Source organism: Populus euphratica, unplaced genomic scaffold (genome assembly GCF_000495115.2).
Source record: "Populus euphratica unplaced genomic scaffold, PopEup_1.0 scaffold6.1, whole genome shotgun sequence".
Lineage (NCBI taxonomy): Eukaryota > Viridiplantae > Streptophyta > Magnoliopsida > Malpighiales > Salicaceae > Populus > Populus euphratica.
Genome location: NW_011499849.1, coordinates 3,530,640 through 3,589,264, shown reverse-complemented (window position 1 = coordinate 3,589,264; position 58,625 = coordinate 3,530,640). Strand labels below are relative to the sequence as shown.

Genomic DNA, 58,625 nt, shown 5'->3' with positions numbered 1-58,625 from the left:
CCCTCTCTCTCTCTCTCTCTCTCTACATGCCATAAGGTTGAAGTGAATGGTAGCACACCGAACGCAAAATTTTATTTTGTTTGGTTTGGTCAGGTTTTTCTCAAGTGAATAAAGCATCGTTTCTTCGACCACATGTTTTATATTTTACATATCATAAAGTAAAGTAAAAGCTGGATTTTAAATTGTATATAAGCTCTGGCCTGAGCCGAGTGGGCGAGAAAGAGAGTGTGGATACAAATGGAGGGACAAGTGGAGTGGAGTCCCGTGGGGCCCTGCATGATTCACGTCCAAAAGCATGCGTTGTGTGTCCAAGTGCAACACGTGGTCGATGTTGAAACTCGTGCGTATAATTCTGTCTCTTCACATCCAGGCACGAACTTTCCCTCCAATCATTGGATGCTCTCTATCCTCTCCTGATTCATGCTCTAAAGTCTGAACTTCCTTTGGTCCACAGACGCTCCCCTTAAGGCGCTTACAGTACACGCTCCTCGCTAGCTTCTCGTGCCTGGTGTCACTTTTAGATAGAAAAATCAATTTAGGGTTTATTTTGATAATAAAAATAATATTACTATCTAAATTTAATAATAATAATAATAATAATAATTTTATCTAAATTTAATACATATCAATTTAAATTTATTTTGAGTGGATAAAAATTTCTTTATTATTCAAACTTGGATAATATTTAAAGTCTAAAAATAAAGTTTTGACACGATATAAAAATTATCTTAACTAATTTTACTGAAATTATATAATAATTTTAAAATTTAAAAAATTCATGTTCATACCAATACCAAATATATATAAATAGAGAATTTAGGGTTTTTTCTTCGATACACTCTCTTTCTCTTTAGCTCTCCAGCTGGTGCTTCATCTTCTTTTTGTTCTTCTTTTTTTTAAAAAAAAAAACCAGCCACGCCTGCTCATGAATCAAATGCTCCTTGTCCAAGTTGTTCTCCTGCCAGTAAACAACATCATTTAGGTTTAATTTTTGTGATGAAACAGACTTATCAAATTAGGGTTGTCTAGCATTCGAGACTCTACTAGGTCCAACTTTTCAGCCAACATTTGGTTAATTTTTCATGCTTGTTAATTAATTAGCAGAAAATAGATTATGAACAAAATTCTCTTATTAAATCTTTATATATATAGATTGATGTATAAACTGATAAGTGACAAAATATTGATTCTATAAAAAAAAAATTTAACATATATATTTGTATAAAAAAATTATATAAAAAGTTTGTTATGTCATTATCGTGTCTGGGTGCTTATTTTGAAGTCAAAAGTCATTGCATTTTAATTACTCCATTGTTTAATTAATTTTAGCACTGAAGGCATGGAAAACTTCGGGTTTTTATTTTTATTTTTTTAATAAACTCTTCCCGTGTATCATATTTGAACCCATATCTTAGAATGCAATCATGATAACTTGTTTGTAACTCTTCCCGTGTATCATATTTGAACCCACATCTCAGAATGCAATCATGATAACTTGTTTGAGAATATAATTATAGTTTTTTTAAAATAATTTTTTGTATTAAAATATATATTAATAATTTTTTTAAAAATAATAATAATATATTAAAATAATTTTAAAACATTAGTTTAAAATATATATTAATATTTTTTTAAAATAAATATATTAATTTAAAATAAATATAAAAATATAAAAATTTTATTTTTTTAAAATACTTGAAGTGATGACTTCAAAATAAGTGTTAGTGTGAATGCGACACCATTTGATTTTAGAGATTTTTTAACAAGTCAATACGTACAAATATTCGCAGTTTGGAACGAATTTAAAGATTCCCTTTAAATAATAAATGTTCACACCTTCATGTTTCCCCCTTTCGATCACATCAATTGAGTTTGAAGTGGGAAAATATTTTTTCTCTAATAGATTGGAATAAATTTAAATATTCATGATGGTCATAATTTTGCTATTAATTAATTTTTTTATATAAAAAAGAAACTCGAATTTAATATTCACAATAACACGATAATAGTCTGATTATTGTGATAAAACAAATTGTTTACTTTAGCACGAACATTAATAATTTAGTAGCGGTAGCTCCATTGTTTCTATTTTAGAATTTATAAGGTGATTATGGCTGCAGGTAGAACCCAAAGATGAGTGGGGACGAGGATGCAAGTGAAATCACGTGAGTAGATGAGGATAAACGAGGAAGGAGGTCCAGAGCTCACGTGTTCAAGCATCTGCTTCTTGCTTGGGTCTTCCTTCTCATAGACACGTGGACACACGCCCCCATCTGAATACAGCCACGCGTGTCGTCCTGTTCCTTGCTGACCAGACACCCGATCTAATCCAATCATTCACAATTTTTAACGCGTCCACATCACCAAACAACCCCTCATGCCCAATAATTTCAAAATACACAGATTAAAAAATAAAATTATCATTGGGACCTGATGGGCCAATCGTGGCAATTTCTTGTTGTTGGGGCGCAGCTGCGCTCGCAGCTATTTTTATGGTGTTCGGCATGATTACAAGAAATTCCATGCTAGCACGTGATGGTGTTATAGAATCTAAGATACTTACACATGAAGTGGTTGGATAATAGATTTAATCAAATATTTTTGTTATGTGATGGGAAGCTTGATACAAGAAGCATGGTCTCTGTAAATCAGTTATATTTTTGATGAATTTTAAGATTTTTTACTATAAAAAAATATGATAAATATACAGAAAAATATTAAATCACACAAGCAAAGCTATTTATAAATTAACATGCAATATAGAGTGTGGGTTATATAATGTAGCACGAAACATAATTTACTATGAATTATTGCTAATGTGAAATTATTATTTGTTCCCTTGAGTTGAGAAAATAAAAGGCTTTATTAGGAGGGAATTTTGGTTTTCTGCAAAGATTTATTTGTTATTAAAATATTATTAGAATGGATGTTAGTTTTTTATAAAAAAAATTTAAAGTAAAAATATATTTTTTACCCATGTTAATAAAATTTAGAATTATTAATTGAGGGTTTCTTCATCTTCTCTCAAGTGTTAAAACATTAAAAATATTTATCTACTCTCTGGATCAAAAAAATGTAGAGCCATTGACCAAGGTTCCCCGCCCTCCTTTTTGTTATACAATAGAAATACAAAAAAACATGGTATATTTTTGGGGATGTTTTTGTCCTTCCATACAAGGGTTTTTTTTTTTATTATTTGTTTGAAGGGTTGTCGAGGGTGTTTTGATATTTTCATGTATATATATATTTTTTTTGTGTTTTGATATTTTCATGTATATATATATATATTTTTTTAAATTCAAAAAAATTATTGATATATTTTTATTATACACAACCAAGTATTTTTTAGATGGTGTGTACGATATTATTCAATGGTCTAACGTGGCCTTACACTGTCTTTTTTGTTAAATTTATTTTTTAAATATACTTTAATCCTTCAATTGAACTTTTTTGTTTTCCCTTTAATTTAATTTTTATTTTGATTTTCACTTTTGTTATTTTAATTATATATTTTTAGATCTTTTATATAATTTATTTTTTTAATTTTATTATTTAACATTTAATTTATTAAGAATTGATTTTTATATTTTTTTACTTGTAGTATTTTTGGTATAGTGATCAGGATTACAAGTTTTAAAAATTAATATCATCTAACATCTTTTTTTTACTTGTTTAATATTAATTTTTTATAAAATAATAATTGGTTTTATAATTATTTAAAAAAAATATAATTTTATTAGTTAGATCATAAATTTAATTAGTGGGATGGATGTTAAGATACCTAGGCAAGTAATTTATTGCTGAAACCTGCCCATCTGCTTGGAATTGAGCGATGACCTTACAGAACATGGAGTTTCTACATGAGCCTGGAAAAAGTTGATTCTCCAGTTCATTTTGGTTCTCGGCCTTATTTAGAGCCCATCCGCAATTTGAGTCTGCGTGTCTGTAGTGAGGCCTTGTTTGGCTTATTTATAGCTATTTATTACGTGTTTATTTTGTTCCTTTGCAATTAATGCTCGGTTCCGATTTAGAGTAACTTCCCGTTGCCAACTCACCAGTATAAATCTGAAATCACTTTATTGTTGTTTTAAAATTATTTTTTAAAAATTATTTATTTATTTTTAATTTTAATTATTATTTTTTTGATGTTTTAAATTTATTTTGACACAATAATATAAACACTTTATTGTTGTTTTAAAATTATTTTTTTTAAAATATTTATTTATTTTTAATTTTAATTTTTTTTTTATGTTTTAAATTTATTGACACAATAATATAACAATTAATTTTATAAAAAAACATTATTTCAATATAATTATAAATAAAAAAATTCTATAAACAATAATTACCATAATTTTTAAAAGAGAAAAGTTAAATCAATAAGGAGCAGCAATGGTCATCTGCCGCATTTGCATTTTGAAGCTTTTAGGCTGTGCTAGGCTCGGTGTACATTCTATGGCATGAGGCTATTATTTTAATAAAAAATAATTTTTAGGCTCTGTAAAAATATTTTTTAAAATAAAGAAAAAAATATGATTTAAGTTATAGATTTTATTAGATAAATTAAGTTGATTTTATTTTAATTAAATAAAAAAATAACAATAAATATATTAAATTTAAAAAGAGAGGTGATTGAGGAAAAAAATATTTAATAAACAAAATGACAAATGATGTCACTCAACTCACAACTCATGAAAAAGGTAAAGTGGGGTAAAAAATAATATAAATCTCTATCCTAGCTGATTTGAGTGAGTGAAAACGATAAACTAGTAATCTTGGTAACAAGAGCTAAGTTAATTTGAGAGATCTCGCTAAATCTATAACCTAAATTATGATATTAGACTAATTTGATAAAAAAAATAAATAGAATTATAAAGTTTATTTTAAATAATACCTATATAAAATATTTTTTTATTATTCTATTAAACTATCTGTAATTTTATTACATATGAAATCCATTCAATAAAAACCACAGTTTTCTTGGTTTTTTTAAATAAATAACAATATCAGGTAAAATATCATCAGGAATAAAATTAGGATTGCGATCAAATTTTGCAAATATTACATCATCAAATAATCTTTTTTTAATTTTTCAAATAAAACACAATTTGACATAAAAATAAAAATAAAAATAAATTTTTCATTAATTAATGAAATTAAAAAAAATTCACTTTAATAAAATAAAAAAAATAAAAAATAGGAATTAAATTGGTAAAAATAATATACCATAAATTTGGATTGAATGATGAAATTCAAAGTAAATCAAACTTTTACATGAGAGCTGGGAGAAAAAAAATATAAATCTGAAATTCAAAGTAAATCAAACTTTTACATAAGAGCTGGGAGTAAATCAAACTTTTACATGAGAGCTGGGAGAAAAAAAATATAAATCAAAATAATGAGAACCAAATTGAAAAATATAATACCATAAATTTAAATTGAATGATGAAATTAAAAACTAATATTTTTTTATAAAAATACCAATAAAAAAATAAAAAATAAAAAATAAGAACCAACCTGAAACAAATAATATATGCAAAATTGGAATTAACAGATGAAATTATAAACAAATAAAACTTTTATAAAAATACTAAGAAAAATAATAAAAATCTAAATAATAAGGATTAGAGTTAAAATAACAACAATTAAAGAAAAATAATAAAAATCTAAATAATAAGAATTAGAGTTAAAATAACAACAATTAAAAAGATTAAACTATAATTCTCTAAAGAAGGGAAAAAAAGGAGAGAGAGGAAAAATATTCCATAAACAACAAACCCAAACATCAACAATGACACACATCTCTTCGCCTGGAATAGGATGTGACAGTGATTCCAGTGACACAACAAATAAATATTTTTGGACTATAGAAGATGCCACGCATGTCTAATATTTTTAGTTTTTTATATATGATCAAATATCAAATTACCCCCTAACTCCATAGTTTTTGCTTTTAAGGGCTCTCGTTATTACACTATGCATTTTATATTTTTAAATTTATGTAAATACCAAATTATCTCAGATATTATAATAACAAAAAAATTATTATGCAAATATAAAAATGTCTGACAGGTTTTTTTTTTATTTCCAAGGGCACTTTAATTATTTAATGTGTAATCGGGATGAAAAAAAACTTATTTAGCTCCAATGAATTTAGTAATGATAAACAAGTTATGTAAAAAAACTCCAATGTTTCTAACAAATAGTGTTAAGTTTTTTAGATAAAAAGGTAAAAATAACACTATATTTTCTCAATAAATAATATTTTTAAATGGACTCCTTAAGTGTTTTCCGGAGCTTCATAGCTTCTTTTAATAGTTGGAAAAAAAATATCTCTGGATTGGATTAGATGTACACGTTAATTTTGGATTCTAATAGAAGATGAAGTTTCAAGAATTTTTTTAAATGCATTAATTTAAATATAGGTACTATCAAAACTCTGATTGAACAGAGAAATAATTTAATTAATTTTGATAGCGTTTAATTTAATCCGAAGAAACAGTATAGGAATATTCTAAAAATGAAAGAATAAATAAATAAATTAGCAAATGTTGCCTTGTTCTTCCCCATAACATAGATGGAAGGGGGGCTGGTATCGTCAGATGGAAATCGGGAGTTAAATTGGATGGCTGAGGTCTGGCCAACGAGTGAAACAAAAACCACATAAATGTGTAACGGCTCTCATCTGCATGGTGTGTACGTGTCCCGATTTAAGAGCTTCCTGTTTTTGTGTTTTTTTACAAGGAGGCATGAATTTTGAGCAACCCGCAAAACCGGCACTTGAATCATAAATTATTATTTATTTAATAATATGATATAAAAAATAAAAAAATTGCTTGAAAACTTATTAAAAATATATATATTTTTATTTTTAATATCAATACATCAAAGTAGTTAAAAATATATATATTTTTATTTTTAATACCAATACATCAAAGTAATAAAAAAAACTAATTTAAAACTAAATTAAATTTTAATTTTCTTTTAAAACACGTAACGTAGCCTTAACCAATAAGTCACACGAATAAATAAATAAAAAGATTAACAGTTTTTCTCTGGTCTTTAGCATTTAACTGGCAACACCGGTCAACACCTTTTTCCCACCAAAAGAAGGAATCCTCGTGGTCCAATGTCGTAGCCACTTTCTGGATGCGGTTGAGAGATCAACGTTCTTGAAATAGTGATAAAATCTGGCAAGAAACGATCGAGGATATAAAACCCAGATGTCTAATACATGTCTCAATCTTGGATTCTCGATGCTAATTATAACCATCTTTTTTCAATATCATATTTATTGGCCTTATCAATTATCAATTGATCCACAGAAAAACGTAATACAAGAAGAGGTTCCTCCCCTTTTAAATCACAGCATCATGCTTAAGATCACACAAGAAGAATCTTTTAAATCACAACATCATGCTTAATTATCAATTGATATGCAAGTGAAGTTCAATTCCATATAATTTTATCAATTATTATACGAAATAATTGTTTATTAGTGTGATTTATTGTTTTTTAAAGTATTTTTTATTTTAAAATATACTAAAATAATATTTCTTAAAATTTTTCATTTTTTATATCATTGTATAAAAAATCTAAATATATATATAAAAATAATAACATGATAAAAATCTCTTTATATTTTTAATATCTTTTTACATTTTAAAAAATTTAAAAAATTTACCAAACCCACAGTACTAGCAATAAACTAATAAATTTCAAAATTCATTCTAGATAAAAATAAAGCTGCCTTATTAGCCAAGTTTCTAAAAAAAAAAAAAAACAAATCTCTGAAGGGCAAAGTGCGAATACACAAAATTACCAAGGACAATATTGGTAATAAAATAATTAATAAGAACTTCTTGTATCCATTCCACTTTCTTCAGAGAGTCCTCAACAAAGGGTATGTGTCCATTAACTGCTTCCTGTCCATCTTTTCTCAGGAGGAAAGCCTCTATATAATTCCTTGAGATTTAGATTGACCTGATTTCACTTTCCAGGCATCCAATTTCCTTCCATTCTCCTCTTTTATCCAACCAAAGCAAATTCACTCTCTGATTCCTTTCCTACCAGAAAAACTCAATTGAGCTGCCGATTTGAACACTGAGAAAAAAAATCGGATTGTTTCTCTTCAATGGTGTTTCGCTCCATATCTGCAACCCACCCAAACACAACCAATATTGTTATGGCTTCTTCTACTACTGTCAAACCACCCCAGCCACTCCATAACTTTCCTCTACAAGACCTTAAATGGTCAATGAACCCTTCCAACAACGCCACCAACCACCACCGCTTTCGCTCCAACAAATCTCCTCACCGGGATGCTGCTGCGGCTGACTCGGACGGAGACGGCGGGGTCAAGGTTGAGAAATTATCGAAGCAAAAATCTGATGATGCTGAGACTTTGGAGAAGAAATCGAAGATCTTTATTCGTTTGAGGACCACCAAAAATAGCAGCGGTAGCAGTAGCAGCAAGTGCATGGTGGATGATGTGGCTGCGGATGCAGGGGATCTGGACTCTGCTGCTGTAGTGGAGGATGTGGAGGAGTCGATGCCGAAGACGTGGAATCTGAGGCCGAGGAGAGCCGTTAATAAGGGTTTGAATGGGAGCGGAGGTGCTGTGAAGATTGGTGGTGGCGCGGTGCAAGAGATCAAATCTCAGGTGACAAGTACTAATCGGAATGAATGGACTCGGTCGAACCGGAATGGTAATGATGCTACTAACTATGACGACAACAACAACAACAACAAGGAGAAAGAGAAGGAAAAGGAAAAGGATAAGGAGAAGAAGTTGAGGTTTTCGATTCCTCTTACTAGAGAGGAAATTGAAGAAGATATTTATTCCTTGACTGGGTCAAAGCCCGCGAGAAGGTCAAAGAAGAGAGCTAAGCATGTGCAAAAACAACTTGATGTATGCAATCATCATTTCTTTTTTTCTAATCTATTATTATTTTCTGGTTAATTGATGGATTTGATGACTAATTGATATGTGCTTTTGTTGGTTCTGTTTCTGCAGTGCTTGTTTCCTGGTATGTGGCTGGCTTCGATCACTCCGGAATGTTACAAGGTTCATGAAGCTCCTTCAAAGGTCTGATTTGTATTGATACTTCTGAATGTTTTAGTGTTCTTTTTTACCCTTTTCACTTCCTAGTTGCTGGCTCTGTGAACCAATGAAACAGGAAGAGGAACTGGTGGCTTGCTATTGTTGTTTTAAGTAAGATAATGGCAAAAAAATAAAAAAAAAAAAAAATCATGTAGTCAATAGATGGTTTAGTTTGAGTCATAGCAAGTGGAAAATGATGTAGAAGAGATGTTTTGTTATATTTTAATTAATATTTTTTTTATATAAAGAACATGTGATTATTGAATTTGATTTTTTTTTCAAAAATGGGCTAATTCGTTTATGCTTTGATCTATACAGTTGAGAATGTAGTTCTCCTGCTCTGCAGGGTTAAAGACTTGACTGGGAGGTTGGAGGTGATGACTGTTGAACTCTTTTGACATCAGCTGAAATCAATTTAGCATATACATGATCCCGTGAAGATGAAAGGGTAACAAATGTATCTTGTTTTTGTGCCTCTTTCTGTTCACCGAGGAGCTTCTGGGAATGTTGGAAGGGTTAATGTTATAGTTTTTGTCATGGGTAGCCGCAGATGTACATAAGAACAGTTAGTCTAGTGAGTAGAGATATGAATAACATTGGTGTTAATATTTTCAGTTAGTTTGAAATCAAGATGCTTTTCCCAACTTTTGTTTTTTATGCTGGTTTTTGAAAACTTATCATCCCAAAGCTTGAATTATCTCTTGGAACGTAAAGCCTAATAGTTGGTTGGTATATGGTGTTGTGATTGACTAGCACGTCGTGTCTCTGCATTGCTTTCCTTTTCAAATATTCCTGTTATTAGTGCTAAAATCAGTTACTTTTAACAGCTTTTAATCGATTTAAGGAAAGTCTGATACTTTGAGGAATCAAGCAGTTTTCTCATGCTTGCCTTTCCTCTTTTGAAGAGTGAGCCATGCATGTCATTGTCGTTATTTGTACGTTGCATGAGCCATGCACATTAGTGTCATCATTTGAAGCATGCATGATTGATTCAGGATGTTGCCTATAACAGGAAATGTGTCTTCGAAGAGCAGAAGATGGATTTGCTAGAATTATGAGATGAATTCTTTAGTTCATTGGTTAAGATATTGCAGTTTTGACCACATTGTAGGACTGTACAAAAAATATTAAGTCATCATGGAGTTGCAATTACCATGCTAACTAGCTTATAGCTGTCATAAATATTTCTATATTATCAAGATCATAGTTCCCTAATGCACGGATGCTGGGAAAGTGTACTCCAGTTAGTTTAGCATCTAGTACATGGGCGATAGACTTAGTTGGTTCTCTATTTCATATTATGGTAGCGTGATTTAAAATGCATATCAGTTGTTTATTTAAAGTTTTTCAAGTGATACTACTTGGAAAACAAGTAAATACCCAAACTATCTGGTGTTGTTTTATTTACTCTTTGAAGATACTTTAAAAATTTCAGTGAACAAATTGATCGTGTTGTTTTATTTACTCTTTGAAGATACTTTAAAAATTTTAGTGAACAAATTGATCAGTTTTTAGAAACTTGATTTATACCATTAAGAGAAATAAACCATGTTGAATCTCTTAATAAAATCTTTTCTTATTCTTTCCCTTTGTTACCATGTAAAAGTCTCACCACATGTATCATTATATATATAGTACCTTATGTGCACAGTGGATTGTCAACTTCGGATTACATGCTGTTGCAAAACTTGGATGCAAAATCTGGGATGACAACCCTGATTGTTATTGTAGGATGTTGCTGTGATTCTTGTAAATATCAATCTTGTGTTTGAGAATGAATGTCCTCAAGTTATGTCCACTTTTCTCACCACATAAATGTGTGGTTCAATGGATTGGGATTATTATAGGAAATTTTTTTAGTTTTTATTTTCATTTGCTCTTAGTTTGCTTGATTACAATCTTCCAATTGTGATCTTCTGTAAAACAATAAATTTGTTGCCATCTGTACTGGAATCTGGTTTGAGCGAATACACACAATATTGCATGCACCTTTATTTCCATAATTATTGTTTGGCTTCTGTGAGCACCATGTCGTTCATATGCTATCAATTGAGGCTATAAATAACTTCCTCGTTCGCTTACAAAACTGGAAGAAGAGATTCCAGTCCTGCAGCCATAAAATTTTGGAACCCGTGGTTTGAGATAGGCAATCTATGTGTTTGTCATCTTTTGATATGCACTGTTTTGCTTACAGTTGGATCTAACTGCATGCATATTGGACTGCTTCTGAGATTGCTGTGAGGAGGATGAGTGGTAATTATTGCTGTCTTGTTGATTATAAACTTTAGTTTAGAACTTCATTTCCTGCCAACATATTTTCTTCTCCTGCATTTCAAAGGTTTGAATTTTTAGGATTTTTTTTGTACTGTGAGCCTATAAACTGTTTTATGAGTCTGGTTCCGCTTTTTGTTACGGGGTTGTGTATGTGGTGGTGGCTTTTCAGGCCTGAGCTCCCTGCATGCAAAACTTCAGTTGCCAGGGATCCAGTTAGAATTGTTAGACAGGAGAGCTTTTGAATTTTATGGTTTATATGTTATCATCAGTTAAATGTACTGGCTGTGGAGGAGAGGCATACACAGCTGTAAGTCCAGTACATACAAGTGAATGCATCGGATGGTTTGCCAAAGCCTGTCGATGTCTCTCTGGGCTGCAGCATAGGATCTTGCCAATCACAAATGATGGAGCCTGGGCTGCTTTTGTGCCTTCCGTAGCGGACGACTACAGATGGGAACAGAGCTGTGCCCAGCTCGCGTGCACGTTGATTGTTTGTTTGCTATTGGTATTGAATGGAATATTAGATGCTGTTATCAGTGGCTGGGAGATTAAAACATGGAGACGTCCATCTGAAGTGAGTTTTCCTGTGGTATTGATCTTGTTTGCGTTCTTGCCATAAGAATCTGTTTCTGCTTGAGATTATATGTATGTAGAATGATACTTCTCCAATTTTTAAAGACCTTGGCCGAGAGATTCTATCACTATATGTCCAACATTGATGGAACTTAACTTGGAAAATTTCAACCCTATTATTGGTTTTTTCTTACAAACACGCCAGCTTATTATAAATTATAATTATAATAATTATTAATTTTAACATTATTAATCAACAAAGAAGCTAAAACACGGCAGTGTTTTGCTGTAGCGTTTCTATTTATCATCTTACGAATCATTATTCATAAGCATTATTCTTTATGCAATTTCTCGTTCTTGGTCCCTCACATTTTACTTTCAATTCATTTTGGTCATCTAGTTTCTGTTTCTTTTAATTTGACATTTAGAAGTTTTATTTTGCCGTCCTTAATTTTTTTCGTGTTAAAAATTAACTTGAAATTTTATCTAAGATATAGTTGCAAGTAATTAGCTAGTAAAAGAGACTAAAAGATTTGGAATTTTTATTATTCCACCTCACATTCCGCTGTTTGTTTCACCATTCACACTATTTTTTCCCTTTCAAGTCCTTGAAATCTTGACCTTCTTGCATTTTGGTCACCGATCTTTATTTATTTGCAATTAGTTATTTCAAGTTGTGTTGACACAATTTTATTTATTGTAGCTTGCTTTAATTTGCATGTCCTCGTGTATCTTGTGTTCGTAAATGTTCCAATATTGATTTGGAAAATAATTTTACAAAAATAAATAAATTATTTTATGTTCTTGAAACTAAGATTAAAAGGGCTAAAATTGCTATTTGTTTTATTTTAATTTATTTTAATTAAATTTTATTTTTCAATATTTAGTTTTATTTTATTTTTAAGTCAAATTTCATTATTATTTTTTATCATTTAGTTGATTTGATAATTAAGTTTTGTATTTTATTCAATTTATTTTTTATGAGATTATCATGATCTCACAACTAGATCGTAGATGTGACATGCTAGCTTAGATCAACTTGAATCTTTTATTTTTAAATTTGTTCTTCAATATTTAATTTGTTGAGAATTTAACTTTCTATATATTTTTTTATTTTTCTTTTTAAGGGGTATTTTATTCTTATTTATTTCTTGCTTTGTTATTAATTTTTTACTTTGTTACTAAATAAAATCATGTACATTTTAAAATTACTAGGAATATATTTTTCCTGATTTTGGCAACATTTATTTTTTGCATTTAATCATTGCCATTTTTTTTTTTAGTTTATCATATATCATTGCTTTTTTAAAATTATATTATTAAACAAACTACATTTATTAAATCAAGTTAGGTAAAGTACCCGAGTCTAAACTTTTTCTTGCATTAAAAATGTTACTATCACCAAAAAATTTGAGTCCAACTTGGAGCATGAAGCGGGCAACCAATTTAGTGAAAGCAAACTTTGCGAATTTCTCATCCTTCGGAGATAGATATGGCACTAACTGTTGTAGTTTTTACCCTCTAGCTAATTCAAGATTCACATTCCACTCCTCCATCTCCTTTGCAAGGAAAAGCACAACGGACTCAGCTTGTATTATTAATTAATAGGAACTGTATTTTGTTGATGATACCCATGGTAAATAACTTTCAAACCAAGATCAGTGTTCCTTCTAGTCTACTTGGAGCATTAGTCTGCTAATGAGTCACGATCGCATGAACATCAATATGGTAAAAGAAATCGATAAAAGTGGAAGAACAAAAAATTACAACTCATCTTCAACAACCAAAAATAATGTCCTCCCACCTATATAACAAAATTTCCAAGCATAACTGTCTCAGCAAATCATTCACATCATTACAAACCAAGTTTGATACAAGTGTTGTAGCAGAAAAATATTTAGAAGAACCAAGGTCATAAAATTGTTGAGAAACACAGGGATCCTCTGTCCACTGCTGCATGGAAAAGTGCTCCCACTAAAGCACCCATTCTTTTGCTTGATCCCTTTGCCGTTATCTTCAAGAACAAAAGTGGAATTTGTCTGGCCATCACTAAATAAAATACACCAAAAGAAGGAACCTTTACGAGCCCCAACCAAGCCTACTCCCACCTCTGTATGTGATTTATTTCTAATCAGGGATAAAGCTTTACTGTCCTTGACAAGAACATGGGAAAAGGCCAGTGATGGCTCAAGGTACTTAGCTTGACAACCTACGACATGGCCAGTTATGGTGCCAAAAGTGGGCAGCTCTACACCACAGTTCGGACCAAAAATCTCGGTAAAGTCATCTTCAGGTGGTTTGCAATTCACAACACCATTGCTAGAGCAGTTATCCTTGCATAATTCAACATACTGCAGAGCCATGCAGCCAAGGCCGGGGCTGTCATTCAGCTCTGGGAGTTTCTGAGCTGTTCGGTTCTTATTGATGATATCAACAAGATCATTTGCAGGGTTCCCTGATATCAACAGCATGTAAAAATGCACCGTAAAAAAAAAAAAAGAAGATGTTGATGGGAAAATACAGCAACCAACATTTATTATTATCAAAATCTCTCGATTATCCACATCTAAAGCACACGTTCCAACTTTTTAAGTTCTTAAAAATCCTTTTAAGTTTGCATCAAGCAATAACATGTGCAAGTAACAATTCACCATAAATCAGTGCTTGCGCAAGACAAGTTCAATCTAAGTGCTCAAGAATCCTGTATCCTAAATTTTCTTATGATGTGTATGTCTCTGTACATGGGTGGGTTTGCATTATATGGACGAAAATTGTATTCTGGTGCTAAGCTTGTCCTCTAGAAACAAAATTAGTGACTCACAATTCTTCAAGTATTCCTAGTGTAAATGGTCAGATGATATAACAGGGTAGATATGCAACTTTAATTGTTGCCTACAAGGATGAAAATCATGTTAGGTGACTAACTAAAGTTTCCCTTGCCCTATTAAAGCTTTCAAAGGTTACAGCCAAGCACATAATTTTAGGATGAAGACAGATAGAAGACTCAGAACGTTGATACATGCTTCTCTTCATTCATCATAGCAGCTATCACGGGAGGTCCGGACAGAAGCTATACTTAATGCCTCCAGATATATATTTGAAAACTGATTTGAGTAGGAATTGTATGCATTTTTTTCCCTTTACAAGCATAATTACATCTAGCTCTAGGATCCAGGTCGCGTTTTTAGATTATTTGGGATGAAAGAGCTACCGTTAACCACATGAAAAGACCAATTAGTAGAGGAGTATAAATATTTCAACACAAGGAGGGCTTGCTTCGAGATTTTGGGGAAAAACAAAGTACATGCTATGTCAACTATGGATAAACATATGGAATCACCACAACAGTCGCATTCTATCTATTTAAATGCATATATGTGACCATTTATGTCAACTTTCTGCATTTGAGCATTGGCATAGTCTCAGCATTGTATGATTACTTGTGAGATACAACTATACAATTAGTCAAGTTTTCTTTCAATGGGATAATAGAATCAAAACAAACTCTATATACTAAAACATAGAAATTTAAGCTTTCTTGGTAACAAAATGCAAGAAGATGCCAATTGAGGGTCTATCGAGTAACTAGTGCTACCTAAAACTTTATTTTTAGGAAAGCCAATTACTTATAATCTTGAAGTTTTAAGCTCAGATTCTTGTCCTTTCTGTTTCAACACTTCCATTCTCACAAGGATCTAAAGTTTCCCAGCATTAGATAATTAAATTATGAAAACTTCCTGCAACCAAACAGAGAATGAAGAACCTCAAAATCAATAAAAAGAGAGAGCAAGACCTTCCATTGCAAATTATCAGTCAATAACCCATATATTAAACTGTATAAAGACTAATTGATGGGCATATTAAGGGGAAAAATCATGGGGCTGCAGTATTATCGTATTCTCAGAGAGAACATGAAAGATAAAGCAAAGCAAAAGATTATTACCATGGTGGCTGGCGCAAACAGCATTAGCAAGGAGTAGCTGGCAAAGCACAATCCACTTCCATTCACAGCAACGAAAATAATGCTCCTTCTTCTTCATCACCATCATCATTGCTAGAGAGAATGGAAAGCAAAGAAATACAAAAGGGGTCTCACTTCTTTCCCAACATTCTGAAGGAAAAGAAAATTGTCTGTTTTTCCGGGAAAGAAAAGTGTACGTTTACTTATCACGGGGATAAAAGTTTTGCAGATATTGAGGCCAAATAATGGGAATGGTGGTCCCAAAGGAGTAGCCGTTGTTGTGCTTTTGGATTATTTTTGTTTTTCATGTTTTATTTTCCTTTCTGACAGCTCCGTTTCGGACTGCTGTTCAATTAGTGTTTCTTTTTATTATTTATTTTAGTATTATTAGGTTAATATTAAAAATAAATTTTAAAAAATAAAAAATATTATTTTAATATATTTTAAAATAATTTGTTTTTTAAATAATCAATACCATAATTACCAATACCCATTAATCCTTAAAGAAAAATTGACCAGGATACTGAGGCACCTCCTTTAAGAGGGACCTACCTACCGTTTTATGCGGACTCCTTGTCCTGGATCACGGCCATCGAGAGAGATCAAGTTTTTCAAGGTCCATTACCCCCAGTCTCTTCAAATAGTTCGACAGTTCCAAGGGTTAGACTCACTCTGGGCTGTCGAACTTGGGCTTTATTGGGAAAATAATCATCTTCAAAATAAAACAAAACTGATTCCAGAAAGAAAGAAAACACCGTTTCCTTTTATTGTGGGGGTTGGGTTTTGGCAGAGAAATACTGGGGTTTAGGCAAGTCAGAATGGAGGGGTTTAAACAACTCTGGTAACTTCATGATCTTAAACATTGTTGGGCTTTTGGATTTTTCTTTCTTATTTAGCTTTCCAGGTTCTCACAAATGATGATGATTTTGATTGATATTGATGATGATGAAAATAAAAACAGGGAGCATATGCAGTCAATGGATCGCACATCTGAGAAGATTGCCTATGGTGGTATGCTCCCAATCCCCAGTTTCGCTTGCTTTTAACTTTTGTCTCTTTTTTTAACATTTGCGAGTGGTCTTCTTGTTTGTTTGCCAGCGGGTGTTGCCGCTGGAACTGTAGGAGGCGTTGCTGGTGTAGTATGCGGCACTAAAATGGCCTTTGACTGGTTTGTTAAATTTCTCTCCTTTTTTTAACTAATTTGTTTTGAGCATGTTTTTAAGTCGATCAAGTATTAATTGTTGGTATATAATAGATTATAGTGGTGATTAATTAAAAGCTTTATTTATTGCAGGTTGATTGACCGCTACGATGAATTCGAGACCAGGAGTATTGAAAGGTTTCTTAAACTATCTCTAACAGTATATGTCTTCTCTTAGTATAGATTTCACTATAATATGTTTACATGTTTGTGTTAAGTTGGTTGTCTGCAATTGTGTTTGTATACGTAAATATTTGCTTTAGATGTTTCATTTTGAGATAATTCTGTGACTGACAGCATCAGTCCACTTGCATTCTCTTAATGTATATGTGTTATGACTTGCAACATGTGATCATTGAGGTTAGAGAGCTACATGCTTCTTCTTGTTAGTTGAAACTTCATTGCTGTTAATTAATGGATGTTGATTTTGGTAGGTATAATCAGCAAATGCTACTAATCATGAATATTTGTTGCTTGTCTTATAGTTTGATTTTTCTCTCCTATTAAGGTGTTCATGAATGTTCTTTGTTTTAGATGGAGGAAACCCAAGCTATATACTTAAATTGAGGAATAGGAAAATGATTCTTTGAATCCAAGTTTACTGGATTTACACTTTTCTTTTTCTTTTTTTTGACAAGAAAGAAAAGTTATCACCTGGCAGTGAACTTGATAAAAATGTGGTTGTCTGTGTTTGATGCATTTAATTTTTGGCTGCAACAACTTATTTATGGTGCCATTTTTTCCTTGCTCTCAGCTTTCTGCGTCTTTAACTAGTTTTGTTAATTTTAATTGCTATTACTGACTTTAGAGTTGCCAACCGTCGAATTGGTTGTTGACTTTCAGGATTATGCGGAAAATAGATGCAAACAGGAGGGACAGAAACGAAGGGGTTTCGGTCGCAACAAGGAGCATTCTCACAGAACCTAAATCAGATGTAATCATTTTTCATTATTTCATTCACAATTCATCCCTTTATTGCAAAAGCAGAGTAATGAATGTGCTATGGATACTTGTCATGGGAAAGATCATTGCCATCTACTTGTATGCGCAAAATGTTCCATCACATCTATGATTAAAATTTTCAATCAACCATAACATAGTTTTCCTTATGATTACTTGCTTTAACTCATGCATTAAACTCAGTAGATGCATGCCTCCATCATATTTCACAAGCACATAAACATTCACATAGCCCATGAAACTGTCTCTATTATGTCCTCGTGTAACTCTATAAATGCTTTTGTTTGTTTGTTTCATTTTCTTCTTCTTCTTATTGGAGTGGGGAGAAGAGCATTCAAATTTTTACATAAATGCCAATAATAAATCATGAGTGATGACTGTGACGTTTGTTTTACAGGGCATGTAATGATGTTGAAGCACTCAGGAGAACCCGTGGTAAAGTCCAGGTGCAAGCTGTGTCCTGCCTTTTTGGTCAGATAGATTCGGAAGGCAGATTTGAACTTAGAATCTAGTCCCTTTTTTCCCGTTACTATGATATCCTTTCGTACAAAACTGATAACGATAGATGATACATGGAAATTGATAGGTAGAGATGTTAGTGATTGCCTCCATGTTCAGGACTCATAGTTTAAGCTTGAGTAATTTCATGGTTTGGATCAGCTTGTGTCCAGAACTGCTAAATGAACCTTCGATGTGTTTCAGAATGTTTTGAGGTACTGTTCCTGGCTACCCGCAATATTTTTGTGTTTTCTGATGTTAAGATTTGAGCTATATCTGTTCACCCAACCTAGTTTTATGTTTCATGGTTTGGATCATCTTGTGTCCATAACTGCTAAAGTGCCGATTGCAATCTCAAGAACACAAGCTTTTCGGTAGAGTTGATAGGATAGTTCACTTGAGTCATTGATGCATCAGGATTTGCCAGCATGAAACGAGCGCGACTGAGTAGCTCCGGACAACCATTCACTTCCATCAGTTGAGGATTTGTTTTGTTTTGGGACCGATGCTCTGGTCCAGCTATGTTTTGCGTTTTAAGGGGAAAAGAAAGTAAGAAAACTAAAGCTAAAAAAGTACAGTACATCTATCATCTATGTACAGCAAAATGATGATTTAGTTCCTGCTGTCTTGATGATTTTGCAACCTAGTCCTCTTGGTTTTGATAATCATGGATTCATGGATTGGAGAAGTCCAGATTTATACACTTATTTTGTTTGGAGGTGAGAATGGGAAATTTGTCATGAAAAAACTAATTAAATACTATGTTTTTACGTATTTTTTTGTTATTTTTAAATATTTTAATGTGATAATAATAAAAATAATTTTTTAAAAATTAAAAAAAATATTATTTTAATATATTTTTAAAAATTAAAAAATATTATTTTAATATATTTTTAAATAAAAAAATTAAAAAAACCTACCATCGTAATTTCAAACATCCCATTATAACGTGTACCGTTCTTGTTGAAAACTTTCTTGATATCTCACTGTTTTTGGGTCCTTGTTGATTTTGATGTAATGGAGGCGCCTCCATGACGCGGTGGGATTGGATGATTTGACCCGAAGCCAGCCATGTAGCTTATCTTCTTTGGATTTGATCCAGATATCTAATCAACCTGTAAGTTCACGTACATCCATCATATTAATTTCGATAATATATAATACATGGGCTGAGATATTAGTTTTGTTCGGTACCCAGTGGATGTTTGTTTACACAGGAACTGCTTTTAAAATTTACTGTGTATACATCAAGTTTAGAAATATAAAAATTTAATTATTTTTTATGTGATATCCATATATATTTTTGATGAAATACTGTTTTGTGAGAAGTTGCTCTTTTACATATGCAATCAAGTGAATATAATTCACCTGAATATTGTTAACTTCAAGTGAACAGTCAACAGTATTCAGGTAAATAACTATTTATATTTTAAAAAATTATATTTTACTTAAAAATTAATATTTAATATTATTTAATAACACTAGATAAATTAGAAGGAGATCGTTTGATGATATAGTATTTATAGAATTTAATCGCAAACCCAATTATATTCTTGCCGGCCCCGACCTAATTAAAAAAATCAGCTTTTATTTTTATTTGTAATTGTATTTTATTCAGAAAATTAGAAGAATATTGTTTGATGATGTAATAAAAAATTCAGTTTTTGTTGTTGCGCGTTTAAGAAACCATGGAAAGTATAGTCCTTATTTGATAGATTTCGTACGTGATAAAATTGCACATAGTTTAATGGAATAATAAAAAATATTTGATATCAATATTATTTATTTTATGATGTAATAACAGTAATTAAATCTATAATATTTAAATTAAAAATCATCAATATATATATATATATTAATTATTTTATAACCTAAATTTAAAAAATATTTTTTTAACCAAACATATTAAACTACTTTTTGTTCAACTTCAATTCCAACTATAGTTTTAACCAAATATTTTTTTTTTCAAACAAACATCAATTAAAATATTTTTTATAAAATATTTTTTTTTTCAAATCACAACCATAACAGTTACCACAATACCAAACACACTCGTTTTTTTGCAGTTTATACCAAATTTTTTAAAAAAATATAAAAAGAATATGCAATATAAAAAAATATATCTAATGTATTTTTTTATTATAAGTAAATCTTTTTATAATTAATTCCAAATTTAATGCATACAAGTAATTTTTTTTAAATATCAAGATAATATTTTTTAATAACTTGGGTTAATAAATTGACATGCTCAACAACTTGAATCATAAAATAACATTAATTTTTTAAATTATTTTTATTTAGTCATACAAAAAAATACACAATTAAAAAAATATCTCAATATTTTTTAAAATAAAATAATAATAGGCTGTAAAATAGCTTATCAATGTTACAAAAAAGAATGTCATATTCCTTTTTAAAATAATATCTTAAAATTTTTAAAAATCAAATGGTATTTTTAATAAAATAACATCTTAATATGTTCTTAATTAAGAATTTTAAAAATAAAATGGTATTTTTAATAAAATAACATATTAATATATTCTTAATTAAGATTTTAATAAATTAATATTTTATTTTTGAAAAATTAAGTTTACAGTTTTATCAAATTGGTTTCGGTTGATACATAAATTATTTTTCAAAAAACTTTAACGTTCCGTTACACCATTAATATGAAGCGGACTTTTCAATCAGCAGCGACAGGCTAGCTTTTCCAGCTCAAAATGATACAAAAGAGGCCAAAAGAGAGAGAGAGAGTGAGTTAGACATTGCCCTTGACAACCAAATATGAAACAAGAGTAGAAAGCCTGGAAAAGTTTCACAGCGTAAATAAAAAAAAGTACAGAAGATCATAACCGTATTCCAGTAGCTGTAAAATAATATCCAGATAATAAAATTTATCGAACGAGTTTACAGATAGAATCGCTGTGCAATCATTTCAAGTCCGAGTAGAGGATATACAGCGCAGGCATCATTTCTTATTTTCTAATATATGAACTTTTCATTTCCCATACCTGAGAAACGAAGTCAACTCGAAGCATCCCAACTAGAATTTAATCAAGAAATCTAGAATGATAGCGAGATGAATGTATTCTACTTTTGCTGAATGGTAAAACGAAAAAGACCCAAAGACGGGTACGCACCAGAGCTGCTAAGCAGCCTCGGTATGCGGTGCCGCTCAGACCACTTATTTTTTACTTACAGTCCTGTAATTTTTAAACATCTACAAGGTGATTCACTATTTTAGGCTCATTTCAGGCTGGTCTATGAATAGTGTCATGCCACCCTCAGCTATTCCTTGTGGCTGCTGGGAGCGCACACCGATGCTGCGTCATAAGGGCTCCCGTGTGCAGCGCAGGATGTCCGGAGATTTTTTTATTATTATTAATATTGATGTTTGGATTAGCTTGCTAATAAATTTATAATTTGATTAATTTTATGAATGTTAAAATTAATAATTATATAATAAAATTTAAATTAATAGTCTTTTGAGAATAAATTCAAAATATGGCAAGTTGAGTTATACTTTTTTAACTTTATTTAAAATTATTTTTTATATTTTTTTAAATATCTATATAATAAAAAATATTTTTTTATATGGTTGGAGAGAATACATAGAAGAAGAATACACGGGGAGAACACTCATCTCTTCATAGGAACTCTCTACTTTAGAGGCATCTCCGCTACTAAAAACACTCATTTCTATATTACACATGACAAGACACTTATTAAAGTTAAAAATCGACTTAAATCTCATAGTCTCCAAAGGACATAGATAATTTTGATTTGCAGATACATAAGAGAACCCATTATCAATTGTGAAATTCTAAGATCTGTTTTTTACAACTCCATCAACTTTTTTGGTTTTTTAAAATGATATGAGAAAAATAAAATGACAAATAAAACCTCTTGATTTTAATTCTAAAAATTCTACTTTTAAAGGTAAATGAATAGTTTGATTATACTTTAAAAATATAAAAAAAAAACTATATTCTTAATTAATCGGGTAATGATCAATGAACAATGAAAAGATTAATTTTTATAAAGGAAAAAATAGTAACTACTCTATAGAAATGAATAATAAATAATAAAATATATCTATATTCAAAGAGAATTTATTTATATATTGTAACAGGTCTTCTATTTTGTAAAACAACGTATAAATAAGACAAGGAAAGAACGCTCTAGAACTCCGTCGCTCGCAAATTTAAAATAGCTAAAATCAGGTGTTCCCTCACAACACGTGTCAGGGCATGCATAGGAAGAGGGTTTTAGCGAGTCTTGAGCCAAACAGCCCCTTGTGTGCTAAACCCCAATCCCCCAGCCATTGCGTCTACATTTGTTACTGTACCAACAACAACACCCTCCTTGTCGGTAAACAAAACCAAGCGTTCTTCTCTCTCTCAACTCAAACTCGAAGGTCTCTGATTTTCTCTATCTTTACTTCCCTCCTGAAAATTTAATGTGCGTAGTTTTTCTTTTTCGCTAAATTTGTTTTTACCGGTACCGAAGAGGGATTCATTAAGAATCAATGCAATTTCCAAGAAATGGGAACCCACCAAGGTTTTTCATTTTTCTTTTTATTACTTTCTCTAATTTGTTGTTGCTTTTTTTTTTATCCTATCATTTTTTTAAGCTTTGAATTCAGTTTAAGTATGGTGGGTATTACTGCAGGTTGGACCACAAGCTGATAGAGTTCTTATCCGTCTCGAGGACCTACCTGAGGTAATGCAGTGCAGTTTCCTCTTTCGTATTTCATATCGTGATGGCCATTTACCAATGTCATAAATATCCAATTTTTTAAAGTTGTTGTGCTGATTGGTGTGTTTCGCGTCATAGAAATCGTCTGGTGGGGTTTTGTTGCCCAAATCAGCTGTTAAATTTGAGCGGTATCTAATGGGAGAGGTATGATTATGAATTATGTGTACTGTAAAATCAGCTGTCATAAGGATAGATTGATTTTGCTGCTTGCTATCGACATTATTGTTTACTGTTTGAGTTTTCTGTTTTCGGTTTTATCTGTTGGTGCTGAGGTTGGGGAAGTGGAGGCTGTAAAGAGGGTAAACAAATACTACTTGTTTCATTAACGATCGACCCATCTTGCTGGTTTTTGTCTTGTTAATTCTGCTGTTCACTGATAGCTGTGATCATTTTGATTTACGTACACCTTATTTTGCAGGTTCTTTTCTCAGACATCAATGCTTATGAGTTATGTAGTAAGTAGCATTACCATTCGGAGAAACTTGCATCTCACGTGTGAATTCAGTGAGTTTGCTTCTGAAGTTTTTTCCTGTTTGCATGAAGATAAAATCCCCTTTGAATGTCTGGAAGACAGCATGTTGAATCTGTCAGATTAATATGTTGGAAGAGTGTCTTGGTGGATGGAAATGCTTGCTTTCTTGCAACCTTCACAATACCAACTAGTTTTTGAGTTAACCCCTTACAGATTTCTCTTCTTGTTCAGTGCATATGATGTGCATAGCATGCCATCATTTAGACAGGGCACTTTTGTATTTATGAAATGTTCTTCCAAGTAATCAAGTCATACAATTTCTTTCTATTCTCTAGATAGAAATGTTGTTTGTTTGTAGAATCTAGTCAATGCCTTTACTCTATGTGATTATTTGGAGTTGGCTGGTGGTTTTTGGTTCTACCTAGGGCATGACAACCTCCTCCGGAAGTTATTAACAAAGCATGTACTTGTAGATTTTGACCTGTAGGTGTAACATTGATTCTTCTGTAATTTGCATGTCTGAGCATTGAGATGATGGTCATCATACCCGTTGTATTTTCTAATTGTGCATGTCTCTGGATGCGTTCTTATAAGATTCCTGAAACTGTGCAGGTTGATTTGGGAACATATGCTAAGCATTGCTTCTGCAAAGCTGGTGATTTGTTGGCCGTTGTGGAGTGACATCTCTGCATTTCTGCCAACTTTGACAAGAGGAACTCCATACAATGAGGGAGTCAACTTGGCTCTTCTGTCAGTGTGAAGTTAAATGAAGATCTTCCGACTGTCTGTATTGAAGTATGCTCAGCATTAGGAGATCGGTTATTTTTGCTTTCTTTGTTCTGTGCTGCTAAACCTTGTAATAAACGGGAGCTTTGTTCTTACTTTGACTCGATCCCGAGTTGTTCTGATAGACAATTCTTAGAGCCTGTTTGTAAATGCTTCTGGCTGATTTCAATTTTTGATATTTTTTTAAAATTATTTTAATACACTGAATCAAAAATAAATTTTAAAAACTATTTTTGAAAACAATTATTGCCATTGAAAAACACCAAATAAAAAAATTTAAGTCCTTCCATGAACAGTATGTCAACTGTCAGGTTATCTGGTGATAAATCCTTGTCACGGAGAATCAGCCGTTTGGAGCTCATTATGATAGGCTTCCAATGAGAGGAAAAGGAAGAAAAAATACTAAACAAAAGGAATTTAATAATTTGATGATTATAGCTAAGACCCAAACAGCAAAATTTTGGGGGCGAATGTGACAGCAGAGTATTTGTCTGGGTCATCTGGCTCATTGAAGGAACCTCCACAAAATTCCTCTATAGCAGATGCAGTACGAAAGAAACCATCAAGATCCAAGATTTCACAGTCGCTAACCTTTACAGAGACTAATGAACGACAGTTCCTGGCAAGAAGCTCAAGGTCTTCGGATCTGACTCTGGTAAGATCTGTCATGTAAAACTGTATGGTTCGTAGAGAGCTCATGGAGTCAGTCACCATCTCTCTCAACAATTCCATTCTCTTCCAAGAATAATGTTCTCAATTGCCTGAGGAAACAGATGATGACAATAAATCGAATGCACCATAATAAATATGCTAAGACCCCCGAATCCAAAGGCAATGGAAAAGTGAGGGTTGAAGTTATGATAAATAGTGACGACTGAAAGCATGAGTCTTACCGGAACACGATCTACTAGCTAGGTAGGAAACGTTAAAATATCATTCAGTTCTTACTCCATTATTCCGGCATATTATTTTCCTTTATCAACAAACTGTAGGCAATAGCAGCAGCCAACCCCATAATCTTACAACTTCAACAATCAAGAAAGTCCATTATAAACATTTGGATTGCTGATTCTACTTTATTTACAATCCTCGTAAAACAAAGCCGTGCAAGTTGAATCAAGACACGAGGATATCAAACTCGGTATGATCTCCATCAAGTTAACCAAATACATTATGGAGCTCTTGAAGAACAGAAAATTGAACAGTTTCATTAGGGTATGCGCTTAAATGATTGCCTAGATCTTTATTCTGATGCCATCCCCGCCCTCAAACTGCCCATAATAGATTACCAGTCTGAGCACTATAATGATGCCAATATTGAAGTAAGCTCGGTTATCGAGATGCCGCGACAACTTGTGAAGATGGATTCAAGGAGAAAGAAGGTGCAGCATCACCATTAACAAATGAAAAAGAATAATGACGTTTTTCAGCAGTCTTCTGTAGCACTTTCGATCATCAACATGCTCCATTGATTTGCTTAATTTGTATGTTCAAATAAAGGTTTTCTCATTGTTTATCCTTGATTAGATTAGAATTTCTTGATTAAAACGGGCGTTTGAACATTCTTTGTGTTGGTCATCTGTTTGTTGACGACAAATGTTTGTTTTGGTTCATCAACTATCACCCGTAATAAAAATGATCTAAAATAATAATAATTAATGATGGGAAGAAAGAGTGACTTCTAATTAATAGCAGAATTAGTCAGATTTCAATTCCTTCTAATGTTGTTGTTTATAAATATTTATCATTTTTTGAAATTGAATGGAGCGATTCATGCATGAATCTTTTTTTTCCTTTTGAATCCCAAATTTCATTAGATCTTTCAGTTTTTCTGAAGAATCTATAAAAACCCTTCAATGCCTAAATAACTAGAGGCCAGCACTTTCAGCCCGTTAGATTTGCAATGGGACATATGAACGTGAATGTTTGTGCATCAACAAAACCAAAAGTTATTTAAAAAAGATTTTAAGAGCACACCCCATTCCCTGTACATTTTATAGAACTTTTTTTTATATATATATTAATCGTAAGATTTGACCTCAAAAGATATGGAGTAAGAATGTTTAGACTTGAAGAAGAACAGTGCATAACGGTAATTATATTTATCACATTTAATGAACTGTAATGAAATACAATAACGGTTGCAATTTAAAATATATTTTATTTAAAAATATATTTAAAAAATTATTTTTAATAACACCAAATCAAAACACGATTTCAATCACATGCTCCAGTGCTTTACTTTCTTATTAATTCAGAGAAAGTGAAAACAATTAAAAGAAACATGGGAGAAAACCATTTGTAGGCAGTGACAGCTGTTCCCTCGCAGGCTACGGATGATTGGAACGAGGCTTTCATTCTACACGGGGCCCCTGGCTATATTCATCTTCAAGAACAAAAACGAGGAAATTTTGATAAACCATTCCACCAAATATGATATTGTAGATGCAGTACAAAAATTCATCCATGAAATGCTTGTCATGTTGCGACAGAAAACCTTCTTCCAATGGAAAGTGACGGTCACCATAACGGTCTATGGGATAAAAAGTTAAAAACCAACGATCAAGTCCAAGTCATGATGGAATTTCTCCAATATAATGTAACAGGCCAGATTCAAAAGAAAATCACGACATAAATATAGTGCACTGAATTTTGTTTGTGATCTATTAGGCAAGCTGACTCTTCCTCCTGAATCGAGGGGACAAACATGGCCTTATAGTCCCAAGGATGCAGCACCTTTACTCATAAATGAAGACCTGTATATTAAGCATTCCATAAAAATCGCATTGCATAGTAAGGGACGATACATTCTTTCTACCCACTTCAACATGAGAGCCAAATGCCCAGAATTTTACTATATGAAACTTGCAGCAGTGTGCAGCAGCACAGAAATGACACCTATGTTTTCAAACTATTTCTCCTCAAGAACGATGCACCACAAGACCAATTCCTTGTAACCCAATCATACAAGGAAGGGGAAAGAACTTAGGGTTCATAAACTCAAATAGCAATGGCAGGCAATCAAAGCACCAACATGGGAACAATGTACGCCAAGACCAACACTTGAACCTACACACACAAGGAAGCATAAAGTAAAGCAAGCTGATCTCGAGAACAAGAAGCATGCATCAGAGAAGTCCCTTGCAAGTGAAAAATAGCCACCAAAGTAACAATGCACCACACAATGAAACCCATGAACAAAGGCAGCGGCAGGAAACCAGAGCATCCTAAATGTGAAAAGAAATTTTGTGCCATTGAGTACTTCCTCACAAATGGAAACTGGTGATCATTTGGTACTAGAAGCATAATGAAGTCAAATGGCAGTTCTGCCAATGCTACTCTTATCAAACAGACTAATATTATTTCCAATCCCAGCATGAGGATCAAATCCATACAAACACTGAACAAGGAAAACAAACAAAACAGAATGTCATTGTCTTCCATGAAATTCAGGGAGGGAAACCATATGCTCAAATCAACTAGCCAGTGGATGGTTATGAATGTACTCAATAGCAAGGTTACAAGAGTCAATCTTATCGGCTTCCTTGTCTGGAATTTCAAGCTTGAACTCCTCTTCTAGAGCCATTACAATCTCCACATTGTCCAAGCTATCCAAGCCCAGATCTTTCTGGAAATGGACTTCAGGAGTCACCTGCAGATAATCATTTGGAATCCAAAACCATTAATTTTTTCCCTGTCTGTGGAAAATGAAGATGCTTGATTTAAACAATAAAGATAAGCGGAACTACAGAGGCAAAATTTGGCATGACATATGGATGTGGTTGCATAGGTGATTTTATGCTCGATATAGAAAATGAAAATACATGCTAACATAGTAATTGAGAGGCCAAGTAGCAAGCATGAGGTTCAATAATGGACAAGGAGAAAAGAAGAAATGTCTCTTGGTGTGCTTATTTGTATCTCATGAATAAAAAGAAGCTCCAGATTTACTCTACTAGGGAGCCCACAACTTATTCTATTTTGCCTTCCGTTCTCTTCTCTCTAAAGAATAGACTGCAGAATTCTGTAATTGAAAAGCTGCTATTATAAATTGGATGTCCGCGCCACCCAAACAATGTGATCTTAATGTTGTATATAGCTAGTACAAAAACAAAACAAAAGCCACTAAATTCTAAGCATTCACAGAGAGACAGAGCACAAGGAAATAAGGAAAAAGATAAACAAGAAAAAAGCAAGAGACAGTTAGAAAAGACCTCAGAAACCTAGATTGCATATTTTATATTATTTATCAAGGTCAGAAAATTGAATAATCATCAACTTCATACTAAACATTTTCTAATAATTCAGTTAATGTCTCTTCACAGATTTTATTCTATATTTTTTTCCAAATAACATTCAAAACCTAACCAGGATTCTGAAAGATGACGAGTTAAATTAATTAGAGAAACAAAAGGTAAAAGATGAAATCAAATGAATCTCTATTATAGCATAATTAGAATCTAAAGCACATTGAAATTGAAAGGAAAATAAAATTGAAATGGAATGGAATGGAATGAAAGGGAGTTCGATCTGACCCTGGAAGGATCGACTTTAGGGAAGCTCTTGACAACAGAGACAACTCTGTCGACGACCTCTTCCTTGGTCAGATGGTCATCATGCGACGACATTAGCCGGACTGAACCGGACGGAGCACATGGATTTGTTTTGAGTCTTAGGGTTTGCACCGGCACCCGAATGTGGTGTAGCACGGCTGCTCTCAATGCCATTTTCCCCTCAGTCTCTCTTTCAATTTCACTTGGCCTTTTGGACTCAACCGATGAGAATATAGTACTTGGATCGTTCGTTCAGTGTAAACTATTTTACGATCAAATATTTTTAAAATTTCTCACGTTTGTTTTCAAGAAAATGTATTTAAAAAAATATAAAAATATTTTTTAAAATTATTTTATCAAAAAAACTGGTTATCAATAAATATTTTTTATAGTTAATTTTTAAATACAAATAATAATTTATTTATAACATCATTTTATCATCATTTTTTTTTGTCACTAATACCCCATTATTTAATTTCACCGCCACGAGGTAAAGAATTGGTGGTGGTAAAAAAGTAGAGGCAGTTGTTTATATGATGGCCACTAAAGGTTTACATGGTTGTTAATTTCAGGATCCGTGAAATTAGTCGTGGTGTGTGCAAGCTGGTCCGGACACCCATATTAATCTAAAAAAAATAAAGGTAGAGTAGCATGTAACTAGTTAGGTAACGGATTTATTATTTATTTTAAAAAAGATTTGGTCCGTAGGAATCAAGGCTAACGTCTTGTATATACAGCATCTAAGTTTATTTTTGGCCTTGCAAAGCCAGTAATCCAAGGTTATTTTAAGTTTTGTAGCATGCGGGGTTTAAAGAGAGTTGGGTATAGCGGGTTCAAGCCCATGTGTATTGGGATGTACTCGGCACAGGAACAGAAATCTAAGCGTCATATAGGAGTAGGGGTGTCTCAATACTGTGATAGGATCCTAACCACCACGTGTTATAAAATATTTATTTATAATATAAAAAATAATATTTTTAATATTAATATTTTTTATTGTAATAAAAATAATAATATTCATAATACAAATAATAATAAAAATATAATAAAAATAATAATATTTTGAGATAAATATTTTATATTCTTAGAAAAAACAATAATATTGACAACATAAATTATAATATTTTTTATATTAATATTTATAATTGTTGAATATTTTTAATAATACTACATGGCGGGCTCATTTTTTATTTTTATAAAAAATACCATAAAAATTTATAATATAAATAATATTATATTTTTTTAATTTTTTAATTATTTTATTTAATAATAATGATGATAATAATAATTCTAAAAAAAAATAATATTTAGAATCCAGAAAATATCTGAAAAAGCTTTATTGCTATTTCGCGAGGTAATCCACGTCAATGTAATGAAAATGAGGGTCCTACGACAATAACAGAACGTCCCAAATAATCAACCTGTTTTTCAAGTCTCACGAAACCTTCCTTCCTTCTTTGTCTTTAATTACATATGAAAACGACTTGTAAACTTTATTATGACCCCATGAACTTGAGTCTTAACGAAGGATCCAATAAAATCTTAATGCCAAACTTATTTTCCTTGAATCTTTAGTCATGATCCAAGCATCACATGTGTTATGGGGAATGCCTAAACCTTAGACAGAGTCTAAATGCCACGTATATGCTAGGAAATGTCAAGTGTTATGTGCATGCTGGGGAATGCCCAACCTATAGGCAGAGCCTATGTGTGTGTTGGGAGTGCTCACCGATATGCTTAACCCCACCAACAGTGCTACATAGTGAAAACTTTTTTTTTTTTAAACTTTCACTATTTATACTGAAAGCACTTACAATGTATACATAATACAATCTACGGTAAATTCATTTAAATGAACAGTTGCTTGCGCTATAATCAGATACTAATTCCTTTTAGTTATATCTACTTAATAAGTTATAAAACTAATTAAACAATGAGAGGAGGACTAGTAGCGGTAAAACTAATCATTTATTAAAAAAAAATAAGTAAAAGTAGTTATTAATTGAAGTTTATGCTAGCTGTTTTGTATATCTACATTAGTAATAACAATAAAACCTGGTCATTTAGATAAGGTTTCAAGTTATTTTTAATAATAAAAAATGAATACATAGATATAAACATATCTTTTAACATCATAAAAAAATTAATTGAGAATTAAAAAGTTAATATATGTATTTAATAAAATAAAATGAAGAACGGTTATCACTGGCTAAAGACTAAAATAAAAGGCTTAAATATATATGTGATGTTTTTTTTTTGTTTTTTTTATTTAATTATAATAAAGAAGGATTTTCAAAAGACAGGCAATAATTTAAATTACGTGGAAAAATATAATTTTTAGTATACATTCTCCTTTTATTATTAATATGTGTTTTTAGTAAACAATATATATTTCTTTAGCTATGATACATGTGTGCTTTAAGCAATTAAAACCAATATTCAAAAAAAATATTAATGACTTGGAATAAGAATAAGACTATATTTTTAATCAAGATATCTTTCCCTTGTCAATCTTTTCTCTCAGCATTTTTTCACCATGAGTTTTTCTTTTTAAACAAAAACTTATTATAATCCAATCTTAAAAGCAAGTTTTAATAAAAAATAATTTAATAATTTTGGTGCAAACATGTTAAAAAATATAAAAAAATAAACATGAGAAAAAAATATAAAAAACAATAATATATATTTCATCTGCATTTAGAAAATATGCATGTTATGTCCATATATAATTATTTGAAAAATAATTGTTAATATTGCATAAAAAATACTTGTATTATTTGAAATAATGGTATAATTAGATAAGTATCTAAAACTCATTTGAGTAAATTTATTATAAAAAAATCTAATTATAAAATGACAAAAAAAATAACGAGATAAAATAAATTGAATAGGCTAGCCTGTATAGAAATATAATTGTTGTTGCTTTTCAAATAGCTTTTTATGCTAAAATGCATGCCAACGATATTTTTTTATTTTTTTAAAATTATTTTTAACACAGCATATCAAAATAATTTGAAAACATTAAAAAAATATTAAGTTAAAATTAATAAAAAAAAAATTATTTTTTTTTAAAAAATACTTTTAAAACACATAAACAGGCTCAACCCGCATGAAACCCCCGGTGCAGCTGATTTTTTTCCTTCTTACAAGGCAAGCATCGCATTGCCTGCCCCATTCTCAAGTGAGCTACATGTTGCATGCTTAGATAGACAATGTCGTGTGTTTGCAATATATATATATATATATTTTTTTTTATCATCGAGTTCAAGCTTTTAATTCTAAAAACTCATAATTTATCCAAAACACATGAAAAAAATCTTACAAACCTCTCCAACTTCGATTGTAACAAACACAAATCTTAATGAGTATAAAAACTCAAAATCAAATTAAATAATTTTTTTTTAAAACTTCAATTTACATTTCCAAACTTCAATTTTAATAGACAATGTCGTGTGTTTGCAATTTTCTTTTTATTTTCGAGTTCAAGCTTTTAATTCTAAAAACTCATATTTAAATCATATTTAATCCAAAACACATAAAAAAAATCTTACAAGCCTCTATGACTTTAATTATAACAAACACAAATCTTAATCAATCTAAAAGCTTAAAATCAAATTAAATATTTTTTTAAAATTCAATTTACATTTCTCGACATTATTGAAAGTAAAAACTATCTCATTGAATTTATATAAAAAATGAATTAATAAAAATTAAAATTAAAGTTATTAACAGTCAGAATCTAACTGCCCAAAAACTTTACCTCTTCATAAATTTTTTCAGTAATTTTCTTTCCCCTCTTAAAATCATGGGATTGAAAGTAAAATAAAGAAAGTCTGAGACCTTGATAAAAAAAAATTTAAAAACATAAGGGACTAAATGTACAAAAATGTTAAATTAAGGGATTGAAGTGTAGATTTACTCGAATCTTGAATAGGAAACAAGGAGAAAAGAATGTCACTTTTCATCCATATCATTTTTTATCCTTATTCTTTCAATTTTGTTTTTAACTATCTCTAAAAAATTAGTCAACGTAAAATGGACATGCCATTCAATCCCGAAATAAATTTTGACACCCCAAGTATGCAATAACATGCAATCCAAACACGAATAAAGAAAAATCAAAGACGACAATAAAAGAAACTGGAAGGATCGAATTTAAAGAAATCAAAGTTGGATGAGTAAAACATCACAAAAATAAATCTTGTAGGGGTGGAAAAGGAAATTCTCATAATGAACAATGCTATGAATAGGGGTTGTGTGGTGAACCCCCGTCCTCTTTTAACACACGCAGTATGTGATAGAAAATTTTTTTGGATAACAATAAAATAAAAATTATAAGGATTAAATTAAAAAAATAAAAAATAAATGATAAAACTGTCATAAAAATAAAATTTAAAGAATTAAAAAAGCAAATTCAATAGTTATCAGTGCCATGAACAATATACAAAATCCATGTTCTCTAAGGAGTGATGTTTAATAATGTGGCTCAAGATATTAACGTGTTCTTACAAAAATATTTTTTAATTAAAAAGATTATATATATATATATATTAATTTTTAAGAGTACAACCATAAAAAATAACTAAAAGAATTAATTTAATGTTTTTTAAATAAACACTTTAAAAAACTGGCTGGATCGCAAAAAGGGATCCTCAGGATATGTTAATTGTAATTAACAGAAATCGATGGTGACACGTCGTTTGTTTTTTTAGTCAAGCGGTCTAGTCTAGTGGAAGAACGAATGACAAACAATGCCTGCCTTTCTCTGTTAATTAGATATAAACATATAGTGGTGACGTGGTAGCTTCTTTGTAAGGAGTTGACGCTCAAAACAAAGGTACCAGCCAGCCCATCGCCATTGATCTCCCTCTCTCTTCCAATTACAATTTACAAAAGAAGTAGGACCTTGATCTAGATCTCGATCTCGATCCGCATCTATCCGTTCAGGCGAGATCTTGATTCTTGGGTCCTCTTATATTCGTGGGAGATAGATCCGATTGATCAATACAACATATAATAATGGCACCGGTATCGGCATTGGCCAAGTACAAGTTGGTGTTCTTGGGGGATCAGTCAGTGGGAAAAACCAGTATTATCACTCGCTTCATGTACGACAAATTCGACAATACCTATCAGGTAGGAGTACTGCTTGCATTTCCTTTCCTTGCCCCATTCCATTAACAAGCCAAGCTAAGTTTTTCTTCTTTTTTCTACGCATCTGATTCGCATAGTTTCGACCGTGATCCTTTTTTACTTATTATAAGATGATATTTATGGATTTTTTTTCGTGTCTTCAGCTGATCTGGGTCTCAATATATATATGTATGCATGTATAAAAGACGTAGTAATACTGGATAGTTATTTATTTTTATCAAATGTTTGATTCTTGGTGCTGGAAAATGAAAATGATTTCCTAACTAAGCAGTAGTCTGGCTTATATTCTGATGGTCAAGTTGATGATCTGCCAAGTGATTATGTTTATGTTCGATTGATGATAATCAGGCTACCATTGGCATTGATTTTCTATCAAAGACGATGTACCTTGAAGATCGAACTGTTAGGCTGCAACTCTGGTAAGTTTTCGTCCTAATTATGTAGTTAATTAGCTGTATGTTCTGTATTGTCCTTTTCTATTTTTTCTTCATAACTTGTCTGCTTTCGAAATTTGAATGCATAATGTTGTTCATGTTTACTTTTATAAGTGGCAATGGATATGAAAAATCAGTACAACTACAAAGTGTGCCTTACATGAGTTGGCAGTCTCCTTTTATCTGTCACTTACAACTACAGGATTCGAACCTCTGATTCCTCCCCTTTTCATTGATGCCATTCTGTTCTTTACCTAGTCAGGGTATAACGGTTTGCAAGTTTTACAAATTCATTTGAAACATGGTAATAGGAAAACTTTTTTTGTATTTCTTGCTTGGATATAAAACGTGGGTTTATTGCTTCTTGCTAGATTAGAAGAGCTCTTTATGATTGACGCAATTTGATTTGTGCAATTAAAATTGTTAGTTAACGTTTTGCTGTCAAAATTTCAAGGGTGTACACTGTACACTCTAGGCCCTGTTCTTTTTTCTGATGCAGATGAATATATCAATCAGCTCTTATTTGCCTTCGTTCATAAGCATAATCTTGTTGATGCGATTATTGTTCTTGGGTCTCTCTACATAGTTCAGCGTTTACATGTTATAATTCATGGAGTAAATTGCAGGGACACTGCGGGACAGGAAAGGTTCAGGAGTCTCATCCCAAGTTATATTAGGGATTCCTCTGTGGCAGTCATTGTTTTTGATGTTGCAAGTATGTGATTTTCTTCTTCTTTGGGAAGTTCCCGTTTCCTTTTTCCGCCACCTATTTTAAATTTCCTTTGATGGGTTTCAAAGTCAAACAAGAAATACAGCTTAAGAAATTCACTAACGATCTAGCATTTGCTTGTGGTTTAGGCAGGCAATCTTTCTTGAATACTTCAAAGTGGATTGAAGAAGTTCGCTCTGAGCGGGGGAGCGATGTTATCATTGTACTTGTTGGGAATAAAACAGATCTTGTGGACAAAAGGTGGTGATTTGCTTTTGGTTGGAGTTCAATGCGAAACAAGTTGATTAGCTTGCTCTATTTAGTTTTCAATTTGCTAATTATGCACCTGTGTAAATATTTTGACAATTAATTGCCTTGTTCTATTTCTATACTGTCTGAAAATGAAAAGGGGGGCTATCATGCGGCAAACTTATTTTCTGAAGTAGATAGTGAAAAATCAACATTCTAAGTCGTGAAAGATATATATTAGGTGCTTACACATTCACAATTCATCAATTTTCTGTCTAAACTTGATTTGAATTTGTGTATCTTTAAAATTTGAGACTATGAAATGGTGAACCATACACCTTAAATTAAATATTGGTGCTCTGATAATCTAGAGATTTTTTTTATGAACAAAATAGTTTAAAGAAATTTGAAAGGACCTGCTGAATCTTTTGTTCATTTATATCAAAACAAGTAATCTTTTGTTCATTTATATGATCCTTGGGATCTTGTGGCTGGTTTGACAGGCAGGTATCAATAGAGGAAGGAGAAGCTAAAGCTCGTGACCTCAACGTCATGTTTATTGAGACTAGTGCAAAGGCTGGCTTCAATATAAAGGTGAGCCATATTTGCTCATGCATGGTAAAGAACTTACCGTTAACGTGCGTGCAAAGAGAACATTTGATTGCATACCTTTTCCCCTTTATCAGGCACTGTTCCGGAAGATTGCAGCAGCCTTACCGGGAATGGAAACACTCTCTTCAAGTAAGCAAGAAGATATGGTTGATGTCAATCTGAAGTCTTCCAATGCAAATGCATCACAGTCCCAACAACAATCAGGAGGATGCGCCTGCTAATATAAATAAGTTGAGACGATATGCCTGCTAGTATACAAAAATTGAGATCTGAGCACGCTTCCATGAGCCCACACTGTCCGTGTAGAGTTTGCATCCTCCCCTTATTTTGTAGCATCTGTATTGGTTTCGGTTTTGGTGCGTTGTTATAAGACAATACTTGAAAGAGGAGATACTTGTTGTCGTTAGGCTAGCCCTAACAAGTCATGTACGTATGGTTGTTATGGACCTAGAGAGATTGTGCGAAAAAAAATTTCTTATTAACAGTCATATTTATTCTGTTTTACTGTTGAAAATAGACTTTCGAATGAATTGATTTGATCATTCTTACATACACAGTTGTGATTTGTGACATAAATGTATTGGCATATCCCCCTTGTTTAAAGGGAACCCCTGTCTGCTTTGTGGGGTGCGAGGGATATATGATCTGAAAATGTATTGTTCCAGCTTTGCATGCCGATAAGCTGTAAGCTTAAATTGATTTCTTAATTCTGGATTCAAAATCAAGCCTTGATGCTCCTTTCCGAAGAGAAAAAAACACTTCCTGTTGACGGCGCTGTGCCAAAAGTCCAGTTAGAAAATTCCACGTCAGAAAAGGCAGGAGTCGAAGTGGTAGTACGTAAGAAGATGGATTTTATACATATTTACCCTGGAGTGTCTCAAGATGGGAATCCTGGGCTATCAGGTGTTGAAGGCTTGCTTAGAGATTCCAGGGAACGCCTTTTGGATTTGGAAGGCTTTGCTGCATTCAAGCGTTGGGTGGGGCAATGCATTAACAGCAGAAGAATGGGCTCTTGAATAAGGCTTGGAGATGGGCATGGGAATTTGGAACGAGGGCAGTCCTCGAAATTGATTCCCTCGTTGTTCAAAAACTTAGTCTAGCTACGGAAGTAGTAGATTATGGTGCCCCTGTCATTCTTGCAAAAACATATTAAAACACTTATAGGTATATATTCAGTCTTCGCCACTCTGGCTTTTTTTTTTATATTATTATTATTATCCTTGGGCTTTAGGCCCCAAACAAAGGTAAGGTATATTTTCTAAAATTTTAATTTTTTTATATTTTTAAATTATTTTAATAAAAAAATATGAAAATATTATTTTAAAAAATAATAAGGATAATTAGTCACCGCCGCTCTTGCTTGCAAGCCGTACAACATCATCCACGTGGCGCTATCAGACAAGTGAATTACTGAAGCCGTAAAACCCCCAAGCAACGAATAACTTTTTCCAAAAAAACAATAAATTGAGAGAACCGAAAAAAGAATAACAACCGATTGAATCGACGATCAAGACATTGTTGTCAGAGTGATGTCTCCTTAAACAGCAGAAGGAAAGAGAGCATTCGAACCTGTGGGAAGTGCATCTTTCTGTTTGTTTTTGTATATTAAAAATGTTTTTTTAAAATAATTTAATTTAATATTTTATTTTTAATTAATATTTTTAGTATTTTTAAATTATTTTAATATATTAATATCAAAAATAATTTTTAAAAAATAAAAAGTATTATTTTAATATATTTTTAAATAAAAAATATTTTAAAAAACAATTAAGAAATACTTTACCACACATTTATACATCTACATGCAGGTATCTCACTTTTTTTTTTGTCTGTAACTGTTTGATTGTTGACGAGACACTTTTACATTATTATTTTTCAATCCGTATGTTACAGGATGATAATTATGTTTGAAAATTCTTGTGTTTTTCATGCACATAAAATAAAAATCAGTGATTGATTGAATGAGAATAGTATTTATTTGCTGGAAAACACTTGTTTTTAAAAAGTAAATTTTAAAAAAATAAATTATTTTTTAATATTTAATAGTGTAATTATATTTAAATTCTAAAAAGTCAATATAGTCATGTTTAATAATTATAATTTAATCTATATTTAATCTACAATCACAATATAATAAGACGTGTAAAATCTCCTTTTAAATATGTATTTTTTAATTATTGTTAAGATATGTTATATTATATTAGACTAGTGAATAAAAATATCATAATAAGAGCATATAAAATATAAAAGATTGTTCAAGGTAAACTTATAGTGCATACAATTTTAAATTAAAATAATTTTTAAAACAAACATGCTTTTAATATAAATATAATAAAAATAATACTAGCATGCCTACTAAACATATATTCAAACTTGTAATATATATAATATCAAAGTACTGACATACATACAAATAATAAAATAACAATGCTTAGATTAAAATAAAAAAGATATTTACATATTGAAATACTTTAAAGGAATGAAATTTTTGTTGTTGTCAAAGATGAATTATGTCTTTAAAACTTCAAGCTCATCACTTGTGTAAATATAATTTTTATAATATTTCTCTCAAGATCTCAACACCATCACCTTTGATTAACCACCATAAATCAATAATTAAATTTAGAAAAATCAAGAGTTCTTTGAATAAAAAAATCAAAGATTCTTTAAGATTAATTTTTCATTTACCTATAGTTTATTTAAATCATATTAATTAAAAAAATTCCAACAACCCCTTTTATGAATGAAAATTGCCTCAATAGTTTGAAAACAACTAGAAGATTTGTTGAGAAAACTAATTTGATAAATTACTATATCATGATAAATAACTTTTAACTTTGAATATTTTTCTAGTGAAATACCATTAGATTGTCTTTAATTATCCAACCTTTTATATAAATTAAGACAAAATTACTCACATGGCTTTCTAATTATAGATTTATTTTGATTCTCATTGTTTAATGATGTTATGTCTATAACTTATGTGTTTAGACTTACTATAATATATTATTTTATGCCTTTTTAATTACTGATTAGTCATTACAATTGACACAAATAGCTTACATTGGTTTTAACTAACATGAAATATTTTCTAAGAAATCCTAAATTTTTTTTTTCTTCTACTTTATCAAGAACATTAAATTAAATTTTTATATCAATCTTATTAGTTAACTTTGAGGTATTTAATAAAGAGCGTGAAAAAAAAAATCAATTTTGAGACTCCCTTCACTTTTTTTCAATAGTAAACTTTAAAAGTTAAAATGTTAAAAAAATTAATAATAATTAATTTTTACTATTTTTAACATTTAATTAGTGATTATAAATTAAGAATTATATCTAGAAAAAACCTAGAGTTTTTTAGATTATTTTTTCATTTCTTTATAATTTATAATTAATTTATTTAAACCACGGTAATTAAACAAATTTCAAATATTAACTGATTACAACTTGAACATCAATTTTTCATGCAAATCTCTTATTAATGGTTCCTACTTTCTTGACAGCCAGGTCGTCTCGATGGAGTTCTCCTCCATTTAAACAGTTTTTTTTTTCCCCTGCAAGCTAGTGGTTTTGCCGTCCTCCTCCTCCCATGACGACGGATTTCATCATCCACATCCAGTGAATGATTTGTTTCCTAGTGCTTGCATGTTTCTTGCTGGCATGCAAATATCTGTACTCCCATTGACTCTTGTGTTATAATTTGTATGTTACCTAGGTTATCGGTTCGGATTTGAATTCGAGATTAAATTGAGAGGAAGAGACATCTTATAGAATGAACTGCACCCGACTCGGTACGCCCATCTAGCTGAATATTACATTTAATAATTTCTAAATTTTACTAGATTTCGATTTTGATTTCATCTTAGAATTCTCTTGATATGATTTAAGTGTACAAGTAATTGATAAATATCTCACCTCGGAAAAATCTGATAAAAATAATGTGTTTATGTATAAATTAATGTATAACCCATTAATTAATTTAGGCTTTGGGGTTAAAAATAGTATTCTTCATTATATATAACCTCTCGTGTATGAAGGCTTATGCATCTACTCAGATATTCGCATCTCCTTAACATAAAAAGATAATGTTGATTTAATTTGCTTTTGAATCATAATTCAATTTCTTTTTTGACAAAAATGAATTTCGTTAGAAGTATAATGGAAGGCAATTTCAATGAAGAAGGCAGGCGTTTCAAGTAATAATCAATAACTTATAGAAATGTAGTTAATTCTTGCTTAATTAATCAAACTTTGGCTCAATTTTATAAAATATTTTCAAGTCAGAAGTTAAAAAATAACCCTGAACAATTTTCAAAACCTATGACAAACGTGGCCTTGAACTATTTGTGAATGCATGAAATTAAGGAGATAGCTGTTATACAGAACACAATATTAATTATGTGTGTTTCTAAGATTCAAGGGGGTAATTGATCCAAGTGGTTTCGTGTTTATTTTTTAAAAAATATGATTTTAAGTGCGAGTCTTGTATATAAAATACATTATTAATAGAAGAATTCTATCTTTCAGCAAGCCGGCTGCACTTGATCAAGATATATCAGAATTTATTAAAAAAAATATGCATGTTTCTAAACACACCCAAGCATAAGCGTCTGGATATATAATGTTGAAATTGACCTCTTTGATGGAACGTTTGTGAGTTAAGGAAGGAGACGGTAGAGAGATGGAACTACCGCCCATTTCCTGCCCCCTTGAGGGCCCTACCATCCCCCCCAAGGAAAGGGGGAGAATAACACACACACACACACACACACACACACTTTTCTATGCCATATTTAGGAGAACGGTTCTCCGAGAACCTATGTTTGTCGAACCGATATTGCCCTCAACCTCAAGTTCATCATGCCTGAGAATCTCCTTTGCAGACGTGCATTAAATTGGAACTCTTTTCATTTCTTGCTGAGTTAATTGTGATTTGTGAATGAATAGGGAAATCAGATTTTAATTGTTCAAGTTTAATAGCAGGTATCGTTAGGATCTGAGGTTCATTTGTTTCTTAGTTTTTAATGATTTTCTGCATTTTTAGGTTAATATCTAAACTAATTAAGTTCCTATGTTGTGGTTGAGTTTAAGGCATCCACTCAAAATTGTTTTTGCACTAAAAAAGAATGTTTAAATCATGAGAGATTTCTCAAATGAATTAATATTGAAATTTCCTGATTCGTTTCCTTGCTTATAAATAATCAAATAAAATAAAATATCATAAAATGAACACTTATATTTATATTTAATTAATTTAATTAAAAATTTAAATATTTTTTTAAAAGTTAAATTTAATAAATAAAATAAAAATAAAAAAGACTTAAAATAATCTAAGTTTATTTTATCAAGAAAAAATAGTTTTTTTAAAATTTATTTGTTGTAGTTCAGAGAATGTTAAAAACTTGTATTGATTTGGTGTGTTTTAGATAATTATCACGTATTTTATTATGAGTTGAATTAAAAAAAAATTTAAAAAAAATAGTGTGATAGAAGAAACAAGAATAAGTAAGATAGAAATGGATATGGTCGTGGAGATTAAGACAAAAATCTCATACACAATTTTTAGTTAATTTTTTGTCCCTCTAGGAGAGATAAGAGAGACAAAGACCAAACTAATTTTTTTTTTTTTATCATAAATTTCTAATATCTCTTGATTTTAATTAAATTAGTTCCTAATATTATATTTGAAAAATAGAAGAAGAAAAACATAAGCAGGAAGGAGAAAAAAAAAGGGAGAATAAATATTAAATAAGTGGTCACATCATGGAATAAGATAACTATCAATTGAAAGCTTTTAACACTCATAGACAACTAATTTGATTGTTTTCATTTTATCAAATTAATATGGAAAATTAAATTCCTCAAACTAAATAATAAATTATTTCACATGATTTAATTATCCGTAACAATTAAAATAATGAGTGAATTAGAGTAAATTATTTTCCTATGAATTTAATAAAATTGATTAACCAAAGAGTGATTTTTATTAAAAAGTATAAGAATGATTTTTTTTTACCAAAATGAGTTAGTTTTATAACATTATAAAAAAAGAATATCATTATCAAAAAATTTAATATAATAATTAAAACATACATGATATAGAAAAATTAAAATTAATCATATTCTTAAACAAATTGGATTTAATGATGAAAAAATAGGGATTGAATGATAACCATGTGCATATGTGATAAAATTATTTTCTTGTATTTCTAATTATGTTAAATTTTAAATTTTTATTGGTGAAAGTATTTTATTTTATATATGATTAGTTTAATTATTGTTTTTATTATTAAATATATTTAGAGAAATGATTTAATGACTAAGTTTTATTAACAGAATTTCAAATATTGCGAGTTTAATGACAATACATATAAGGGGTGAAATTGACTTTTCAACATTTTTATATCTTGATCATTACCAATCAAATAAAATACAAAGACATTTAATATTGTCTCTTGCAATACACAATCTTAATTTCATTTTGTGTTTTATCCTGTTTTCTTTATCATAGTTTTCTTTATATTTTTTTTTATTTCAAAATAATAACCCAACACTATTTTATGGTCATACTTGGAGCTCAAACCCCTAAGAATAACTCTAAAAAAGATATTTTAATTTACAAAAAATTTAACCGGATCAAACTGAAATCAATTTGGTTTTATCTGGAAAACCAGGAAACCAACACCATCTCCACTGTCGAGATCGGCAGCCATCCTTGACTTCCACTCCTCTTTCAACAGCCACACTAGAATCAACCGCCGGTCAGACCAGGCTGCTACAGCCTCTATTCTCCTTCAAACACTACAAACAGGCACCAGGCTGTTTTCAATTTAATTTTTAACTAGCAACACAACCTATCCTGCATGAGACTACAAAAAATTAATTAGTTATATTGTAAAGATTAATTCAAATCAAGGGATTCATCTCCATGTACATTTACATGCCTTGCAAGTTCACTTAAGCTCCGGATTAAAAAATCTCATTGGATTATTTATAGGAGTGATCGATGGTATGATATTGGTTTTTTTAAAAAAATATTTTTTTCTGAAATTATATTAAAATAATTTTTTATTATTAATTTTTACAATATTACATCAAAACAATTTTAAATAAAAAAGTAATTTTTTAAAAAACACTCAAATGCATTTCCAAAGAACACCTCAGTGTTACTGGTAAGAGAAAATATGTTGGGCCACATAACACAGAAAAACGGACACGGTTGTATTGAAAAGAAGAGAAGAGAAAAGTCAACCGTTCTTATATTTCCCATTAACTTGGATCGAAGAGTGAACAATGAATGGGCACATGCAAAGGTCAGAGAGTATAAATAAGACAATTAACTTTCGGAGCTTCAAAGTGTCCAAACTCCGCATTCAATTCTCCATTTCTCTCCATCTCCTTAAACAAGAGGTGTTGATAACTGAAACCGTTAATAGCATCCGCTAAAATGACATCCAACCACCATATATATATATATAAATGACATCCAACCACCATATATATATATCGTTAGGTGCCAGTTATTAAAATCCATGGTTATCATGACATCTTAGCCATGCATATAGCTGAATGAATTTAGGTTTTAATACTAGATATATATAAGTAATTCCATTGTTTGAGTTTTTGTTGTATTATTGTATTCTAATTTATACGTACTTTGATTCCTTTTAATTTCAATAGGTATTTTCAAATCCCCTTTCTCATGAAAAAAAATAAAATAGAGAAGTCGTCTAATTTGCAAACCAGGTTTTGGGCAATTTTTTAGGAAAAATGTAGGAGCCAAGTCGACTAACAACAGTAGTGAATGCTCTTACCAGCAGTTTTCTTCCCGAAAAGCAAAGGTTAAAGGAGACAAGTTTATGGTTTGTTTCTCCTTGCATTTGAAAAAAATAATTTATTTATTTATTTTAAAATTATTTTGTTAAAAATAAATTTTAAAAAATAAAATATATATTATTTTAATATATTTTTAAATAAAAAATATTTTTAAAAATAATTATTTTCGCAACATTAAAAAGATGTAAAAAGAAAGAAGCTTTCTTCTCCCTTCCCTGGCTACCACCTCTTTAATTATTTGAAATACTAATCTATTTGACTCAAGCAATCTCTCCATCCCCGGCTCTTAAATTTACTGTGTTTAAAACGCTTTCTTATGTCTAGGTTTGAAGAAACACATCAAGCAATTAAATTAGGGATGGATTCGAGGATTTAATTTAATTTGGAAGCTTTAAAATGAACAAAAAATGGCGGCAAAAAAAGGAGTGTGGTTGTGATTACGATCCAACGGTTGAAAACGAACAAAAAAGAGAGACACTGATGGTAACTAATCGTGTTCTGTTCTCTAGGGAACCGCACATCATGAGAGTGTAGAAGAAGGGTCTTTTCTTTTCCTAGATCATATGACCCCACCTTTTCTGACCGTTAATAAACAAGATGTGGTCAGGACATTTAACTCCTTCGATCCCACCAGTGATGAACTGCAGACAATACCGCCGCCGCCGCCCTCTCTTTTGGGAGCGACTCCCTCTGTTGATGACTTAATTATGTCCAAGTCCCTGTGTCAAGGACTAGTTAACAAGCCTTAATAAACCAGAGAGTCTAAGTTAGAGTTCAGCTCCCTCTGGGCTCTTGGGTTCTATCCTGTGCGTATAGCTACCCACGGGTAACCACCATCGAAGGCGCATGCTTTTATGAGAGACCATACATGGATTTCTTGCTCGCCTTATATGAGCTATATAGCCAGAGTAGCATGTATACATGGAACCTGTGGGTTCTACCACCCACCAAAGATGGATGGAATTTGATGCACTGACACCTCATTCTTAATCCATTTCTCCTTCTTCATCAACCTTTTCAACCACTGATCAGACTACCCACCCATCTGCATGTTTCGTGTATTTCTAGTGGGGAACAGAAACATCACTCACTCACTAATTTATATGCCTGTCAAAAAAAGATGGATGCCTTTCCCATTTGGCCTGAAATGGTCTTAGACCTAGTGATGCTGCTGCTGGTGTAGTGGTATTAAACAATACAGGTAAGGGTTGAATGTTGATTACTTTGATAAATCTTGTGATCAAAAGATAGTTAAAAATGATAGCGATCTTAATATTTAAGATATTTCATCGTGAAATCGACTTGCATGTGAATTAAAACTAGCCACAGCATATTTATTACATGCCAATATTTATTAAATGCTTCAACTGACCATTAAAAGAAATGTCAAATCAAATGGCAGGAATAAAACGGTGCGCTTTAAGTTTTTGCAGCACCAAGCATCATGTCCCATAAATGGTCCGAAAATTGTTTGCCAGTATGGGATTAAATCACTATTTGTTTTTGTTTTTTTAAAATATTTTTTATTTTTAAAAAATTTATTTATAATATCAATTTATTAAAAAATATAAATTAAAAAAAATATTTTAAAAAAAATCTACACTCTTAAATAACCTTTAAATCTACCTAACAAAAAATATATTTTTATTTACTATCATGTCTATTTTTTTCTAATAAATAAAAAAAAACCATACTAGTTTTTTAAAAATACAATTGCCTTACTTATTTATTTCGAGAATAAACGTTTTATTAGCCCAAAGAACCCGACAAACGTTTGAAAAACAAGAAATGTGTATTAGCAACGCTTACAAGAGACATAACTAGTATCATCCCCAACTTCATCACAGTCCAAGAGCACAAAAGTGAACACATCCAAACAGAACAGTCATGTCCACAGAAGATGAGAGAGAGGAGAGATTCATACTCCACCAAGTATAATCATAATCCACGAAAAAGATGATCAAGTGAGAAAGCCAACAAAGAAGAATGTGTCTAATTTCACTGTGTTCTATACACCCATTAAAATAAATTCACAAACTGTACAACAAAAAAATATTTTTGTTTTTGATAATAATAAACATCAGTAATGTATGCGAAGAGCCAAATATATTTTTGATCTTTTTTCATTTTTCTTTTGTGTTTTTCCCTCGCCCTACACTATAAGAGCAAACGCAGAATCATGTATATAAACTGCAAATTTGGAGGGGGCAAAACCGTAATTCAAAATAAATCACCACTCTGGTCAAATCAAGCGGGAGAACGAGTCATCGCTCTCAATGGTTATGATTGACTCTACCAAAATCCGCAAGCTTCCTCGATCGGTTCGCGCAAAACGACGCCGCGGTGGACAGATGCGGCCTCACAGGAGCCCTAACCTCGCCAGAATATCCCAATTCAGGCGGCAATCCTCCCTTCTGGTTCCAATTCGGTTTAGGGCTCGCCCTGACAAGAGGACTCAAACAAAACGCCAATCCAGACACGTTCCTAGTGTGTCCCGCCTTCCCCCGCCGCATTACACCCGACGCTACCGGTGTCTTTTTCCACCCCGGCGACGACTCTGCCGAGCAGCCTCTCCCTGACGGTGACCGGCCGCAATTCTCGCAATCATTTTCGGAATCCGCACCTCTCGCTGGCGACATTCCTCGATCCAACCTCTGGCGAGGCTCTCCGCTAACCGCGCCGGAATATTCCACGGGCACTTGCCGTGATTGCTTTCTCCGACGACCGGAGAAGACCATCGAGAACCAGGAAGGCGAAGAAGAAGATGGTGGCTCAATAGAATCACGGCAGCCAGTCGAGTCTGTTTTCAATTTGTCGGATCTGGACCTGAATAAATAAGAAAAAAGCGAGAATTTTTGGCTTTGCTTGTTGTACGCCGCGGTTGTTGTGGTTGCGGAAGGGGTGGTGTAGGTAGGGCCCACCTGAGGAGTGCTGTAGAAACGGAGGTTATGGTGGTGGTTGTGGTTGGACCAGGAGGATGAGGAGGAGTCGGATTTACGGCGAGCAACGTAAGGAGAGACAGAGCGAGGAAATATCAGAGGTGGAGGTGGTTGTTGTAGATATTGAGAGTTAGAATCTGATTTACGGCTTTCATCTACTACCGCAGCGGCGCGTGAATGGTGATGGTTATGTGCCCTTGCGAATTGTGCCATTTGCTGCTGCTGCTGTATTTGAGCCTGAGCAGCGATTAATGCAAATAAGCGTTCTCGGAGACAAGAGGAGCATACGCCCACGCCGCTGCTGAGGTCGCCCGGGTGTTTTTTGCACCTCATTTAGTAAAACTAACAACAAGAGAGTACACGTGCTATGGGTTGTTTTGTTTGTGGGTGAAGAATGTTCACGTGGCGGTGGTGGTGGTGGTGGTGGTGGTGGTGGTCAGCGGTGGCATTTTGTGTGCGGAGGGTTTTTATTATACATGTAGGGTGGTGTCTGTACTGTAAGATAAAGGGATCTGATGAGGAAACCAAAGCGAAAGGTTTGTCTTGTTGTGAGGCTTAGAGAGAGAAAGATGAGGTATCATAGTTGGTGTGCAAGAGACTATATAAGGTGGGAGGAAAAGAGTGGGAAGCATTTGTGGGTTTGAGCTTTAAAGTTCTTGGTATCTAAATTAAATTTGGAGAGAGAGAAATCAAGAATCCATACAATAATACTGTGAGAGAGGGAGGGAGGGAGGGGTATTTTATTTTGTGTTAAAGTTCGAATATGGAAGACACCCTGGCTATAATGCAAAACCAAGATCTGTTTTTTGTAAAGGGCTATGGACAAACGGTGTCGTAGTTTCCAAATCAGCAAGGTAAGGTGCAAAATACAGGCATGAGGCTGTAATTTGCTGCTATAAATGACACAATTACTTTGAGGGATTGGATTTTGGGATTCTTTTACTATAAATCCAAGGTGCGCTGACTGTTCTCAACTCTTTACTTGGGCAGGGTAGCGTTTAAATTGTTATCACAATTCAAGATTTGCTGCCTTGTTTGCAATCAAAATTATCCACTCACATATAATAAGTAGTGCCAGTTGCCTTCAAGATTTTGTTACCGTCTCGGACTTTTGCAATTAATGATTGGGTGACTTGTCAACTGGAAATGGAAGAATTCTTCAATGCTAGGATGTGTTTTTGAATTGTGGAGTGCACACGCCCCAGTCGCAGTGGCGCGTGCGTCGAGTAATTCAGTTAATCGGGGACCAGACTAGGTGTCCTCCTCTCATGCGGGCGCGATCCAGGTGAGAAATCATCTCGGGTTTAAATCACACGGCTGCTTGTCGGTTTGTAAGAAAAAGAACGCGCTTCTGAAAAGCGTCGGAGAAAGCTTTTCCTTTCCATGCGTGCCTCAATTTTGAATTGCAAACAGGCTTTTTGATGATGGGCTTGGTGTGGGCCTTAAGTTTTATTATGTCTTTGATAAGGTCCAAACTCAGGACCCTCTGTGTATTATTGTGCCCTGCATGATGGCAACTATCCATTCCTGGTGCGCACTAGCTAGTACTATCCTCATTATCATCCACTCTACTTTGCTGGCTTTCATTCTGAAACCTGAAAATAATTCAGTTTATCATTGTATTTTAGAAACAATTTTAAATTTATTTTACCAGTCTGATTACTCTTAACTTGTTGTTATGGTTTAGATGATCTTCTTAATCCATCATTTTAGTTAATATTTATATTTAAATTGAAGAAAGTATATTCGAATAAAACTTCAAATTGATTAATTAAATGAGTAAAAAAAAAAAGTGTCACGTACGTAGTTGTTAAATGGAGTTTTCTTCATGGTTTTTTTTTCATGTAAATCAGATTTGTTTGAGTTTTTAATTGAGAGCATTTTCATCTACTTGTATAAAAATATCCGACGATTAAAAATTATTTTATGCTTAGAAAGTAATTAAGTTTATAATAATAATATATTAAGAATTGAACTTAAAATATAACAGCCAATTTAACTGAACTATTTTCTTTGGAACTTGGAAGTTTCGATGGCGTTGCAGGATCGAATTATACGTTCGCGATTACTGCATGGCTAGCTAGCCACTATATCTTCAATTGCATGTCTTAAATCCCGGCGGCAGCACATTTCCTCTCCATGCTGTCCTGCTTCAGCACATGTCGGCGTTTCGGCGCCGTGTATCATCGGGGAATACACAAAGTATATACCAAACTATGACCACCGATATCGATCCACGGCGGAGATACGAAAGTGGAACTAGGAAGGTGCCCTGCATCTCCACAAATACGTACCGTACGAGTATTGGAAAGGCAAACAAGATCAGCCACTAGAATGTCTAGGTATAAGATCAAAACACAGTGTACATAATTATTTAGTACTGTCATTTTTAGACTATTCTGAATCTCAACGCCTTCTTAATCATATAAGAAAGACCAAAACACTTCAAAGAAAAGGGCAGCGCTACTGACGTGTTATAAACTTGGTCTTCAAAAAAAAATAAAGTAGACGGGAAATAAAAGCCGGTAGCATGCATACCTAGACATCCCTTTCCATTAGCAAGAGGTCTGGATAAGGTTTGACCTGGGAAAGGGTTGCTTTCGTTGCAACTCTTTAAGTAACTTGGCCGTTGATTACTTTTCTTTTCTCTCTCTCTCTTTTTTTTGAACATTTTTTGCTCCTGATTAACACCAAGATTTGGATATTCAAAGCATCCTTTTGCGTGATTGATAACTAAACATGACACGATGCGGTATCAGTTCATTCAAATTCAAAAACAATATTGTAATCAACACAACGCAATTTTGTGGAAGGAGACCCTCTCGTCGGAAAGAACCTCGCAGTGCACGGTGTTCCATCTTGGAAACCATGGCCTGATAATTTGACTATATCTTTGTTTTCATTTTTTATATATATACAAGTTGTTAACACAAATTCCGATCAGTGGATCGGCTAGCTTTTTTCTTACAACCCCACAATATTATATGGTGAAAAACTGAAAATAATGTAAGAGCCATTGCGTATATTTAAGATTTTAATTCTACAAAATAACTATTTTGATTGAGAAGTAAGTTGGTTGGTTGAAAAATAATTATAACCATTAATCTAATAATAATAATAATATAATAAAAAACATATAGCATAGTTAAGGGCCCATCTAGTGCCATTAATTTCATGTTTTTTATTTTTTTGTTTTTAGAAAATGAAAAAACTGTCTTATCCTGCTAGTTTGTTATTTTTTGAAAATTAATTAATTTTTTAACATAAGAGTGTGAAAACAATTATACAAACTTAATTTTAAAAAATATATTAATATACTATTGGTTATGGAAATAGAAAGAATAATAATATTTGCATAATTTAATCCACGACAACCAAGTGATAGCACCATGGCAACAACATAAATTGTGGTAGCAATAATGATGGTTACGTACAGTAATAAAATTGGTGATAAAGATTATAGTAATAGCAAATGTATGCTAGGTGTTACTCTCTTGGTAACAAATAGTAGTTGTTATGGACAGATGGGAGCCGTCGCAATAACATGATAACGGTAAAGACTAGTAGAATATATTAAACGATAAATTCACTATAATAAATTAGATTATTTTTCCATGACTTTAAATAAAATAGGTAATATTGGGTTTACTCATGCTAATATAATATGTTGTTATTTTAATATTTTTATTAAAAATTTCATCCAATATGTGTTAGATTTTTTATTCATTATTACAATTTTTTTTATAGAAATCACATTAATGATGGTTAAATTATTATTTTTTGTATTAAAAAAAAAGAGATTTATCTCACCCACTTTGTTTCATTTTTTTGTGATTATATTCAATAAAAAATTTATTTAAAATTTTTTTAACACAACCAAGTTTATAGTTTATGTTGCAAGATCATATGTCTTGACATTCATCTATCTCTAAACTTTTTAATTTAATGATTAGTTATTATTTATAATTTTTTTTACATTTGTTGTTGCAAAATAATTCTTAATTTTTTAATTAAATAAATGTATATGATTTTCTATTTGTGTCCAAAAACACATTATAAATTCTTGCATATTCATTTTGCATTGAAAAAAAAAATCCAACCTGCCATAGAGCACAGGTTAAATAGATAGTAGAAAACACTAACAAACATGGGGGGATATTGTTTCCCGTGCTTTGTAGCTTCTCTCGTAACTCACTATGGACTCCTATGATAATTTTTTTTGTCCATCCTTGATTTAGTTCTTGTATTGTCAAATTGATGGTCAACTGGATCTGATTTGTTGAGTAAGAGCAAAATTAAAAGATGGAAGATCAAAGTGTAAAAAATGAAAAAACATGATGGCTTCTTCAAAGTTTGTATTAAAAGTTCATTTTGGTATTATAATTTTTAATTTATTTCTTTTCAATCCTTTTAGTTTTAGAATTCTTAATTATGATTCATAACTTTATTTTCATTGGTTTTTAGTTTTTTGTTTGAGAAATAAGAAAGAAAATTATTGGATTCTAATAATAGACATAAAAATTCTCACTTGGTAGTGATTATGGCCACGAAAATTATTGATTTTGATTTTAACAAGGGAAGTCTCGCCTAGGTATCTTTTGGTAATGGTTAATTTGAGTTCTAGAAGATTTTCTAGTTTCATGTTGATTATGATTATGGGTTTGTGGATTTTATTTTGGATTATTTAAGATTATTTACAGATTTATCAAAGTTTTATGAAGTGTTTGTAGGTATTTTGAATTTTTTAAAAAATAAAAATAACTTTTGAGATAAAAATTTTACCACCCTTAATTTTTTTGCCATGATAATTGTTAGAATCTAGTTAGAGACATGAGACATGTCACTTATTTTTTAAAAAAAAAATTGGAGCAGCCAAGGAGCAAATGAAAGGGCAATCGCCCCTTTAAATTTTTTTTATAAGGAAGCCAGCCTAGACGCGTTGGGTCTCCTAAGCCAAAGCCTTTTTTTGTGTTCATTGATTTATTTTTGATCATTTTGTTTTTTTCTTCCAATTATATCCTTGTTTATTGAATTTTTTTGGTTTTTTTTTTACCAATTTCAACATATTTTTAACAAATTTTTAAGATGTTTTTTAATGTAATACAATTTATTTTTTACATAGTTTAAGAATAAGATTTCAATGTTTTTTTAATGACATTAGACAATATTCTTTTTGTATAGCCTTACTTAATTATTATTTTTTTAGTTTTATCCGATCACTTTTTTAAGCATTTTTTAATCTTTTATTAAATAAAAAATTAGTTTAAAAAAATAAAATTATTAAATACAATTTTTTATTTATATCTATCTCATTATTTTTTAATTTTAATTTTTCGTTGTAGTTAACAAGTTTTTATATTATTTATTGACATAAATACCTTCTACTTTATTCAATTAAATACATGTGATCAAATTTTAATTTACAGCTGATTTCTCCGTGTCAAAAAAACACATTGAAAAAATATATGTATGTTTTTTGCCTTGAAAACACTTTTTATTCTATCTAAAGCTAAGCACGGATATATTCTACGTGCCAGCGAACGATTCCCTTCCCTTCTCTTACATATTGTAAAAAAAGAGAGTTGAATTTATACGTTAACCAGTCAATATAAACAATTCCATAATGCCTAAAATTCTAGCCTGTGATTATCCAATGAATGCTAAAGTCACAATGATTGCGGCTTGTTCTTGGATGAAACCAGGGAATCCTTGCAAAGTCGTCACCCAAAAACCTTGAGAAGAGTAATTAAATAAACATTTTTATTTTATTGTTTTTTTTTGTCTTGAACGTCATGCATCAAAACTCTTCGAATCATGAAGTCATTTGCCTGAAGGTTGCGTATTATTTTTGTCATTCAGCCATAGAAAACGCCAATGATTTGCCGGTTGATTATGTTTATTGGAGTGACGGTCAGAGCAGAAATCAGCCAACTGCCTTCGCTTTGTTGATTGTGGCTGAAGTAGCTTCCCTTAGCAACCCTTCGAGGTCAAAGATTCAACGGTGCGTTTTATTATTATTAGACGAAGGAGGTCATTTGTTTTTGTATTTAAAAAAAAATGATTTTTTTTAATTTTTTCTTAGTTTTGAGTTAAATTTTTAAAAAATAAAAAATATTTTAATATATTTTAAAAAAATTAACCACTTCATAACTAAATAAATAAATAAAAACAAAAGAAGAAGAGGAAGTACGCGCCTTCTTGCTCGGAGGGTGGGCAAGGGGGCATAAGAGGACCCATTCCTTTCCCGTGAAGTAAATTTTTTATAGATAAATCTCATTCTTTGCTTTCCAATCGGATTCCTGCATGTTGAGTTCCTGATCTCATATCTTATAAGTCCAAGTTTGGACCCAATCCAATTTTTTCGAGTCTGATTTCGGGGCCCAATATCAACCCATGATGGGTTTTCAGGTTCTGTTTATTTTTTATTTTTTTCTTAAATTTAAACTTAAATCCTTTAAATTTAAATAATTAAAATTTATATTCAGGGTATTGTTCCATTAAATACTATTCTTTTTTTTTCAAATAATATTATACTATTTTTTTTATAATACTAGCAAGTGTTATTTTTTACAATTCTTCATGATTTCTTTTTTTAAAAAAACTTTTTTAAAGTTTAATCAAAACTAATTATGGTTACATAAATGCGGCAATATTTTCTTTGATTATTACATGTGAACCTGCTATGAAATTGTATTTTTTTTTAACTTTTGTAGCCAATTAATATTCTAAGAAATTGAAGTTCAATTCATTTTAGCAATCTCCAATACCTTTTTTTAATTGTTCGTTATCTTTTATTCAATGAACTGTGTTTTTATAAAAAAAAATTAACAAAACATTACATGAATTAAACAAATCTTTTAAAAACTATGATTTTTTTATCCATAGTTTTTTTCATTATGATTATTTTAAACTTTTAATTTTATCTTTTTTTTTGTCCAACTTTAATTAATCTTTATAAATATATTTAGATTACAATAGTACAAACTTCCATTTCAAGAAATTACTTATTCTTAAACTTAGCTTGCCTTGTCCTCCTATCAAGTTGTAAAGGATACCCAAACAATATATATGTAGCATGCATAAGAACCACATCATAAAAAATATTATTCTTACACTTTCCAACATAAAATAAATTAAAATCTATTTACTAACTTTTACTTATATAACATTTAGTATGAAAGATATTGTTTCTTTGTTACTCCACCTAGTCATTATTAATATTTAATGATTTTCTAACCATTAATTAAAGCTTCATCATTAACTAAATACTCAACATCATCACACACAAACCTTAAGTGATGACATCTTATCCTTTTTAGATTTTTTATTTTTGAATTTAATCTGTTTATGTTATTTTATAGACATAACTCTTTTGTTTGTACATTGTGAAATTATATGTCCATTACCTAAACATCTAAACATTTAATATCATGGTTATGATTAATTTGAGTTTTAGTTTTACCTTAGACAATAGTGGTTGAATCTTCTTTGTTTCTTGTTATATTCAACTTTGATGTGACAATCTTATTTCTCCTATAATTCAACCTTTAAGTTGAAAAAGAACTTGGATTATCTTTTGGCGTGTATTGCCTTTTCTTTTCATTTGTCTCTTTGTCTTGTAGTCATGTGAACCATATCTTTTAACTTAACATAATGTTATAATCCAATCACATTAGTTATTTCTCTATTCAATTTATTTTTAAAAAAATTCCATTATAACCTCTTTATCATACACAATATTAGCTCCAATAATAATAATCTTCATCTTCTTATGATAATCCTTCACATTTCTAAACTTTTGATTCAAACTCTATAATCTTTAAAATAATCACCTATAATAATGCTCAGGAACAAAATTCTTTTTTATTATTACTTTCATCTCACCCCAAGTCTCTAAGAGTCTCTCTTCATTCATTGTCCTACCTGAAATAATTTTATTCCACTAAATAATATAGTTAATAAATTTAATAATAAGTTTTATCTTCTTTTCCTCGTAGTAATGGTGACAATAAAAATCAACTCTATTTTTTTCTTTTATTTCAAATATGTTTTTCATGATTGTTTTTGCCTTAAAGAACCAAAATCTTCATCTCATCGCTCACTAATTTTTTATCCAAACCATTATGAAAACCATTGTCCATATCTACTCTTATATGGCTTAAATATTCATTTAACTAAACCCATTTATGTTTGCAGGTTCTAGCCTTTTAAAGCCTAACACCATGTTCATGATCAAAATCATCGACCATCTCATTTGTGTTTTGGCTATAAACTTTTCTTAAGATAAAATAGTTTGTCTTGCAAACCTTCTATCCTCGGGTCCTTTATGAGCGGGCTCATTTCAAAGACTAACTACTTCAATTTTTAATTCGAACATCTCATCCATAACCTCACCGAATCTCAAATTCATCAACTTTAATTATTGTTACAAGCTAAATAACCATATTTTGAATTATTTTTATTATTTAATGATGATGATCCATTTTTTATTAACTTTGTTGAGATTTAAAAATTATATTAGTAGCAAGCAAAATATACCTCACACACCCCTTCATATGTTTACACTAAATAAATATCACTTCTCTTACTTTCACATAATTTTTTAGCTTTTCACCATAATGAGCTTGCCTTTCATATTTTACCACTCAATCTAAGAAATTTTAATTCTTTAAAGCACCAATTCATAATAAATTGAAAAAATCAACAACTTAGTGGTGCATTTAAAAATAATATACACTCAAGAATCAATAAAAAAAAACTATCAATGCAAAACTAAAAATACAAAATTATGAATAGCAAAATGAATTCATGCAAAATATGAATAATATAAAAATGCATAAAAAATTACACAATTAGGATTACTAATGAAATAAGACTCAAATTACATAAAATATGTAAAGACATTAGTTTCTTTTTTTTAACTCTAGCTGAAACTAACAAAGAAAAAGAAATATTGACGCAAAACTACCCATTATGAGTTTTGTTTTTCATAATTTTTGAAAATATCCCACCAGATATGTCTGAATAATCCTAAAATAAAAATATGACATTAAGGTATCTCAAGAATAACGAATTTTTAGATTTGGGTTTTTAAATCCAAGATTTTATGAAAAACCTAATTTATATGTCTAAACCTTGATTTTCCTTTTTTTATTTTTTTTATCTTTATTGTTTTTTATAATATTTTTTTTTGTCATAACTAGGTTTTATGTAATGACGAAGATGAAATAACATAAAAACTAAAAGATAAAGAGATATAACATAATTTTAGAGCTTTTTTTTTATATCAACTAATAAGAGCCTCATGGCTATAAAGATTTAGAAACCCACGGTCAGATTGACTATTTTTAAAAAAGTTAAAATTGTGATTGAATTTGATGCAATAACATTAAGAATATAAAAGCTAAATCCTCACCCAATGACTATAAAGAGACACAAACAAGTAGTGTGAAAAAAGCTATGAAGCTTGGTTAATTATTTGATTAATCGGAGTAGCTCAATGAATAACTAAGAAAAGAGAATTCTCTCATAAAACACACAAGATATGCAATAATAGTGTATTATTCAACCTGAAAAAAATAATGTCATGTAAAATAATATTTGTACATGGAATAAAGTAGAGTCTAGTTAACCTAATGTGATAACATCAATCTAAATTAAAATAAGGCCTCTCAAATAAGCCCTAAAACAAGAGAAATAATAAAAATAACAATTTTAAAAAATAATGCTAAGTTTTCACATGTCAAGAATAATAAAAATAATTCTTGAATGAAATCCTTGCTTGAAAATGATCCTTGGCCAAAATATATCTAGCGCCACCTCTTTGAATCCAAAACAAATAAGAAAAATTCTTGTAATTAATTCTTCCTTAGCCTCCTATTTTTCCACACATAATAAAAAATCCTCTCATAACTTGGAATTCATAAAACATATGAAGTAAATGGATTAAACCCTTCTTGTGTATAGATTAAATTGACTATAGTTTGATCATCATATATTGAATATGTAGCTTTCTTAAAATATACCTTAACTCAAATACTATGAATAAACCCATTATTTTTTTTAGCTTCTTTGTACTTGATCTTCTAATTGATCCATTAAGAACTCTAATGAATCCTTTGTTATAGTTTGGATTGTATCATAATTGATGAGGTTAAGCTTTATATGAAGAGCTATCGAGAAACTTGAAAGAAAATTGGTTACACATTGATAGATGATGGGTGAATATATCAAAATAAAAGAACTTTAATTATCCTTTTAGTTTATTATCTCGAGGGTAGAATATTTTTTTAAATCTATAGATGCATCGGGGGTCTTAAAATTTGTTTGGTTGTTGTATAAGTTGTTTAGATAGGTGGTTTTATATTTTGGGTTTCAGAACATTATGCATGCAGTGCTAACAATGTTTCTAATTATATTGTTGCTTACAAGTCATTGATGGAAGAATTTTTTTCAATATTGATCTTTTTATGTTGCTTATTGTATTAACCTTATACTTTAAAACATTGGTAAATTACAGTTAATTTATTTTATTACCGATCATGCTTTTGATATCACATAGTGTATCCATAATCATTGATATCTATTATATTTAATGAGAAAGTTCATTGAAGGGAAAAATATTTCATCCAGATTTTACTTGGTTTGCTACTAGTTTCATTATATTGTAAAGCATTTTTGTATACAAATATGATCTAAGAGATATGACGACATCTAAGGGATGAATTTCCTCTGTCATGCCAAAAAAAAATAAAAGAAAAAAAAATGTTAAGGGTTTGTTAAACTTCATGTTTTAAGTTAAATCTCTAGTTTAATTTATACAAATAGTTAATAATGATGATAGACCTTTAATGAAATATTTGTCTAAGATTATTCATTGTATAAAAGATAAAATGCTAAAGAGATTTTAAAGAAGAAATGTTAAGGTTCAACATTTCATTGCTATTATCAATAAGTGGTGGGATACACAACTAAATAAGTATTTTTATACAACAAGATTTTAATTAAATCCTTAATTTTTAATAAGATGCTAATTTAATGGACAAGCATATAAATGCCATATCTAGATTTCTATGTCATTGATACATTTCATTAAGAAATCCAACATTACAAACCATGTTAGCTAGTAACATGGAGTTGTTCAGAAATATAGAATATAATATTAATAGATTATATGCAAGAAATGATCGCACCATTTTACTTTTAGATATATTATTATTTTATATTTAAAGTAATTTAAAAATATTGTTTTTGAGACAATCTTATTTATTAACTTTATGTAAATGAATGATGGATGATAAATAAAACTTGCACCATAAGTTTACAAAAATTAGCTTGCCAATCAATTAATTACCTTTCTACATTGTGATTAGTACTTAAAAGTGTATTTTTATCAAGGTTTTATATCATCATTTTGCACTTAAAGTATCAATAACTCCTTAACTAAAGCATGTTTTATAATAATATATCTAATAATATAAGATACCTTTAATTTATGGTAAATATTCATTTTAAATACAGGCCTATCACATAAATGAAAGGAATGATTGATGA

At 31.0% G+C, this 58,625-nt stretch overlaps 6 protein-coding genes across 7 annotated transcripts; 3 read left to right on the top strand and 3 right to left on the bottom strand.

Annotated features, from left to right (window-relative positions):
• Positions 1-7,885: 7,885 nt before the first annotated feature.
• LOC105120709 (uncharacterized) lies at positions 7,886-9,747 on the top strand. 2 transcript variants are annotated; one of them, XM_011019017.1, is made up of 3 exons: positions 7,886-8,911; positions 9,017-9,088; positions 9,450-9,747. In XM_011019017.1, the coding sequence occupies exons 1-3, from the start codon at positions 8,135-8,137 to the stop codon at positions 9,453-9,455; spliced, it is 855 nt and encodes a 284-aa protein (XP_011017319.1). In that variant the 5' UTR covers positions 7,886-8,134; the 3' UTR covers positions 9,456-9,747. The 2 variants fall into 2 exon arrangements, with proteins under 2 accessions (XP_011017319.1, XP_011017318.1); XM_011019016.1 differs by having other exon boundaries at positions 7,887-8,911; positions 9,422-9,747.
• A 3,917-nt stretch (positions 9,748-13,664) lies between these two features.
• Positions 13,665-16,130, bottom strand: LOC105120708 (uncharacterized). Its single transcript, XM_011019015.1, has 2 exons — positions 15,894-16,130; positions 13,665-14,405 (listed from the first exon to the last, which is right to left on the bottom strand). The coding sequence occupies exons 1-2, from the start codon at positions 16,000-16,002 to the stop codon at positions 13,798-13,800; spliced, it is 717 nt and encodes a 238-aa protein (XP_011017317.1). The 5' UTR covers positions 16,003-16,130; the 3' UTR covers positions 13,665-13,797.
• Positions 16,131-23,025: 6,895 nt separating this feature from the next.
• Positions 23,026-24,775, top strand: LOC105120852 (20 kDa chaperonin, chloroplastic-like; the record flags this gene model as incomplete). The annotated part of the gene is made up of 6 exons (XM_011019230.1): positions 23,026-23,130; positions 23,242-23,292; positions 23,407-23,471; positions 23,579-23,627; positions 23,747-23,776; positions 24,413-24,775. Coding segments are annotated over 6 exons (369 nt in total), but the record flags the coding sequence as incomplete, so codon positions are not given.
• A 3,039-nt stretch (positions 24,776-27,814) lies between these two features.
• On the bottom strand, positions 27,815-29,391 carry LOC105120707 (acyl carrier protein 1, mitochondrial-like). Its single transcript, XM_011019014.1, has 2 exons — positions 29,122-29,391; positions 27,815-28,238 (listed from the first exon to the last, which is right to left on the bottom strand). Exons 1-2 carry the CDS (start codon positions 29,311-29,313, stop codon positions 28,062-28,064), a joined length of 369 nt encoding a protein of 122 aa, XP_011017316.1. The 5' UTR covers positions 29,314-29,391; the 3' UTR covers positions 27,815-28,061.
• Positions 29,392-33,921: 4,530 nt separating this feature from the next.
• Positions 33,922-36,849, top strand: RAB6A (Ras-related small GTP-binding family protein). The gene is made up of 6 exons (XM_011019012.1): positions 33,922-34,275; positions 34,642-34,712; positions 35,354-35,442; positions 35,586-35,697; positions 36,189-36,279; positions 36,372-36,849. The coding sequence occupies exons 1-6, from the start codon at positions 34,159-34,161 to the stop codon at positions 36,516-36,518; spliced, it is 627 nt and encodes a 208-aa protein (XP_011017314.1). The 5' UTR covers positions 33,922-34,158; the 3' UTR covers positions 36,519-36,849.
• Positions 36,850-46,171: 9,322 nt separating this feature from the next.
• LOC105120705 (uncharacterized) lies at positions 46,172-48,717 on the bottom strand. The gene has a single exon (XM_011019011.1). It carries the CDS (start codon positions 47,403-47,405, stop codon positions 46,407-46,409), a length of 999 nt encoding a protein of 332 aa, XP_011017313.1. The 5' UTR covers positions 47,406-48,717; the 3' UTR covers positions 46,172-46,406.
• Between the last annotated feature and the right edge of the window lie 9,908 nt (positions 48,718-58,625).

Excerpts from the sequence above, each read along its gene's own strand:
- LOC105120707 (XM_011019014.1), bottom strand. The coding sequence starts at position 29,313 with ATGGCATTGAGAGCAGCCGTGCTACACCACATTCGGGTGCCGGTGCAA. Across the intron at positions 28,239-29,121 it reads CTAAAGTCGATCCTTCCAGG|GTGACTCCTGAAGTCCATTT; the intron begins GTCAGATCGAAC and ends GATTATCTGCAG.
- RAB6A (XM_011019012.1), top strand. The coding sequence starts at position 34,159 with ATGGCACCGGTATCGGCATTGGCCAAGTACAAGTTGGTGTTCTTGGGG. Across the intron at positions 34,713-35,353 it reads ACTGTTAGGCTGCAACTCTG|GGACACTGCGGGACAGGAAA; the intron begins GTAAGTTTTCGT and ends AGTAAATTGCAG. Across the intron at positions 35,698-36,188 it reads ACAGATCTTGTGGACAAAAG|GCAGGTATCAATAGAGGAAG; the intron begins GTGGTGATTTGC and ends CTGGTTTGACAG.
- LOC105120705 (XM_011019011.1), bottom strand. The coding sequence starts at position 47,405 with ATGAGGTGCAAAAAACACCCGGGCGACCTCAGCAGCGGCGTGGGCGTA.
- LOC105120708 (XM_011019015.1), bottom strand. The coding sequence starts at position 16,002 with ATGATGATGGTGATGAAGAAGAAGGAGCATTATTTTCGTTGCTGTGAA. Across the intron at positions 14,406-15,893 it reads TGTTTGCGCCAGCCACCATG|GGAACCCTGCAAATGATCTT; the intron begins GTAATAATCTTT and ends TGTTGATATCAG.
- LOC105120709 (XM_011019016.1), top strand. The coding sequence starts at position 8,135 with ATGGTGTTTCGCTCCATATCTGCAACCCACCCAAACACAACCAATATT. Across the intron at positions 8,912-9,016 it reads ATGTGCAAAAACAACTTGAT|TGCTTGTTTCCTGGTATGTG; the intron begins GTATGCAATCAT and ends CTGTTTCTGCAG.